The sequence below is a fragment of the Rhamphochromis longiceps genome, linkage group LG1, assembly GCF_057381845.1.
Source record: "Rhamphochromis longiceps isolate RC_006_pf linkage group LG1, R_longiceps_female_GT1.1, whole genome shotgun sequence".
NCBI classification, from domain to species: domain Eukaryota; kingdom Metazoa; phylum Chordata; class Actinopteri; order Cichliformes; family Cichlidae; genus Rhamphochromis; species Rhamphochromis longiceps.
In genome coordinates this window covers 9,700,338-9,772,426 of record NC_140557.1, presented here as the reverse complement: position 1 = coordinate 9,772,426, position 72,089 = coordinate 9,700,338, and the positions used below count along the sequence as shown (strand labels likewise).

The window sequence follows — 72,089 nt, the reverse complement described above, 5'->3', positions numbered from 1 at the left end:
CACAGCCACCCTGGGGCACACTGACAGAGGCGAGGCTGCCGGACACTGGCGCCACCGGGCCCTCTGACCACCACCAGTAGGCAACGGGTGAAGTGTCTTGCCCAAGGACACAACGACCGAGACTGTCCAAGCCGGGGCTCGAACCGGCAACCTTCCGATTACAAGGCGAACTCCCAACTCTTGAGCCACGATCGCCTAAATAAGAGCATTTATTGTGACGTCCATGTAAATCTGTAGCCAAAAATACAAAGTCCACTGAGCAGGAGAACCATTTTGTCATTGTTGTATAATATTGTGCGTAGTATTTCTGCTTTGTTTCCATGTTTTATGTGTTTTAGATATATGTAGTAGCCTACATGTTCTCATTCTGTGCACTGTGCTCTGCCTTTTTGTTGTTTACTGTAGCTAAACTATAAACTTGTACTTTATGGAATAACCATTTCAGGGACACCTCACATTGACTTAAACATAATTCTGTGGTGTTTTGCTTTAGAAATCCAAGTGTAAAACACTGTGCTCCTGAAATTGGCTATTGATTATCTAATGACATAAAAATGTAAATATCCTGGGTTTTTATTGTGTTTTTTGGTCGCTGTTATATTGGCTGATTTTGTTGTGTTTCCTACCTCCTGTGTCCATAGTCTGTGTCATCATGCATAGTATCCTTTTGGTTGTCTTTTATTACTTCCTGTTTTTACTTTGAAGTTTTGTTTTCTCGTTTGTGTTAGTCTAGTTTTATTTTTTGTTCTTTTTCCTCATTCATGTTTGTAACTCTAGCCCATGTTAGGTGTTTGATTGCATTAACCTGTGTCTCGTTCCCACCCTTGTTAAGTATATACACCATATTTTTATGTCCCATTTTTGATTCCTCTTTTCCCACCTAAGGTGCAAGCAGAGAAAATCAGAAGGATTTCAGGTACTGAATTACTACTTTACTATATTTGATGATCTTAGTTATAACAGTGCTCATGACATGTTTTTAATTCAGATATACAAAATATAAATTTTTTTAACCACACACAGCAATAGTTTAAGGGCAGAATGTTTGATCATTTAAATAACTGAATGAGCTTTGATTATAAAGGACTAATTGTTTGAGGAGTCTTCCCTCCATAGTATATAGTATTTTTGAAATGTCTTCGGCTGTTCAAAAAGTCTTTTTCAAAAATTTTATTTTCAGGAACCAAGTGCAATATGTGCAAGTTTTTGATACAAATGCAAACTACAGTATGTACGGCAACAACAGAGATGTTAAATTTTTAATTAAAGTCAATATTTTGCTTGAACACCTTTATTCCTTAACACAACCTGAACTCGTAGGCAAGCTTTCGTCCAGTTTCTCTATGGAAGTTTTAGAAATAGTTTTCCAGGCTTCTTCAAGGATTTTCCAAAACTCTTCTTTTTTTGGATTTCAGCTGCTTTTTGTTACGTTCTGTTAAGACGATTCCACACTTCTTCAGTAATGTTGAGGTCTGGCCTCTGGAGGCCAATCCATGACCGATAGTGTTCCATGGTGTGTTTTTCTATCCAGGTATGCTTTTATTGTTCTAGCAGTGTTTTGGGGATCATTGCTTTGCTGAAAAATGAGGCTGTTACCAATCAGAGGCTTTCCAGATGCTGTTGTATGATGGATTTAAATCTGACTGTACTTTTCTTCATTCACAATTCTATCAGTTTTGACAAGAACCTCAGTACCAGCCCCAAGCCATGAGAAAGCTATAGACACTTACTGTTCTACCCCTCCCCTGACCTCCTCATACATACTTATGATCATTTGAACCACAAATATACAGTTACCAAGTTTCAGTCCACTTCTTGTGGAATCTCGTTACCTGTTTCTCTTTTCTAAGAATGACTTTCACTGAAGCCATTTCTGATGGGGCTTTGGTGAACCATTGATGGATCAGCTGAAGGGTCAGATGTATCTCTCAGGTCCTGTGTCAGGTCTTTAGTGGCATTGTTCTTATTTCATAAAGAAGTGACTTTCAGATACTGTTCATGTGCTTATGAACAGTTAGTTTTTATTTCAGGCAAGTTCTTCTTATATCCTCCACTTCATCTGTTTCTTCAGTTTTTAAGGAACCCAATGTTTTCAGCTAATAGGTATTTGGAAATCACAAAGTTAGCACAAAAATGCTGCATTATGCTTCCCAGTCTGTGTTATCTTTGGCAGTCTCAGCATCTTTGGTAGGACAGGGGACAGAGGAGGCGAGGACGCACAAATCAGTGCGGAGAGAAGCCCATGTACCTGCCTTCCCATTTGTCCTGTTCAGCTGGTTTGTTTTTTGTTTTTGTGGTCCCCTGATGTGGTTCCTGCTCCTTGTTCTTGTTTTGAATTTCTTGTTCAGGACTATTTCTTACAGCCAAATAATACACATTGCTTTTTGTTTTGCATTTGTATTTGGGTCCTGGATGAGGTTCTGGATGAATTACAGCCATTTCCAGTTTAACTATGGCAGTTTGCTATATGTATGTGCTGTTTTGGTGGCAACTTCAAAATTGCTTAGAGAAGTGTGTCAAAAGTTAACTTTACCTCCAATGCCATGCAAAGAAACCTACATTTGATGTAATGTTTACTATAAATGAAATTCATTCCGTGTAAACATGTTGACCATTTAAAAAGAGGTAACTGGCATTTCTGATTTGTCTTTTCATCAAATGTATAGTAGCGATATAGTCAAAATCTCTATCGTTGGCCAAATTTATATCGTTTCTATCGTATATCATTTCTATCGCCCACCCCTGATATATATATATATATATATATATATATATATATATATATATATATATTAGGGGTGCAACGATACACAAAATTCACGGTTCGGTTCGGTTCGATACTTTGGTGTCACGGTTCGATATTTTTTCGATACAAAAAAATGTTCATGCATTTTTAATTTGTCATTTATTAAAATTATAAATATATATTTTAACTCAAAAGTACAGTTTTTAAATTTAACCCTCACCCTTGTGCGTGTTTTTTATTTTGACAGCGAATGCGCACCTGCGGACCACTTATGTGCAGCCCTGGTTATTTAGCTCATCATATTGCAGCCACAGAAATTCTTTTGTCCATGAAACCATAAAGCTGCACTTTCTTTTTGCCTTATAGTCTGATTTGTCATAACTTCTCCGTTTTGTGGTAAGCTTTTCTTTGGCTGTCACTTCTTCACCCTGACCTGTCTTATTTGGCTCAGCAGAACTGAAATGCTTTTACACATGCACTCACATAAGCTCAGCGATTCTCTGCGCGATCAACCTCTCACATGTGTAAGCTGCGGGAGATTTCACTTGTCATGTTTGCATAGTAAGCTAACAATTAATAAGACGATGTCAGAGGAATTGGTGCACAAATTATCATCACTCACAGATCAGTGCTGTCGCTCTCTATACACAGTTCGCACGATTGCAAAGTGAAAGCAAAAAAACAAGCGCAAATTCAAACGCGATTTCAATATGTCACATATTGACAGTGGCTCACCGATGCCAATGACATAATTACCCAGCTACATTTCCGAAAGAATGCAAAAGCATTGACATATATTTTTCCTTCCTACAATAGCCCGACGGGCAGGGAAGAGATAGATTTTGGTAGCCTGACTGAAAAAAATCGCTAGCTCCGGGACGTCGGGCTAGCGATATTGCGAGCCCTGTATCTGATTGAGGAATCACTCATCTTTGGAAAAGAGAGTTTATTACAGAGAAATGGCTCTTTCCAAAATAAAAGCGATACTATCCGCTTCTTCTGGGCTATATTCTCAGCAGCATAAGGAGAATCATGTGCTAACAGCTGTCTAAATGACTCGGCTAAAGTTAGTAGCATGCTTGCTTTTTTTTTGTCTGCTTCCACTTGTCTTTGCACTAGGATGATGTCGGCGTAAATGTGCAGTCATATTCGTTGTGTTCCCACTAGTGCTTTCAGGTTAATCTCGTTGAAATGACCTTAACGCCACAACACGGCAAATCTCCGTTAACGAGCTACCGCCGATCGCTCCGTGCATGGGGCTAGACGGCCAACACGTTAACGAGCTAACTGCGCTAACACACTAGTTCACACCAATGTAATTGAGCATTGCATGGCACATCCAACATACTGTTTTACTTTAGTCCATGACTCGCTTACCTTCAGGGTCATACGTCACATGAAAACCAAAATAATTCCAAACGCCAGATCTGAATGAGAGTGGGGGAGGTCCATCTTGCAAGGAGAGCTTAACTTCTGTCTCGCTAGCTTGCCCTGCGCTCTTCCTTCTGACTATGCTGTCTGTGTTGAGCGCTCAGTGGATCTGCGCTCGACAGTGCAGCCTAGGCGGAGTAGTCGAACACAGATTCACTGAGCGCTCAACACAGACAGCATCGTCAGAAGGAAAGTTGATAAAATAAATTACAAATTTTGTATTGTTCGATACATATGCGTACCGAACCGAAAGCACTGTATCGAACGGTTCAATATCGATACGAATATCGTTGCACCCCTAATATATATATATATATATATATATACTAGGGGTGCAACGATACACAAAATTCACGGTTCGGTTCTATACTTTGGTGTCACAGTTCGATATTTTTTCGATATAAAAAAATCTTCATGCCTTTTTAATTTGTCATTTATTAAAATTATAAATAAATATTTTAACTCAAAAGTACAGTTTTTAAATTTAATGTTGCTGAAACAAGAAAATAATTTAAAAAGAAATCTATCTGGGGTAGAGGAAGAACATTATATATATATATATATATAGTATATACATTGGGAATGAATGTGCAGTAGTAGCAGCAAGCAGGTGACAGTGAGTTTATTACAGAGAAATGGCTCTTTCCAAAATAAAAGGTATACTATACGCTTCTTCTGGGCTATACTCTCAGCAGTATATTAAACATTTCAGGTCCCCATAAGGAGACTCATGTGCTAACGGCTGTCTAATGACTCGGCTAAAGTTTGTAGCATGCAGCATGCGTGCTTGTTGTTTTTGTCTGCTTCCACTTGTCTATGCACTAGGATGATGTCGGCGTAAATGTGCAGTCATATTCGTTGTGTTCCCACTAGTGCTGTCAGCATTAATCTGAAATCTTCGTTAACGAGCTACCGTGTATCGCCCCGTGCGTGGGGCTGGATTGCCTCAACACGTTAACAAGCTAACTGCGTGCTTACCTTCAGGGTCATGCTTCACATGAAAACCAAAATAGTTCCAAACGCCAGATCTGAATGAGGGTGGGGGAGGCTCAATTTCGGGTAGCATCGAGGCAATTGCCATGTTGCAACGAGCTTAGCTTCTGTCTCGCTAGCTTACCCCCACACTGCACACAGTGGATCTGCGCTTGACAGTGCAGCCTAGGCGGAGTAGTGGAACGCAGATCCACTGAGCGCTCAACACAGACAGCATTGTCAGAAGAAAAGTTGATAAAATAAATTAAAAATGTTGTATTGTTCGATACATATGCGTACCGAACCGAAAGCACTGTATCGAACGGTTCAATGTCGACACAAGTATTGTTGCACCCCTAATATATATATATATATATATATATATATATATATATATATATATATATATATATATATATATATTGAAAAGGTAAATTGGTTGATCACCTACATGCAACCAATGCTTGCTTAAATGTGATTAGTTAATGAACAAAATAGTAAAAATTCTTTGTTTTGTTGTCAATAGTTAGAGAGTGTGAGAATTTTCATACCATAGTTTTTTGGATGATGCTGGCATCTATGGTTCCAACAGCACAGTTAAACATTGCTTATGTAGTAGACTGATTGCAAGAATTTAAGACTGGATTCCCAGTTTCACCTTTATTGTTTGGGCTGTAATTTGTTGAAAGAAAATGATGTGGGAATACAGAAGAAAAAAGATTTCTGACAGCACTGCATTGCACAAAGTAAAAAAATACATCATAGTAGATGCCTGTAGAGGGTTGATGCAAAATGATTCTCTGCACAATGCCTAGCAAGGAAAGATATCTTCTCTAGACTAACAGAGGGCAACATCAGCAAACGTATAAAGACTGCAATGTAAATCACCACACAGCTCTGCATGTTCTGCCTGAAGGAAGTTTGCAATGTTTTGATTTCCAATTTTCTATTTATTTATTTTTTGCTTTGTTTCATACAGTGCTTTAAAAGATTGTCTTTTTCTTTACTGTAAAGCAATGACATGATCATGTCACAACACGTTTACAGAAAAGGCCTAATAGAAGTGTCAAGAAAATATGCTTGACATATTATTACAGCCTTATTGAACATAATGACTTGTGCGTTGCAGTAGTGCTTAGCTGTTATGGGGACTTCAACAAAGAACCAATATAATATATTTTGAACTACATGACATAAGCAATTGATAATGCAGGGAACAGCATTTTATATTCATTTGCATGAGTGTGCCAAAGCATTTGCAATTTGTTCACAAGAATGACAAATTGCTGTTATGATGTGCACAACTGACTTGATTATGTAGAGTCTGAACAAGCTGTTTTATGAATTTCAATTCTGATCTGAGAAACAACGAGATTGAGAACAAGTATAGCAATTTGATGCCAGTGTCAATGGCAGCATGTAGAACATTAACACTAAACTGACCAAGATTTTGGTAATTACACATATATTTGTGTAAAACATTATCTTGGGTTTACATTACTTTATGCTAATTTACACATTTAGTATACATAACTAAATTCAGCATCTCTAACGTCATAGATGAACTTAGAATTTACAGTTTTACTGACACAATAAAAAGGTGTGGAGAGAAGGGCCTCAACCCAGCAGCATGCAAAAGCAAACAGACTGAAACTTTGACCCTAGAGTAAACAATACTGTAAAATGAAATATTCTATAATTTTCTCTCTTTCATACTAAAAAACAAATCTACGTGAAATATTGATTGGACAATTCTGCAGCATAAGCTAATTTATAGGTCAGGTCATTTTGCTGCACTAATAAAAGAGGTTAGCTTCCAATGATGTAATCAGGGTTAATGTAGCTTGATACCAAATATGACTCCTCTTTCTCCCCATAAAGAGAAGGGTCATTGCAAATCATTACAAAGTTGTTCTGAGTGTTTGCTTTTATCCTATCACCAAGCATTTGTATGTTGATGGGAGTGATTTCTTCAAGGATGACAACTTCAACCATAGGGAACAAGAAGTCACTGAATGGTTTGGTGATTATTAAAATGAAAAGTGAACCATTAACAGTTAGCCAATGCTACCCTAGTTGAAAACCTATGGGAGACTCTGCATATATTAGACTGAGCTTTCCACCACAATAATCAAAACACCAAATGAGAGAATAATTTTATTGTTCCACTAAGAGATCAGGTCCCATTCACAGTCTGGGTTGTTGCATGTCATCCCTCCATCGTCTCTCTGAATTCATATCTGTCTCACTGTGACTATGAATTAAATGTAAAATGCCCAAATGATTTGAAAGAATGGTGTTCCATTCCTTGAGAAGAAAAGAACCACTGTCAAGATGCAATAAAGCTTTTCTGATAGCCTTATTAAGTCATCTGAAATTTAATTTGTCACTCTTCCATAGTAACAGGAAGGAACAAGCAGACTGAAAAACTGACTACTACAAGGTTTCATGTGTGCACTATACAAACTACCATAATCTGAAAACACTGGTTCCCATAAAAATGATGGTATGGTAATGATATTCAAATAAGTGCATTATAAGGAAATGAATGAATGACCTAGTAACTTGTGATGAATAACATGTGTGAACCACTATCTTCTCTCACACATGCAAGCACACCCACACATACAGTATATACACACTGCCTCATGTTGATACACATACATATACACAAACACAGTGCCCCACTGAACCCTTTGCAGGAAATTTAATGGTCTCATGAACAACAGGCAGGGTCATGTTTGGGTCACAGCCAATTTATTTCAGCAATGCACAGTAAGGGGGCTGTGCATCTTTACATTTATTTGGAATTTTTAATTGATTAGCTGGTATATTTGTAGAATAGGTTGTGCTATTGCTCTAAAAAGAGATGGATGTGACCAAATTGAGTCCTGACAGGATATAATTATTTGCTCTGTGCATTGTTCCAACATAGTACTCTTCATTACTCATTTTACTGGCGGGCGGACGGATGGATGGACGGATAGATAGATAGATAGATTCTTTTGTATCTATACTTTATTTCCTGTTATTTGCAGTGAGCTGTTTCAATTACACAATGCAAATTAATCTCAACAGCAGCATTCTCTGTCTGCTTTTAACTAATTTCTCAGTTAACAAGAAGCATCTTTGTTTATTCCTGTGGTATCTTTTTAGTTGGCATGCTTAGGCTGCAAGCCAATCTTATCTAGACTTGGACAAATGCCAGCTGCAGATAGTTGTAAGGAATGGAATTGCATTAATTAAGTTCCGGTAACCTAATATGATGAAATGCAATCTGGTAAAATCAACCACTGGTATTTCCAGTATGTGGTTGAGACTTTGGCTGCTGTATATTCCATAACAGTATTCAGGGACTCATCCCTATTTGAAAGAGTAGAGGTCTTTGTGGCCCTGTGGTGCCACAAACTAACCACAAGGCAGCCTCCGCTTATGTCCTGGGTTTTATAATGACTTCTCATGTCTACTCACAGTTCTAAATGCATTCCCATCTGTGAAATGCCAAACAAATTAAATCTAACACAAGCCGATTGGATTCAGTCATACTCCTCATTATGGCCATTAGAAGCCAATGAGGTATTGCAAATATTTTATTGCCAAATTTAATGAAGCTGCAGTTCTCCATTTGGATTTCTGGGATATTTGCATATGCCAGCTCCACACGGCTGACTGTGATGAAGTTATTCGACAGACCTTATTCCACTTGTATGGTATGTGCCTGGTGTATGCAAGGAACCCTAATTCTTGTAGTGCACACAGATCAAACGTGTATATTAGATTACAGCCTCCATATACAGGTCAGCTGGGATGATTATCAGTATGAGCAAAAGCTGTACAGCTGAAGGTCTACAGAGGAGTGGTTAGGGTAAATCTATGCAGGTTCACAGGTTTCTACCCCAAAGGCCAGATTTCACCATGCCTAATTGAGTTGCAGATGTAATACATATTTATGTGCTGAGAAGCTTTGTGGGATGCATTTCCAAATGGCCTTAAAGCTCCTGAATCATTTTGTTTTTGTGCAATGTGCTGTTTACGTGCCTCTTTCTGAATACTGGATAATAATGTGTACTAACACTGAATTGGTAATTAATCATTGCTGCATTTAGCCAGTCCTTTGGTAAAGGAAATAGTGTTTACTTAAACAATGGCAACAGCACAGTGACCAGTTACCCCAGTTGTGGTGCTACACAAGTGCCATCTAGTGGAACACGTAGAAGCTGTTACTGTTGCCAGGGGAGACAAACAGGCGTTACGCCTTACGGTTAGTTAGTGTCAATGCTTTGTGGTTAGTTAATGTCACAATGAACTGGGAATATTTTAACACAAAAAGAGCACTAATAACACAAATCCCTTGAAGTAAAGTGAAAAAGTTGATGAAGCCACTTCAGGTGTCATGTTAGTTTGGAACGTATTAATATTAGTTTACGTATATTGTAATACATTACTTTAAATATCATATATTATCATTATAGCATACACTAAAATGCAACTCAAGATAGACATGTGCAAATAGCAGCTTAAAAAACATGAATATATTATGATGATACTTAGTTCTACAGATCTTGCAGACTGCCAGCACCATCTCTTTTCTTCCCTATTTTCATATCTTTACTGTCAACAAGACAAGAGCACCACCGTGTGGTCAGTTGAATGTATGGCACAAACACAAGAGAGCCGTAAGATATGATTTATCGTACAAACTGAGATCACTTACTGAATATTTAGTGAGCAAACATGTGGAAATTCATTTTAATTTGTAAGTAACAGTAATGGGACAATTTGAAATTTATATTCAGTATGTTTTACACAAATATAGTCATCAGTCAATTAAGGGGATAAACAAAGCCAGATGTTGCTGAAGCAATATAACACATGATGCTGTATAATGTTTTTCTTTGTTTGTTTGGTGCTTTGAAAAAAAAGTGTTGGCTGAATGGATTTAGTGGAAGCATTCAGGTGGGTAATTCACTTTAAACTGTATGAAGAGAACAGAGTATGTGGATTATTTTCGCCTAAAACATATCCAACCATCATTTATTTGTTTGTCATTTATTCCCGGGTGCAGTATTTTCCCTCTGGAGAATACTTTTACTGTGCTTGCCGCTACGGACAAAACTTTCTCTGGTATTATAGTTTTGTATCAAATAAACTCTTTCCAGAAATATGTGTTGTTCAGAGTGAAACCAATGTAGTAAATCAAATATGTGACAGCACCTTCCCTTAAGCACAGCAATGTAACACAAGTAGAGAAATATTTGAGTTGCTTGGCTGTTCTGCTGTTTTGACATCATCTACCAGAGGGATGCTGTGCTGGAGTGGCTTTCCTGTCCCCCAGGTAAGCTGTAAATCATCTTTTGTTTGCAGAGAAAGCTGCCATTACTCTGAATTGTGTCCAATCTTACTGCAACAGTTAGTTGCCCTATGACCAATATATTGGTTTCTCAGTGAACGTGAACATATATTGCATTCTTCCTCATCAACAATCACTGGCTAAATGCCTTCAAGCAAGGCATCTCCTTGTTTAATGGTAGAATATGGTGGCTACACAGAGTCAGTCTAACTTTCAGGTCAAATAGAAAAAATACAAAGTATACAAGTGTGTTCTTTCAAAAAAAGTTTCTAAGTTTCCTTGGTTAAAAAATGTGTCAAATGTGAGAAATGTGATGCAGGAGGCACATCACACACACAGCAGGGAATCTGGAGGCATACCGTGTAGACTCTTGCTTGAAGAATGACAACCTATATAGTGTCACCTCACCTAAAACAGAATCCACAGCCCAGATGCAATTAATATTTTCCTGTTTATTTATTCTTTGTGAAAATGTATCACTTTATCCTTATCATTTATGCATAATGATTCTTTGGATTTTTGTTCATCTAGGATTTGTGCTCAATATATAACACCATCAAAAAAGAAACAATTAAAAAAGACCACACAGAAGTAAGATTAATAAATGACAAATTTACATTTGCAATTTTAATACATGTTATGAATGGAAAGATCCACACACATTATACAGCTGTAGAAAGATATAAAGAGGATTTCATCTCAAAATACCCCGCATCTGCCTTTACGCCTGTTACGTTATAATATTATTTTATGCCATGTTATACCCCTAATTAAAGATTGTGAATTATTATGTAGTTTTAGTTTGCATTATTCTCCTGAATTAGAAGAAGCTGATAACTACTGCATTAGTTAAACTGATTTGCATTACATTAGACTGCTGATTTATTGTGGATATTGTTTTATGATGTTATAAGAAATACTGTTTGCAGAGAGTCATCGCCTTATTTGTCTGATTAGAAGAGAACAGAGCATGCTGGAGTTTTCTGCCCCATCTCAGCAGGAGCAGATTTTGAGATCTGAGGCTGTCTGCATACGGTGCCCATCTCCCACGCGTGTGTTCATTAAAATCATCGTTTGACTTAACCCGGCCGGACCAGTGTTGTTATTGTGGTTTTTTCTCTTGTCTCCATCCCCAATTTTTGAACTCGTAACACGCCACAGGAAAAATAAACTTCAGAAAGTTGTACTTCTGTATCATCCTCCTGTTTGAAAACTGCTGTAGTTGCACATACACTTCCCAGTCATATATTTTACCAAATGAAACATTGATGTTTCCTTTAAAACCTCCATCCTTCTTACTACATGTTTCCCAGACAATAGCACTTTGCCAGCAATTTGTTTCAGCCAAGATGTATGGTGTGATAAATATTTAAAATCAAATTTGGCAAAAAGACATAGATGGATGTGGCACCCCAGGCTGTCGTGGGAGCCACTCTCTAAAGTACAGGGACGTCCCTTTCAAATACCCTTATATCCACACGCAGGAACAGATATGCACGCACACACTGTATACAGCGCCTGAAGAAGAGCACATGTGCCAGGCCAGTCACCAGTGCTTCTCAGTGGCACCAGCATTCCCCCTTTTCTTGTTTTCATTAATGTGTATCAATGCTTTTTTGTGTGTTTCTTCTTGAGCACTTGGTAAGGATTCCTTGATGAATCATATGCATCATTAAAGCCGTGTAATGAATAATATTAGTGTGTTTACAGTCCAAATTCTCATGTCTGCTCACAGAGTTTTCAGCTCTTTAATTGAGACACACTCTATGTCCATGGGTGCATGTTTTTCATGGCTCAGCACCGAGGCAAGTCTGACACTGCTATCTGATTGAGTTTGCAGATTGTTTGCCTCAAGATACACCTTTTATTGCTGTTATGTTTTAGGATGGAATGTGTCAAATCAGTAGATTTCATATGTTGAGTTTGCCAGCGTCTCTAGTCTAACCAAACATTTCATGATGTGCGTACTAAATAAAAAACATCTATCAGCTCTGGAGAATTGAGTGATCAGTGAGTCAGTGATGCCCGGCTGTTGATGTATGACCACTAAGATGCTGCTACATCCATCAACATTTTACAGTAAATGCTCAGTTTCTCTGGCTTTTCATCTGCTCTGTGATGACTAATAGCCTGATTCTAGATGGCTGATAAAGGCAAAGTGTAAATAATCTGCTTGGGAACAGACGATACTCCCTGTACTGTACCTGCATTGCGCCTCAAGCAGCTTTGGTAAACCATTAGGAATAGTGTGGAAGTGCTGACTTTGGAAGTGGTGTGAAAAATTTAGCCTCGCTTGAGTCATTAATCAACTTACCTGCAGCAGTTGTAAGTTGTTGTGTTGCCTTTATTAAAGCAGGCTTATTAGAGCTGGCTGTGCGTGCATTTTTCTCCTTTAGTTAGGTGAACTTTTCAAAGAACTGTTCTTGAGATGACTGACAAGCATTTGGCAAAGCTCACCAACACCAGTTAAATATGTACATAAGGACACTCGTATGTCATTTTTACAGATACACAGCTACTTTGAGCTCCACCAAAAAACCCAGTCTCGCAATATGATAGCATAAGGAGAAAATCACAATAAATAACTGGAATATTTACTGTCGACCTCATGAAATAAGTAGCTGATTTATATAATATGGACATTAGATTTAAATTTTATTCCAAACACATTCTGGACTCCCGATGAAAGTTTGTTTTACCTAAAAACCACAAACCAGGCGAGAAATTTGGGTGTAGTGATGGATGCAGACCTAAACTTAGAAAAACACATTAAGACAATAACAAAGTCAGCTTACTATCACCTCAAGAATATATCAAGGATAAAAGATCTGATGTCTCAACAGGACCTGGAAAAACTCCATGCATTCATCTTTAGTAGGCTTGATTACTGTAACAGCATCTTTACAGGTCTACCTAAAAAATCAGTCAGACAACTACAGCTCATTCAGAACTCTGCTGCTCGAGTCCTCACTAAGACCAAAAAAGTGGACCACATCAGTCCAGCTCTGAGGTCTTTACACTGGCTGCCTGTCCGTCAGAGGATAGACTTTAAAGTTCTGATGCTGGTCTATAAAGCTCTGAATGGTTTAGGACCAAAATACATCAGTGACCTCCTGACCCAGTATGAACCTTCCAGATCCCTCAGGTCATCTGGATCCGGTCTTTTATCAGTTCCCAGAGTCAGAACCAGACACGGAGAAGCTGCATTCAGCTTTTATGCTCCTTATATCTGGAACAAACTCCCAGAGAGCCTCAGATCAGCTGAAACACTCAGTTTATTTAAATCCAGGTTGAAGACTCACCTGTTCTCAGCTGCATTTGAATAAAGCACCAAATCCACACTTTTAAGCTTAAATTTCAAAACTAACATTTTAACTACTGATTTTATCTACTGTTCTGATTTTATCTGTTTTGATTTTATATACTGTTTTGTTTGTTTGTTGATTAGTTAGTTAGTTCGCTTGTTTTAATCAATTTTAAATCATGCTTTTTATTTGTTTTTGTTTCTAATGTCTCTGTAAAGCACTTTGAATCACCTTGTTGTTGAATTGTGCTATACAAATAAACTTGCCTTGCCTTTTAAAAAGCACACTCTTTTGAGATTGTTTACCTGTATGCAAACTATGCAACACATCCAGTGCCTATAATGTGAAGCAATGTTTGATAAATGTGTAAAGCCACAGTTATCGGTCATCCATCTTTTTACTATTTCTCTAATAACATGTGTAATTTGTCTTCACATCTTGCATGAAGAAAATTCATAGTCAGTGCGAAGAACCAGACAGTAGGTAAATTTAGATTATTTGTTTCATTCAAGGAAGTGTCACTGCAAATACCCATAGTAGTCACGAGGCAGAGGTCAAAGGTTGACAGGTGAAAGGAAGACACGCCTAGTCCAGAGAAACTGTACCACTGTGTTCGCTGTGTACACAACAATACAGCCACCAGAAGCTTTTAAAAAAAAAAAAAAAAACTGTACACAATTAACGGATTCACACGGACGTACCTGTAATGGAGCGGAGCAACGTGAAGAGGACCGTGAAGATATTGTCAAGATGATGACGATGATGATGCTAGTAGCCTAAAGTTTTCCGTACTGAGGTACAACCGCTAACAGCCCCACCTGTTTAAATGATAGCTACTGGCAGCTTGTTATTACAGTTTGTAGTATTTAAAGTTTTAATTTAATTAAGAGCTAAAAAATTGAAAAGACTTTAAAGGTTTCCCTTCGTCTGCCTGGCGTTACGTTATGCTGAATTGCTCGTATAATATGTATAATAATGGCGATTTTGCTGGAATTGGTGTTTTCAGTTTTTATGTTACTGTAGAGGTTCCCATGCCATGTACCCTTCTCCGTGTGCAGTAACACAGAGCCTTTCTTTGTATAATCATTAGCTTACAGAAGCCACGGAGGCAATTCGGTGCAGGAAAATCACAGGTGCAGTTAATTACAGGTTCATGGTCACACTAATGTGCATGGTAGTTGATTGGTGTAGCCTTCCAGTGACAACTAAATAGAGCATTCATAACTGTATTTATTGCTCACACCTGTGCCTTTTCTGTTTTAACAAATCAAAATGTTTTCTGTGGAAATGACCCAGGCTATAGTTGAAAAAATTCACTTAGAAAGGGGTCCTAGCTAGATTAATGCGATGGTGTTGTGTTTAGTATGTTGCTTTGGTTTTTTTTTTGTTGCTTGTTTTCTATTCTTCTTCTCTCAACAGGTGATCCAGGAGATTTTTTTTTCTTCCCCCCTTTCTCACTGTCCCTCTCCCCTTCTGTTTTTCTTTTCTTTCCTCTTTCTTTCTCCCTTTCCTATCCCTCACTCATGTCTGTCCCATCTGTAACATCTGAAAATAAAATATAATAAATAATAAAAACAAAGGTCGATCAAATGGACTAATACGGCAATGCCACCGATGATCCATTTGGCAAAGTAAATCCATTGGGTATCCTTGTTGGTCTTCAGACAACAATTCTGATGGCTAAAGAACCAAATGGGACAGGCAAAAAAAAAAAAGAAAAAAAAAAGAAAGGGGTCCTAAATATGTGACGTGACCTGGAAATGGCTGCCATAATCGTAGTCCAAAAAGTACCTCCTACTACCTTTTTGTAACCACTTTTTTGTTACCTTGATGGAAATCATCATGAGGGCAAGGAAGGAGAGTGTAAAAATAAATAAGAAAAAAAGGATTTCATGAAGATTTAGAAAACGATGACGATTAAATCTTTATACACAATTTACACATGCACTGGGTCTGGATGCTAAGGAAATCTTGTGCAGATTTTAGAGTCAGAAGTAAATACAAATTTAAAAACAAAGTGTGCAGTAAGATTAGGTAAGGGACAATATTTCAAGTATAAGTGACAGTAATTTCCATATTGTACATATTTACTATACAATAGTACGGAAAAACTAAATGTTACACATCTTATTAAACTCTTTATTCCATTTCTGGATAAGGTCGATTTTTTGTGTATTTTAGTTGGTCGGTATTTTATTTTTGCCATTAGTCAGACTGTGGCATGAAAGAAGCTGCTGTTGAAGTGCAGTGTGCAGAGACTCCAATTACACTTAGGCTTGACTCCTTAGTAGAGCAGGACGATATGGCCAAAGATATTTATCAGATATATATTTGAAAATTTGCGATAATGATATAACTGACGATATAATTGATGCAAGACAAAATACAACTCCACAACTTTACTAGCGCAAAAACCCCATCGATTTACTTAAACAAGCAGCTGGTTTTATGTGCATTAAAGCTATATAAAAATTTAACAGTGCAAATTCAAATTCCTTGCTGAAAGTTTAACCAAAGGGCATTTCCAGTAGAAATGGGCTGACATATCCTGAGCATAACCATGTATAATATCCACTACAGTTAAAAATAGGTGCTTTGCAACATGAAACTGCAGTGTATCAAATAAAAAACGTCAAATACCTATTTTTTGGACCCTAAGGTGCACAGGATTATAGGGCACAAGAAACAAAGCAGTCAGATAAATCAAACTTTATTCAACTTATTCTTCTTGCTTCCTCCACTTCAATATTATAGAATATTGATTCAATAATGCTATATTCTATCACAGCTGCTCTATTCCCATGTTGTTGCAGTATATTAATGACTCCTGACTGAAGCTTGGTCTGTTTACAGCATCCTGCCATGAGATTGCATTTGTCTCTAATCATCAGGAACCCTCACGTTAACTTCTATCAGTGGAAAAACTTAGGTTCATCCTCCAGCTTTACTGTTTATGTTATGCTAACATAGCTGTGTCGCTAGCGATCACATTATTATCTACCAGCTAGCCCAAATTCAGTAACCTTACAAATGTCACTACTGTTTAGTTTTCTGTCTTCATTTATGTTGGAAGTGATAGCAGAGCTGTACGTTTTGAATTTTTCAGAAATCTCTCAGTCAGAACATGGTATATAATGCTTAGGTAACTAGCGAAACTAGCAAGCTAACTTCCGCTAACTTCTTGCTAACTTCTAACTCCGTTAAATGTAATAAATTCTGTTTTCATGGATGCCCGGATGTTAAACTTAATTATTACACCTGGTAAAGCAGCAATACTGATAATTTTTATCAAAGATGAAAGAATTTAGACAGTTTTTAACTCCCAGTGATGCTGCAGTGTTCGTTTAACTTTGGGACATGAAGAAACGGAATTTTGGACCCAGATTACTCCCAGATTTAGGAGCACCTTAGTCCGACAAATACGGCAATAACGAATGCCCGCTTGCATGTTGTACAAAACAATGTGCTTTGGTGGGTATCTGATGGACAAACACCAAACCAGTTCCACATCACTGACTCATTGTCAGCTGTGGTTGGCATGGAAAACCCCTTAAAATGAACAGTTTTAAGGGTGGATTTTGATCATTTTCATGAATAGTTAGGTTGTTAGTGCATCATGATATGCAAACTGGCATTATCTCCTCTTCCTTTGTAAAGGATGATCCAGACAGTCAATTTGGATTAGTTGTGTATGTTGCTGTATTGCCAACCTTTGAGATTATTGATTTGACTTCAGTCACAGAAAGCCTTAATAGGAGCAGGACTTGTGCTGGATAATCGGTCCAACAATAAGAAAAATACAAGTGGACAGGTTTAAGCAGCTAATCACAATGTGTCAGGAATGTCATTTCACTATATAGACTGTTTATTCCTATTGCTTTAAGATTACAGCCATTGTATGAAGTGATATTTTCACTGCTTTTACATAAGGTATGTGAAACAACATGATAAGAAAAAAGTGTGTAAGATGATCTTTCTGTACTCCATCTTCAGAACATTTTTGTTTTATTAAGCAGACGCATGTCAACAGTATCCACCATTACATTATTAAGACCCTTGTATAAATGCTGTATTCTGAGTGTCTTATAAGTGTCTGCACACCTTTCTTTGATCTCATGATGTATTCCATCAAGGTCATCTTAAAGTGATTAGGAATTCAACTGAAGTTTTGCATTTGGTATGCAATAAATGTTGCCGTCTCTCCTTTCTAAACGGGCCGTTTTTGTCTAAGTTAAAAAAACTTTTAACTGTGTTCTTCTCACGCATCTCTCATCCTGGCTCTTGCATTTTGTGACACTTAATCCGCGTCACTGTTTCCTTCCAACCCAGTGCTTCTCTTGGAGTTCTATTATTTTGAGTATCAGCTGGGTAATTTCTCTTGCCTTTGCTGGTTTCCGTTATGGGTTCTGGAGATAAAGGAAAGTTGTCTTCACCAAATTGGACACTTGTGAGTAGTTGGTGGTGCAGTTTTTGAAGACAAAAAGAAATTTTACGCCTTAATATCAACACTTGAAAATACTTTTGAAAGTAATTCCATCTGCTGTCAGTTTTGATGTGCAGGTAATGAAGACCCATCAAGAAGCATTCAAAAACAGTTTTCAATAGTTACAAAGGTATGCCATCATCCTGAAAGAGTGACAGTAAAGAAGGATTATAACATCCCCAAATCTTCCTCTCTGATCTTTTCTTTCTTTTGTAGTATATTTTTTTTTAAAACCCATCATAGCAATTAAAATTTTTTATTCAGTTTTTGTCAGAGAAGATGAGGCAACTGCACTGCAATCTTCCTTTGGTTATCACTGCCTCAGCATGGCAGTTTATTCTTCCTGATTTTTAGGTGCTCTCCAAATATTCCTCATATACCTGAGATGATATTGCTTATGTTGCCTGTAAAGGTCAATAACTGAATCTGAATGAAAAAGGCAGTGAAGATTTTTAGCCTTAGAAGTTTATAAGCAAGCCACCCAGTCCCATTATGTTAGAGGTTCAAGGGTTCAAGTTTTTCATGTGTGTAATATGAAAATACATGTTGTGTATTTTCTTATTGTGTATTCCAATGACTCAGTTACAGGTGTTTTGATAGTAATGTGCTTTAATGTTGCAAGCTGTGGATGCTTTATGCATTGTAGCACTCGTAGGAGTCTGTTCTAGCAATTATTTTGGTACTCTTTACTTTTTCTAAAGTAACATCCCACATATTTTCAACAAAGCTACTACCTAAAGATTCTCTGACAGTGTTAACACAAACGAGTACAGAGAAGGAGGTAGTGTAGGAGGCAGGCGGAGGAGGTGGAACAGTAGAAAGGATCTTTTAAAGCAAGCTGAGCCGCCAACTGCTTCTGAACATCTTTTCTCTTATCTTAATAAGTAATGAGGCTGCCACAGGCTGACAATGAAGTATTTTGAAAATAGTTCTAATGTATGGCTTTGAAAGGAGTAGCTGGGCATTGATGTATGGCACAAACAGGCTTGAAAACAAGTGAAATATTAATGGGCTGTTTCCCAGGAGTTAATGTGGGATTTACCTGATTGCGTTGCTGAGAGATGGGGGCTGGGATGAAGGTGTTGGGGCGTCAGGACAAGCATATGATTGAGGGACAAGTTTGAATTGTGTGAGTGATGCGGATGTTTGGATAGACCTTTCATCTAGATTTGGAAAATATAGCCACCAGCCATGTATATTTGCATATTTTTAAGTTACCTAAGGATGATATATGATGTCAGAGAAATGAAAACTTAAATTTTACATTTCTAATATGAAACCCTTACTTATTCTGTTAAAATAAAACAATAGCATCAGCTATCTTTGTGTAATCTCTGTTTTGAAAGGTAGTTGGTTTTCATTTTATGAATCCTCAACAACAGGAATAAACACAATCTATCTATTTTCTTGTTGCTAATTAATCACCCGAGACCACTGGATTTACACTTTGTCACAGCAGCCTATCATATCTTGATACACCACAAGGGAGCAGCAGTGTAAAAGGAAGAGAGCTCAGCAGGTTGTTAGATTATCTCATAATCCTAAAGCACAACTGTGAATTCTGAGTCTCTTTAGATATTTGAAGTGGTAATTTTCCACGCGCAGCGGATGTGTCACAAAGTAATAGCAGAACACGAGGAAAATTCAGTGAGAAAAGTCAGACTTTTACGTATTTTTCGGTCCTCACGGAACGTAAATCAAAATCTTTATATCCTTCGGTCCTTTAAATAGATGTTGCCAAGTGTACAGCAATAGGTCCACTATTGAGTTAGTGTGTTAGAAGAGTGCGCATACAGTAATAGTTTAAATGCTTTACCCCAGAGATGAGGCCTAAAACAACACTGACGCACAGAATTAAAAAGTTCCGTTTGAGAGCACCATTGGCATCCCAGAACACTTGGAAATGCCATTCAAGCACTGGAAAGGTCAATAGTTAGAATAACTTTAGTTAGAGGAAAAAGAAAACTTGGTTGTATTATCACAAATTGCTTCCAGACTGTTTCTTTCTGTCCAAGCAAATTATTACCAAAATTGGGTGCAGACACTGTCACCATTTTAGCAGAATCATGCATTGCTCTTGAAAGTGTAGAATGAGTGGTCACTCTGCTACATCAAAAACACGGCCCACTTTCTAGTCAAGTCACTGTCTTCCTATTTTCTTTGTGTTTGGAATCAGTATTCCTTTGGGATTTTATTTCACATGAGGTTAAGGAATGTTTTTTTTTTTGTGATTGATGGAAAATTGCCCAATAATTCAAACAAATAGCCTTCCTCCTGTACTTGTCTGTAGTTCCTGCATGTGTTGCCTGGAGGAATCATGTTTTTGGCAGACGGCAGAAACCAATCCAGTTCCTCAGATTACCATTCTGGTGATTCATCAACATCAGTTGTGAATGTTCATTATTGTATTCAAAATTAGCTGTGTTGCAATGGTTTCCATGGCATTAGAGTACATATGCTATGAGTCATAATCGTCTTGCAGATTTCTGGAAAGTTGGATGTTAGCTAAATCATTCCCATATTTTTTTTTCAACCTAGATCTTAGTGTCATTGTCATGACCAATATGTGGGATAGCACAATACTTACTTTTTGGTACATTTTACAAAGTCTTGTTTAGAACATTCAGTTTGGCTAACCCATATGGAAAAGATATATATAAATCTTATAAAGTTTTTATCTGTCTTGTATGAAACTTGTATGAAAAGCATACAAGAGTGAAAACACATAAGATCCCTTGAAAAATTATATAATGAAACTTGTATGTTTTGTATACTTACTAAAAAATATATGAAAGTAATGAGAAATTGGCCACTTTCAAGAGTAAATCATGTAAGCCTTATATGATTTATATATGATTTACTCATGAAAGTGGCCACTTTCATGAGTAAATCATATATGTTTTTACTATTTCTTTTCCATATGGGAATGTATATAAATCTGAAATGGACTTTTTTTGTTTTTTGTTTTTTGTTTTAGGAATAACCTCATTTTTAATCTTCAAATATACTAGTTTGGATCTAAATGGATCTGCACATAATCTGAGCTGTGTATTTTCTTGTTTCATTTTCTTCCATGGCAAAGCTGCTTCTACTAAACTCTAATCTGTCCACAATCATAGTGCCATGTTATGATAAACTTTTGGGAAGATTACAACAATAAGACCCACACTGTAGTAAAAAGAACCCTTTGATAGAGTGGAGGAGCCCCCTCTGCTGTAAATCATTGACTGATTAATGTCCTTGTTATGTTTCAAAGTGTTTGTTAATGTGGGTATCAACTCTCAAAACAGGGTGTATTTCTAGAGCTTAACTTCTCTGTTTAGGACCCAAAGTTCCTTGGCTGCATGATAGCTCTTTCACGTTCTGATTATTCTCTTTGTGACTAGAAGTGTAATGTTGGGTGCTGAGTAATCCCTCCCTAACAATAGCCACTGCTTTATGGTAGTGTCAAACAGAAGTTGCAGTTACTGTGATGGGGTCATTTTCTCATCTTATGTTAGTCAGTGTTGGGTGCCCAAAAAGAAAACCTTTACCTCAAAGTCAGCTCCAGTGAGTCACCTCGAGTGTTAGTCATTTAATGCAGATGTACCGTTGCATTCATTTTATATTTGGAAAAACAATATCCGCAATTATGTCCAACTTCTGTTTCACTGGCCGAATCATACTCCCTCATTCACTCTAATATCCTGTCTGAAGGTCACATTTGCCACACTCCTCCTGAACAGAGCACCACTGCTGGTTGAAATGAAAAGCAAATATTAATATTCGCTGGTGTTACTCTGGAATGTAAAATGTGGGAGGCCCAGGGAAGTGCTATACATTCCACATCTAATGACACATTTACTTTGCTTTTCTGTGGGGAGTTATTTTTTCCAAATAACTGTATCACACAAGCTATACATACATGTAAAAAGTGGAAGCTTTCAGGGCTTTTGCTTGTTTTAGAAATACAAAAATGTTCACTTAATTTCAGCTGTAGTCACAAACTTCATACTGTTTGTTGCTACACAGCAAATTCAAAAGTGTTAAATTTTTTGGTGTTAATAGTCTCCTTGCAAAAGTAGAGTTAATTTTACTCTAAGCAGAGTCACATTCTTTTAATGTAACTCTGAGGTGTAAAATGATAGTAGTTAAAATCGAGTGTTAAAAATGAGTGTTTCTCTGTCAAATCTGGAGGTGTTAAAATGGAAACATTAACTCTTGACCTCTTAACTCTGAACTCCTAGAGGGGCTATGACACCAACAGAGTAAATTCACAGACTCCGCCCTCAGCACGGCTGCAATCGAAGCTGAAGTGAAGCCGTTTCAGAACATTTTGCTCTACATATTTGAGTTGTTTGCCATGCTTGGTAAGTCATTTTTTCAAAGATTGTTTCAATTATTATTATGAGCTTTTACTTCTGTGGCTCTTTGGAGTTGAGACAAAGCTGTGTGAAAGGCATTAGCCATGTTGCTCGCTGATAGCATAATATTCTGTTTTAGCTAGCTGAAAGGTATTGTTTGCGGGCAAATACCACAGCCTTGAAAAAAAGCTTGCATGTGAATTTTCAGTCAAACTTTTGGTCAAATACACCTAAAACAATGTCTAGAATATGAAATGTTGGTATAATGGTGCTACTTGAAGCCTGAAAACGATCGCCCATAAAAAAACAAAAACGAGCAAACAGCAGTAGCTGACGTCCTGACTGGGTTCTACGTTAGCATAGATCCCTCCAGAGTTTTGTGCACACGGTTTAGGTAAAAATTAAAAAGGTTGAGGTTTTACATTTAGTTCAGTATTACCTGTTGCCTGTGTCCTTGTCTTTTGGGAAAATACTTTACACAAGTAATGGCTCAAAGAGGATTCCTTTTTTTTTTTTTTTTACTGTGCTGCAATTGTTTACTGGATTATTTGTGCCATTAATTAGTGTCAACTAATTTTTATTCGATCTCCGCACAGGATATGCTTGTGAAGATGGAATATGGGGGAGAGCAGAAGTGCGTTGCAGTTCCACAAAGTGATGAATGAAGGACATGCATATTGTATTGAAGAAATAAGTGATGAGATGCTGTTATTTGCATTTACCATGTCAGACCTTTTGATAAACAAATTTCTAATGAAAGTGAGAACATGTATACTGTTACATCTTTCAGAAAATGTTTTGAAATTGTGGTGCACAGTTCAGAATAAATGTTTTTCAAAAACCATTGCATCTTTTTAGTAAATGTTTATTTCCAAAATAAATTTCTAGAAGTTCAGAACAGTAAAATTCCCGCTTTTTAGAATGAATTAGAAGATAACTCTTACGTAGTTAAACTAAAATACTCTTTGAGAGTTAATATATAAACTCTTAACACCAAGTGTTAAATTATCAACTCCAGACAGATTTGGTGTTTAACACTAAATCAGAGTTAACGTACCAACTCTCCAAAAAGAGTTAAATTAACACTCTCTGGTGTGGACCCATATAGACACTTTAATAGTGTTGAAATCAAATCCGACAGTGTTAATTTGGACATGCTGGATTTGCTGTGTACAGGAAGGTGGAAGTGAACCGCAACAAAATATAAGTCTCAAAAAAAGTATTTTAAAAGTATATTCAATCACATCTTGATGTGATTTTGATCCAATCTTCATTAACTCAGGATCTGTGTATAAGTAGTTTATCTGCAGTCTTTCATTGAACACAGAGACACAGTCATATATCCTTGGTACTACCTATGAGTTTTCAGGGATGTTTTTGTTCATTTAATGCAATTTTTTCCACTAAAGATGGACAACTTTGTACAAATGATATGGAAGAGTTGCTTAAAGCTACAATCCCCAACACTGGAAAGCTGGTTAGTATTGAAGTGTCTTTATGAGAAGCCATGAGAGAATGCTCTGTAATTTCAGTCCGATGGATGGCCTTCACGTCAGTGCTTTCACATTAGAAGTCCAATTACTACATGGGGAGATGAAAGAGTCTTAGTAAATATGAAATAGGTGGTCCGGGGTGACATTAATAGAGTTAACCCAGGGACAGGGTGGGATCAAAGGGGCCTCAACCATATTAACCAATCTGTCTGTGTCTGTGAACAAAACAGCTGATCGAAGGTAATGACAGTGTATGTCATCAAAACAAACTGACCACTAACACAAGTGTGTGAGCATTGAGCATGGCAGCCTTCATAAACTTCAAATCCTCCGACTATACATTTCTGCTGCTGAAGAAACAACACTTAGCAAACCTCCCTTTTTCATTTTTGTTGAGGCTCTCTTGTAGAGTCTTAATTAGATTCATTGTGGCATAGGTTGTTTGCCATAACCCCCCACCCCCACACCAATGTTTCTGACAGGACCCTTGAAATATGGCACATTTGCTTGTTGGCTTTCTTCAGCTTTGCTGTCCAGATTTAAAAGCATATTGGTGCTTATGCACAAAGAGCTATAATGATCCATCATACCATGTGGACGAGAGGGCTGAGTCCTCTGCTCCACATAAATAAGCGGCAATTTGGCCATCTGCTTGGATTCTTTCCATCTCCCCAGAGACCCCCATCTGCCTTTACATTATCAATTACAGTTCAGCTATACCCCAACCCCTACCCCCACGCCGACACTGCCAGACCCTCCAATCCTCATCCATCAACCCACATATACAGAGAACAACTGCTATCACTGCTGCATCAAAATGAGACATTTATCTTATTTATCTGTTTTCATCCTTAATTATCATAAGTGTTTAATTGCACAAAATCCCGTTTGTGTTCTGGGCATTCATAGTATAAGGTGTGTTTGTTTATTTTAGATGTAACTGCATGTAAAACAAGGGGCCAAGCAGTTCAGCAGGATACTAGGTTGCTATGTCAGCTTGACCAGACCACGTCAAAAGCATTGTTATAAGAAAAGGACACAGACACTGTGACATCCCCGACTGGTTTTGGACTGTTTTGACTCTTTGGACTTTGAAACATCAAGGTTAGCACTTTTAGGAGCCAGAACAAATGCATATCTGCTAATTAGTACTAAGTAACAGACTGAAAAAATCACAGATTCACTCCCTAAAACAGAAGCACAAACCTTTGGGAGGGTCTGTGTCACACAAAAAGCTATAATAATAGTCAAAAAATTTATTAAATGTGGTTCAGAAGGCACGAGCAGTGTACGCGCGTATGCAAACGCACACACACACACACACACACACACACACAGAGTTCAATGGCTTAAAGTAGTGGGTGAAGCCTAAGACATGCTGATTAGCTGCAGTTGCCTCTGTAGGAACACTTAGGCATTTACATCAAAAAATGATACTTAGAAGAACTGCAGTTTTTTGGTAGACTCATGAGAGTGTTTCCAAGTTTACACACCACATTTGGTGTCCAAGTCCATTTGGTAACATTTTTGAGTGAATGTTTAAAAAAATGAAGCATATGGAAAAAATGGAAAATTTTGACTAAATTCAGTATGGCAGATCACATCACAAGCTGTCTTGGGACCTCCAGTGACACAAGCAGACACAAGACGTATTTGTCTAAAATAAACAAATCGACATAATTTAATTAATTCCATTTCTGATCTATTGCAGATTTTTTCTAGTTTTGGTGGGGCACTTTGCAATACAGATGTTCTGGTGAGCTTGCTCCAAAAAGTGGATGTGAGGAGACACCAGCTCAAGAATGAGAAGCACCTTTGTTCTACGGTTTCCAGGAAAAGTGGTGAGGTTCTCAAGGGGACAGGTATGTGTGGGAAGAGGACCCTTGTCAAGTGCATGGTGCCTCATTAATATGGAGACAGGTGCTCTTTTGATGAGTTCATAAGCAGTTCAGCAGCAGCCTGGAAGTAGTGCACTTTACAAGGCTGTTCAAAGATCTCTGACATCTGAGGAGAGCCAGTGAAGCCAATAATCCTACTTTCAGAATTTGAGTCTTTCCTCTGAGATCAATCCCAGATCGAAACATCAAATAGAACTGCTGCTTTTCTCTTTTTAAACCACCCTCCTCCCCTTACAAAAATCACTTACTAGATGGTATTAGACAAGCTAGCAAAAGTGTCATTACCGCTGGGAAGAGGGAATGGATAGATTTCCGTCAAATTGTAGAATATTTTCCACTAATTTAAGCCTATAGTTAAGAGTGCAGCATTATTGATAAGACTGTGCTCTGGGTCCAGTGCTGTGCCCAAGGGCCCAGAGGGAAGCAATCCACTGAAGTGGGCTTTCATTTTCATCTATGTACAAGAACAAAGCGAGGATTAAGTCTGGGCCTTTGATCCACAAAGCAAGAGGAGTATTTTTATTTTATTTTTCCTTGTCCCTAGGGAAAGCCCTGCACACGGCTGGAACATTTTCAGGCATGCCATAGCACTGTCGCCTCTGGCACGTCTCACTATCCCCCACACTGTCCTTTGCCTGGCAAAGCAGGTGTGGGAAAATTTCTGCTGCTAATAGCCGTAATGGGAGTTCATTACACTGCAGTACACAAAAAAATTTTCGTTTTTGCCTTCAGTTATACAGGCAGGTATGCATAATAGCATTCATGCAGGTTAGAGTTTACAGAGTAAGGTTGTCTTGCACTATCAGAATAAATAGTTTTCCTCATGCTGTGCCAAGAAATCAGGTTAATTATTTCTAGTTTGTCTTTTAATTGGAACTGATGTTTTATTTTGATGACACACTGGTCAATCTGTTTGTATTGATGCTGTCATTTCTGGAGGCAAGAAAGGTTCCAAGTTAAATTGTAGATATGTTGGGAATCATGTTTCATCCGTCTCTAAGGTTTATAAGTAGATTACCTTTTGTAATTCGTTTTGTTACACCAGTCAATAAGCGTCCAATGCAAATGTGGTTCATTTGTATTTGAATTGATGTCCTGTCCCCATTAACTTATGCCTCTAATGCATTCTGGTACATTAGTAAATAGACCTGCCGGATTAATCATTAGTTCATTGGGATCATTTGCTTTCTTCGTGCTTAATCGAATCTCTGACATTGGTAATAAGGGCAGACTTCACCTGCCTCCATGGACACTCAAAAACAAAGAAGAATAATTTCAGGAGAATGTTTTAACAGTGTTTTCCTCTTAGTTTGGAGTCTCTCATCTCTGGTATGTGTAAGAAAATATCAAGCTCAAAACTTGATCTTTAGTTGATATTGTTTATCTCATGTTGTGATTTAAAGTTCACTGGTTTAATTGACATTTAGAATTCTACCTGTTTCACTTATTGCGATGTACCCTTGCTCCCTCTTATCTCGCTTTCTTACACTGACCCTGATAATTAATGGCTTTTATGTCTCGAGAATAAAACCTCTAAATAGGCTTCTTGCACATTATTTATTTAGTTCTAATTAATTGAAGTATACCTGGATTGAATTCAACAAGGCTAAGGTTGCCGTGTCTCCTTAGAAGAAGCTCTATGTAAGGCGTGCATGATTGCCCTTTATCTGCGATTTTATAGCCTTGTATTAGATAAAGGCACATGTTGTATCTATTTATTTTTGCTTCTGTCTTCTTCTTTGTTAGGTTTGACAATTGGGCATTCATCATCTTTACGTAAAGATTTTGAAGCTATGGATGTGTTTTCTAATGTATTTGAAGGGTGACAATGCACCATTGGCCTGTGGTTTAGTGCTTACCAGGTTGCAGCAGGGACATGTCATCACCCCTTGATTCAACACCACAAGAGATGACACATGGGGTCATTGCATGTCTAGAAGTCAGTGTTGTGAATAAGCATGGGCAATATATTGTATGGTCTGACTTGTGCTGGAACAGCAGAGAATGACCTCAGTGAGTTGTCATGAATATACTTAGGTTAAATAATTGGAGATTATATTTTTCAAGCAGTCTACAATGTCAGTGTTGTGATTCAGTTTTCACACGAAGTATCAGTATTTAATGCATTGCAATACATGCTTATAGACTAGAGATGTGCCTTGAATAAGTAGAGCCAGTAGACTGAGACCCATTCTGTGTGAGGGACATGACCTGGAATACCAATCCCAAGCCATGCTACTGATGTGAAGTATGGTGTTTCTGTAGAAAATGTGTATTAGAAAAAGACACCCAAGAACACAAAATGATTTATATTTTAGCACTAAACGTCTTAAAGTACATTTCTGTGTTTTTTGCTGGGCAGGGACTCACTCATCAACTTGGGAGATGTGTGGATTTACAGCAGCAGTGGGAGCATTGGACTCTGTATGGTAACCCATCCAAACAAAGAAGGCAATTGTAAATGTGTCCTTAACCCATAACCCACCCAATCAGCACTTGTGTGTTCCTTTTGTTTTCCAACCATCCCCAAAATACATCCATCTCCTTAATGGATTTTTTTTTCCAGGAAGATAACATGGTTCAAAATATAGCAACACGAGGGAAAGGAGGATCATGGAGTCAGGCCACACAGGCCCTTAAAAAGCGAGATTAATAACCCAGCACAGATGATCTCATAGTTAAGTGTTTTCTGTTGTATTTACACATCCACCCATGCTGTCAGAGTTGTGCTCGTCTCTGAGAAATGGAACCGACACATCCTGACACTAATGCATCACTGAAAATATTTGAAATGAATAAAGCTCATGCTTTCCAGGAGAAGAGAGAGAGACATTACAAACACTCCATTTGACATTGACACAGTGGCGCCTCTGCTCAATGCAAATACTGTTATTCCCCCCCCATTTCTCCTTTTGATGGAAGAGTCACAGAGGAGAAAATCTCCTGCACTCAGTGCAAACTAATGAGACATATTAATGACATTAGACACTTAATTCAATGCATGTATAATTCATAATAATTGATTGCTCTGGTTTGACAGAGTACCTTTTGTGAGAAAAATTATCCTATTAACCCAGGTTTAATCCAAATCTAAGCTGTCACAACACCCAGCTCTTATTGCATCTTGCACTGTTAATTGTCATAAGCATTTCGGATTGATTCCTTGTGTGTTGGACAGAGGTGGAGCTTTCATTCATGATTTTCACTGATGCGAAATAGGTATGTTCCTTAAAATGATTTTTTTTGTAGCTAAAGGGCCATAGAAGCAAATTAAATTTTCAAGATAAATATTTTCATACCGAGTAATTTATTTGAAATATCACCTTCATTTCTTTTTCTTCTTTGCTCTCTCTCCAGCTAGAATGATGCCAATTGAGTTGCGGGTATTCTCAGACCCCTTAACAATAATGCCATGATACAATCAGTGACTAACAGTTTAATATTATAGTGTTGTACACAGCATAGTATCTCATGAACATAGTTTTATACTTGGCCATTGAGTTGCTCAACATTAGACTGCTTTATAATATTTCTATATTTACTATTTTCAAGGCTTTCAAATATAGGTTTCAGTGGTGGTAAAAATAAAAATGAGGCTGCTTGTCCTGCTCTTCACTCTCTAAACAAACAAACAACTACTTGTATCTTATTAGTCAACCATGGGAAAACTTGTCTACTTCAAGCTGTCACCAGTGGGCATTAATCTTGAAGATCTGCACCACTTTTATGTTGTTTGATAATCAATTTATCATCAAAGCCACATCTGCATGGGAACAGGAAATGGGTGTTGAGTTTACAAAGGATGCAGTGTGACCTGTGAATGTCTGCCACATATAATTTAATCCGTTACACTTGGTAGAGGGGAGCCTAACGTGATTTGTGCTAATTTTGTGTTTTGCACTGGTATTACTGGTCGGTTTGATTTATTTCTGCAAACCATTTTAAATATTTTTGGTATAAAACAGATGCATATTTTCCCAAAAAAAGTTGATACATAATAAATATGAAATATGTTACTCATTGGGCAATCCTGGATTGAATCAGCTGTTCAGCTTTGTCATTGTCTTAATGCTACCTAATACTACTCATGGGTTCGTAGGGGTAGGAATTATCTACAAGACTCCACTGTAATAAGTTGCTGTTCCAACTAGAAGAGCTTTTGACTAAATCCCCCATTATTATGATGTCTTTTGAACAAGCAGTTTGTGTGTGGGTTTTGTATGTAAATAGGTTTAATGATGTTTTTATTTCAGAGGATCAGTAATGGATTCTGATTTTAACACAATGGCTTAGCGGTTAGCGTTGTTCCAGCAGCAAGAAGGTGAGTGTGAATCTTATCGCCATCTCTATTACACCCATAGTTGTGTGACTTTCCACCTGTTTCTTCACTTTGTTCTTACAGTTTAAATTACTCAAAGATTAGTGTTTGTTTGTGTTGACCTTGTGATAAATGCCTGACTTATCAAATGTGTTTCCACTCCTTCTCTAACCCCATCACATACTTTTTATACTCCACAAGATACTATGTTGCCATTATTAAAGAGATTATTATTATAGGTTGGATGAGGTGTTTGAAGGGTTAGTGTTGGATCAAAGGTGGGTGAGTAGGTGTATTGTTCTAAAAATATGACCTCTTCTGTTCTGTTCTGTTCTTTTTGCAATAAAAGTCAAGAAAGGTTTTTATTTGATTTCATGCGTAGATGATAGAAAATGCATTTCTTAATCACATGTGTTTGATTGAAGGTACCCTGGGTGTTCAGCGTTAATCAGAGTCTATTGTTGTGAAATAACTGGTTAGATCCTGACCTTTGACCTCTGTTTTATAAACATACACAAAGGTTGTCAGGAATTATAGGGCTGTCGGCTCATTCATACGGATGAAAGGTAATAGATGCTCATCTGTGGACATAAATGCAATTGCATGTTCAACCTACACAGCGGCAACTACATGTTTTGGCATATTATTTCATTCACCAGCAGTTTACATGTTCTGACATCTGAAATCGTGTATGTAAGAACAAAATGTAGGGTGTCTGACATCTCTGTATATAGGTGACCTCATGCAATTCAAATGAATTTATTGTCTTCACATGATAAAGATTTCACAGCAAAGTATTTCCGTCATGAAATCTATGCAGGTGACAGTGATGCTTGTGGCTCTAAGGACTTTTCAGGGTGTCTGAAAAGCATTGTTGCATAGCATTCTAACCAAGCAGGGGATTTTGATAAATAAGAATTGAATTTAGTTCCAGCTGTGACATGTTGATTGATCAAAAAGCTCATGGCTAAGGCCTCCCTCCTCTCCCGTCTTATTTATCCTTTGTCAAATGGTTTTAAAATCAATACTAGCCTTGTACACAACCTTTTCTGCTGCGGGCACTCAGGGAGGGGGGAAAAGAGAAGGAAAAAGAAAAACACCTGCTCTCTTGGTGATTGTTACTAATTTTTCCTGTCAAACATTTGAACACAATAATTATTTTCTGTGTGGTTTCAGGGCATAACGGATTATTGTACAATCCATTTAGATAACTTCTGAGCGAGGCTGGAAAATGAAATTGCCTCAAACCACACAATTCAAGCTAGGGAGGTGATCTATCAGACACGGGAAAGAATAACCCAACTTAGAGATGCTATAGTCTTGGATGAGGTGAATTGTTCATAGTATAGTAAAGAAAGCGGGTCCCTTACCACAGTATTAGGTGTTCCCATGGGATATTTGGATCTGTCACATTCACTTTGTGAGATACAACAAGTTGTGTTTTGTTGTTGTGTCTCATATCCATATGGCATCTACATAAATGTAACTACTGTTATAGTGTGTCACAATGTCTATATTATTCAAAGACTTTGTTTTTGATCATATAAAAAGCAAATAAATGTTATTTGGGAACATGGCCATAAGTGGATTAGTGAAGAATTGGTATAAAATATTAAGATGGCACATAAATAAAGAAATAATGACTAAATACATTGAAATAAAATATTTTATAAATAATAATTAAAAATACTATTAATTCATTTATTCACATTCATCAGTTCATTAATATTAGAAAAAGAAATCTTTTTATCCATGGTTTCAAATCAGATAGACAGAAAAGATGATTACCTGTGTCATCAGTGTGGATGTTGTTTTATGGCAGATTGATTATAGATAATAGATTAAGCCCAAATATCACCTTTAGTGGTAAATTCAGAGTTAAATGGTTTTGTGTTTGTTGGAAAGTCTAAAAGAGACATTGGCATATGCATGTATATTGGCATCCTATGGCAAAATGCTCCTTCATATAGCATAAAAATATTTGTGCGTACAAAGAAGAAAATCAGATTTTTGTACATTTAGACTTATTAAGGATTTTGCAAACTGGTGATATTTTGTTTGTCAAATAAACAAACTGCTATATTTGAGTGTAATCTTAATGTAGGAAGTTTTTCCACTCTCTAGTGGCCTACAACTGATTAACAAGAGATGGTAGGCTCTCAATTTTATTCCTTTGACTGTCATACCAAGAAGTTGTGCAAAAAGGCCTTTATCTTTCAGATTTCTTGCACATATAAATACCAGAAACATAAATAAACATGATGTGTCTAAATGCCATTATGTTGTGTGTGTGCATGTACAAGTAAGACCCTGTGTGGCACTGAGAGGAAAATTTCTAGGTCTTGATTTATATTCAACTTAATTTGTTGACTTTATTGTCAGCTGTTCTGCCTCTATGTAAAAACAAAGATGAGAACCACTTTTCAATAGCATCCCTCTGCCATACCCGATAAGTAACTGACCCCACTGTTTATAAAAAGAAAAGGACATTTATGAGCTTTTTACAAGATGTTTGAATCAAACAGAGCGACTTGTCTCAAATTTTAATGAGTTTATTGAAATTAAAGTGGAGACCACTCCATGATATTACCATTAACCTGTCTATGGCTTATTCTACAGCTCTAAGATCACAGTACATTTTCCTCTTTACTCCCCCCTAGGCTACAGCTAGGCAGCTATAGAGAACTAAAGGAGTGTTTATCAGATGGGGGACTCTGCCCTCAAGCAAGGCCCTGCAGTGAGACAGGAGACACATCATAACATTGTCTGTCAAATGATTTGTGGTGTGCTCCGTGTATAAGAGCTTTTAAAGGCATTTCTCTATTCATTTTTTGAGCTAATGGAAACTCAGACAGCTCCATCCTCCTTAAACAATGGGTCAAAGAAATGTAACAGATGTAGTTTGTGAAATAGTTTGTTCAGGTGTAAAGGAACATAGTTACTCAGAGAAACAGATGGAAATGTAGGTTAACTATGGAGTCTCTGTGTGACACATAAGGTAGGATGAGTTTCTGGCCGTCTCAGTGTAGAAATTTAAAATAAAAGGGGGAAAGGATTTAAACTCGGTTATTTGGACAGCTGGGGACATTTTTTTTCTCTGAAATATCAATCGTGTGGAGCCATTAGTGAGGAAGCTCCAGGAAGTGGCTCTCTGTACACTGCACAATTAGTTAGGACGGAGGGCAGGCTGAGCCAAACCTTGTTATGCCTCAGTCATCTCATGTAATTATTATTGTTTTGGAACTCCATTAAAGTCCAGATGATGGAGTTGAAGAATTTGTTTGAGAGAGGTGGAGTTCTGGTTGTGGTTTAAGCAATTGGTCTTAGAGAAATTCAGGTGTTTGGTGTTGTAGGTTGTATTACTTTTATTCTTTGAATTCAAACATTTCGTAGTTATATTTCAACAAAGATGAATAATTCATTGAAATGTTTCTGTTTGTAAGCTGCTGTCAACAAACAAATTGGTCACTGGATTGGTCATATACTTTTCATACCTTTAAACTTGAGCAGCAAGTTTAAATGATATATGCTGTTTTTGACTGATGGGGTACTGCATTGTGCTGGTACTAAGGGGCGCGTGACACAATAAACCAATATATACAGTATATACTATGTGGAAATAATTATTAGTGCAATAGTGACTGCTATTCTATGATTCTGTCCTTATAATAGACTCTAGCTTCACCGTCTTGGGCCGTGATGGTAGCCCTGATTGTGCTCTGCGGCCTCAGTGGGCTTTGTGTATTGGTGCATGAAGCAGTTCTCCACCTGATGCAGGTTGTGGTTAGAGTGGTCCTCCAGCCTGCGACAGAGTCTGTTTTTACTCTGAGGAAAGACCTCTGGAGAGGCAGCCAAATTACATACAAAACCTCTGGGCAGAGTGACTTGGACCCATCTGTGGATGAACTTTCAAAATAAGAGAAAAAAGATATTTCACTAGTTAACACACCTGGGTAGTTCAATCAGTTCATGTGTTTTGGGAATCTCATGGAAGTTCACAAATGGCCATCATATCAGCATGTGCACATGTGTGTTGTTGTTGTTGTTGTTTTTTACCTAGCTGAGATTTGCACTTATGAACTATATTGAATATGATCTTGTCAAAATATGTCCAAGTGATCTGACAGCCTTGCACCTCGAATGGTCTTAATTTTGCATTTGATCTGCTGTTTTGACTAATCTTGAGGATTCCATGTTAAAAAAGGTTATGTATATGAATATTTCAGTTAGTTAAGTTCAGTTAGTCCTAATCGTCTAGCACCAGCCTGTCCCACCTTGTGTATGCTAGCCAGGTCACCACACAACTGACTCTTTTGTCTCACAGATGGCCTATGGCTGGAGAAGGTATTCGTTATTTTGCTTTGTAGCCCTGGAAAGTTTGCATTGGTTGCCTATGAATCATTTCACAGCCTACTTCAGGTAAGTGGCCTTCAAGCTCACAGTTGATCTTTCAGATAGTAAAACAATGACCAGCAGCAGTCCAGAAAAGTGGAGTTGTTGTTCAGCTGTAGGATGAGTGACACACTGGAGAGGCGGCTGAATGATAGACAGAGGTCCTATGTATTAGGAAATCACAATAACACAGAATGTCCCAGGGTTATCATGTTAACAGTGATTCAATTCTTAATTAAAATACTTAAAAACAATGTTTTCCCATCCACGCATCTTATACTAAGGAAAGGTCAGATTTGTTGGAAGACTATTTGAAAACAGACAAAGTGTAAATTGGGGTTTTCAACCTTGTATCATTGAAATATCAAGAAAACCATAAGCATAGCTAATTAGGTGATTTTGAATTGAGCTAAATCTGCAGGGCAAATCTTTATTTAGATTATGGAAAATGTTTCAACCCCCCAAAAAACGTAGTGTTGTTTAGTGTGGAGTCCTGAATGATATGTTATTACCTCTATATTTGGAGGCAAAAGACAGTAAAAGACAAACTCACAACTCTATGGTAGTTTGAAGAAATTATTTGTTTAATTAGTTGAGTTGATTCCTCATTTGAAAGCCATTGATTATAGGGGATGTGCTGTCAGCATGCTCATTATTCCCTTCGGAGGATAAGAGTGCTTTGTCAAGATGCACGATGAGTCGATGATGTGTACCTCTTAGCAGTATGACATCTTCATCCATCATGGAAATTTTGGATCTCTCAATCTTCAGGCCCTCAGCTCTCAATCATAGCCCTCTCAGCTTCTGACAGGTAGCCACTGTAACATGCAGGAAGAGCTGCAGATGAGCTCTCCATTAATGAAAAAATAACATATCACACATTACAAATGGGTGCAAAGAAGTGAGAGCACTTCAGAAATGCTCAGATAATTAGACTGTCCGGCAGCAGATTGATGGATGCACTATAATTACCTTTGTGTTATTATTTCAGGGCCAGACAAAAAGGAAAAGCTGGTTTCTCTGCTTTGAGTTGCTCTGATTCATTAATCTCATTAATGTGTGGAATTAATATCATTTTATCAGACATTCCAGAGCTGCTGCTGGTGTGTGTGCTTAGAGCCATGATTCAGAACTGTCAGTGAGAGGGGATGCATCAATCTAACTCAACACACCGTTAACTCATCTGCCTTCAAGTCACAGGATAGGTGAGAAGTGTACACAGCAAATATGAGACTGTTTCGCGTTAGCACTCCTTTGTTTATTGTCAGAGCTCTGGTTGGGTATGATATTTTACTCATTTTTATTTAGAGGAATAACAGTGGCTGATGTTCATCCCCTAGAGATTAATTCTTTATAAAATTGCAATATAATTTAGACATTGTATCTGCTTCTAAAACAGGAATTATGACTACCACTCCCTATATAGCCAAAAAGCTATATAGGGAGAATTTTGAATATCAGAAAATAAATTGTAAATGTATTGTTAGAAAAACTTGTTAGAGAAAAATACATCTGGAACCTGCAGATATGCCATATTTAATTCACTTCTACTGACATTCCAATAACAAACATTCTTTAATTAGACACAGATTAGACAAAAATGAATTTGAGTTGACTACAATGTCAAAGACAAATATTGTAATAAGTAACTTACATTGATTACCTCTACATACAAGCATACAGATCAAAATTAGAGATAATTTTGAGTCTTTTCATATTTGGGTGTTGCATGGTGCTCAGGAATTTTACACTAGGAGTTGACTAATTGACCAATCAACAGCTTCTGTTAAATGTAGCAGTAGGACAGAACAATGGTAAAGGCCATAGACCCCAGCAGCATCATATCCTATCACCCTGCAGGTGGTTCAGTTTGTCGATGGGAGGAAATGGGATCTTTACACCCAATTTGAGGTGAAGTGACTCAGAGTTTACATGTAGGATATCCCGTGACCCTGGCGTAATGACTTCCAGACTGCAGGTGGTCCTGCTCTTGTGTGGCAGTGATAGGACTCCATAAACAGACTTAATCACGTTCCTCTGGCACACTGTCTCTCTCTGCCTCTGTCTTTCTGCCTTTTTTATCTCGTGCTTGGCCACTCATATCATCTTATTCCACTTTGCCTGAACGCCAGGTAGCTTCTTTAAAGCATACAATTCTGTACATACAGTTGTCCATTTTCTGCAACCTTACTGTCCGTTTTGTGGCAAACATTTGTACAGTAGCATACACACAAATGAATCAATGTAGGAGAAGACATTGTGGCTTATATCTGTCTTATACAGTTACAATATTTTGCAAAAGCTATTAGACACTAAATTTGGAATGTTTTTACAAATGATGTCGTGAATGCTTTCTATCAGTTCTATCCCCAAAAAACAAACCAATTTCTCTACATGCACTTCAGTTATACATGATACTTAGCAGGTGTAGGTCAGTTGTGTAATTCTGTAAATGAATTTCAGATCAATCAGATACATCCTTAGTCGCTCTGCTTGGATAAGAATCCAAATATTTAAAGTATCTAAAACTTTTGCACACTATTATATATAGTACTGTAATTTAACTCTTTCATATGTGCACCATGTGAGGAAAGCTTATCCGGCTGCTGGGGAGGGTTGTGGTAAGTCTGACACAGTCTTGTAGAAAAAAAAAATCATGGTAAACAGTGTGAGCCATCACAGAAAACAGCTGTTCTCGCATCCTTTCTCTTTTTAATGACACTTCCATGGCATCCCATAAATTCTCCGGGATTGGATACAACAACCACCCCTTTCCAAGTACAAACGCGGTTTGTGTTTAATTGTTTTCAGATTTTTTTTCCTTTCCCCCCACCCATTGAAGCCTTTTCCAGGTCTTAATAACTGAGTGGTTTTGGCGGGCTGAGTCAAAGTCAAATCTCCATGAACAAAAGTGGGTCTGCCAGCCTTGAACAAATTCCAGCAGGCAGAGTATGGCCCAAATGGAAGTACCTTGTGAAAGAGAATAGTTATTAACTGATTGGTACGCTAAAATCAAGACTAAAACCTTAATAAGATATTCAGATGCTATTTTTCAGATGGCTTATATAGTACATTCAGACATTCACGTATTTATTAGATCATTATAATACACATAAATAATCATCAGTTACATTAACAAATAAAAGCAAGTGTTAAAACCTAACAGCAGAAAAAAAATATATAATAGTAGTGGTGTAATAATACTACTTATGATATACTGTAGGTAGGTACATATTATATGGGCTTGTAGCATAACAATAACAGTACTACAAATAATTGCAGATGTGTAGATGCACATTTAAATTTATAAAGAGCACATATAAGAATTTTAATCTTGGTTCATCTTAACTAATAATACTTAACTTTTCAATAAATTAATTTGTAATAGGATCTATTTTTTGCCTGTTATGTTATTCTAGACACTCTGTTGCAACTTCCTCCAGCTATAAACTGGAACTACTTATATACACTGAAAAATCTTGACGTTTTTACCATCTGGTACTACATGTAGATGGAAGGTTTGCAGTGGAAATAATTTTACTGGCAGCTGATGATAGGTGAAATACAAACAGCTCAAGTTGACCAGTCACAGCTCTTGAGGATCTAACTTAAATATTTGCACGTTTATTTTAAATTACATTTTAGGTTTTATGTGACTTTCACCGAACCTAGAAAGGCTATGCAGAATGGTATTTACTTAGAAACCTTGTTTTTAAGTGCACATCTATTTTTAAAGCACTAGAATAGTTATTCCTACATGAACAAATTGAATGAAAGGAAGAAATCAGCCTTCCCCTGAAAGATCTAACAATTCTGCAACATCCTTAGTGTGACTAGGCTTAGCTTTGTTACCCATTGAAGAAAAATTATATCATTCTACAGATGCTAAGGAGTGGAGATTAAACTTGTCCTTAGTAAACCTTTCCTGCGCGGACAGCACGCTGTCTTGTTCAAGTTTGGGATGTTGTTGATGTAAGAGAGTTAAGCTGTTGATGCATGCCTCAGAAAGATCATCATTGGTCGGGGGCGGCGTGGGCAGTAGGAACCCACGAAATCTGCCATCCAGGCCCTAATTGGAGGTCATTAATCATGTGAGGCCGTCCTGTAGTGAACAGCCCTGTGTTTCTTTTTGCCGTTTGGCCATCATCAAGAAGTCTCCTGCATAGATGAGGAAGTCAAACTGGGAACAGTTTGGTCATACTCACACTTTTGACAGGAGCTGCTGTGCACAGACTTTAACATAACTGTTAGAGTTTCACAAGATGGAACACTTGTATTAATAATACTGGTCAGGGTCATCTTAATCTCAGAAAATTGTTATAATTTTAAACTGTACATGTTCGGTTGTGCAGGATTTTTTGTTTCTCGCACTTGTGTTTTGTTTTTTTAATTTGTTTTTTATTAGCTGCTTCATTATACCTAAAAAGCAAATGAAATATTAGCTGTTGACACAGTATCTGAAGGGATAAAATATTTTTGTTACAATACCTGACATAAAAAGCATAAGAATGCATTATGAAGAAATCATTGGTAACTTTAAGACAAATACAATAAACAAGTATTCCTTAAATTTATAGGGGAAAACGTGGATGCAGGGGTGTGTGTGTGTGTGTGTGTGTGTGTGTGTGTGTGTGTGTGTGTGTGTGTGTGTTACAGGATGGTTCCTTTATATTTTGCTTGCAAAAAAGTTTCGAGGGGTGTTTTGTTGAAAATAAGCTTTGATGAGTTCATTTGCAAGTCAAATATACTATATAGTGACTATAATATAGTGATTTTCCCCATAAAGCAGTGCAAAAATGCAGAGATGGCTAATAATTTCTCTCAATTTATTTATGTGTAGAAAGCTTTTACAGCAATCTGTTTAATTGCTGTAAAAGCGCAATGTAAAAAAAATACATCAAGTTTAAAGTTGCATATGTGTTAAGTGCTTTGCTGGATCTGATAGTGCATTAGAATCAGAGAGCATAGAAGTAAGAACCTCACAACGTTGCACTCCCACTTGAATAATAGGTTTTATTTCCTATTACATCCAATTATTCCGGATCACCAGTGCCAGTTTAAACTCGTTGATATGAATTAGAAGCAGGAGTATATTTGAAAGCTAGAAATCATGAACCCCCCTTCCACCAACTATTGATTGGAGTAGCATAAAATCCATAGCGGCTGATTTGTGAACCATTAAGTTTTGAACCCAAAGCTCATAATGTTCATATTCACAGCTTTACTCTGTTCTGATGAGAGTGAGGGTGGGATAAAGAGGCAGGGGGTTAGGGTGTTAGATGCTGAGGGGTTAGAGGCAGGCTGTTTGAGAATGAGGGAAAAGCGTTGGAGGGATTGAAGATCATTAAACAAATCAATTCAGTTCTATCTGGAAGATTGCCCACACATGCAATAAAAAAGACAGAAGAGCACAGGGGGGAACAATTTGTTATTATCATATTTACAAGTCTGTTTCTAATTCATCTTTTAATTTACTGACCAAGTTGAAAAAGGAAGAGGTTCTTATCATGCCTGTCTGTTGATGAAATAGAGGTAGAAGGGAAACAAAGGAAGAAAAATGTAAAACAAAGATATTTAATATTGTTTTTTTTTAATTTTAACACAAGAAAAGTAAGGGTTTTTGGTTTTTTTTACATTTTAAGTTTTAAAAATCCAACAGAAATTTATAGTATTTCATAAAGGTAAAAGTAAAAGTGTGTTCATAACCAAGTTCAAGAATTTAACAAAAATACCACCCCAGGTTTTCTTTAGCTTTGTGTTGTTTTCCTTTCACGTCAGCCCCGGTAGAATCTGGAAATATTGTGGTTTTGAATAAGCAGTACTGTTGTACCCTGGCCTCTACGTTAAGATGTATTTCCTAGCTACATAACTCCTGCCTTGTTCCTGGTCCTTCTGGTCAGCCAGGGGTCACACAGCTGCCTCACTGATATTTCTTTGCTGCCTGTATTTAGGTGCCATCAGACTGAAAATTAAAGATTCCACATACGACACAGCTGTCATGCAAGCTGAATATGACCCTGTCAGTAAAAAAAAAATGTCAGTGACAAAATTCTGAAGTGCAATTAAGTGATAATTATCCATTTCTAAAATAAGGAGTCATTATGCCAAAGGTGTCAAAAAAGTCATGAGGAGACATTAATCACAGTCTTCATCACACTTTCTCAGGTACACATATGTTTCTCTCTTAACCAGCACCTTAACACCATGTGCAAGTACAAGCTGTGATGGGCCACAAGGGAAACACTATGTTTTTTCATACAAATTTTGATTTTATCTTACTTCAAGCTGCAAAAGAAAATTGCGTCTCACTCATTGAAACCTTTTGAGATCTGCTGGATGTTGTCCATCTGTCTGCAATAATTGAGCAACTTTTTTGAGAGGGAGGGGGATAACTCCAAACGTGGTCACGCAACAGTGGAGCCATTTACTCTGCAGGTACTTTTAGAAAGCCACCTCTGTTTTAAATTCAGAAGTGTATTTTTGAAGGATTCTTGACTTTCATTATTTATCATTTATTAATGAAAGATAAAAACTTCTTTTTAATTTTTGTGATTTTACTGTTTCAAATCCATTTTGACAAACGAGCCACATGGAAGAAGACCTTGTGCTTTCATTTTAGTGTACATCTAATGAAAATTACAAATGAAATTGTAGGGACTTTTACAACTTCTGTTGTCCACTTTGTAGTGGACAGTTGAGTTAACCATTACAAGGTTAACTCAACTGTAAATTTCACACCAGTAACAACAAGTACAAGCACATAGTTAAATATGATTTCTATCATAATTCCCTCTATTGCCAGCCTCCTGCTTTTTGAAACAGCTTTTTCTGTTTTCTGCATTGTAATCAGAGTAACAGCATAATTGTTATACCCATGGGAGATTATACCCTCTATACAATGAGCAAAATCCCTCAAGGAATCTCGAAAAGCTGCCTGATCTGCACGATATATTTTCCCAGCTTCTTCCAAGATGTGTTGAGTGGCATCCTAATCAAAAATCAATGTGCCCACTTGAGTAGGCCCACAAGGCTTCTGTAGTGCGTTATGTAATCTGATAATATCAATCATAACTGTGTTAGAGGCAATCCATCTGACTTTCACGGGACTGGGGTCAGTGAGTAGGGGGAAGGCCGGGTGAGCGAGCCTTGGCCTCCCATGCCATCAATTACTACTTATTATAGAGAGGCTTACTCTTCCAGAGAGCTATGTACCCCCCACCATAAATAATATTAACAGGGCCAGCCTCATCAATCAATACCATCACAGTTGTATTGCTCCAGCCTAAATGGCGGCTTCCATGGCTCTCCAGCCTCAATCAATGACCGTGGCTCCTACAGACTAGCACATGAGGGTAAATCTAGCTCTATTTGAGCCCAGGGGTCTTCAGCCTGCCTTCTCCTGCTACTACAGCATTTTTTCCCCTTCTGGGTCTATCTCTGTCTCACTCCCCTCATGTTGGGTACCCAACCATCACAAAATCTGAGGCTGCTGCTAAACATTGCCAGTGCTGCAGTTTCTGCCAAGCTCTAGCAAGCTGGCTTGTTAACAGTATGAAACATACTCAGAGGAAGTGTCAGAAAAGTGTCTGAAAGACTGATTATGTAGAATTAACGAGTCACTTAATGATTCCACTCCCTCCTGTCTCCACCTCCTTCCACTTTTCTGTGTGATTTCCTGCAGTAAGGGATGTGTTGCGAAGAAGATTTTAAGTTCTTAAAAACTCATAGCCAGTGAAAGCAGGATGGTGCAGGGTCAGGGTGGTGCGAAGCAACACTTCAACAGCTCTGAAACAGCTGTCACAGATCAAACTATGTGATTCCATTTTTTTCACCACCTTAACTACAAATTTATGGAGTGTTTTTGTAGCTACAGGCAGGATACCAGGATGGGCAACATCAGTTCAGAAGGGTGGGGTGGTATTAAGAGCATAATTACGGAAGCAAATAATTAGCGAGTAGAGTGCAAAGCAAGACTAATTAGCCTCATCATGTGCCTGTGACCTTAGCTCTCACGAATCATTCCCTGCTCGCTGCCATAAGAGAATCATTCACCCAGGCACTCCGTGCCCAGCAACCAGTGAGAGACCATAAGTGGCTTCGACAACCTTTGACTTGTGACAGTTATTTTGGTGGCTACACCACATTTATCAGCACTTTGGCTACATCTGTAATTCATCTGTAATTGTGTAGTTATGTAATATTTATATGCATGTGCTATCATGCTAAACAGGGAGACCACACAGATGATGGGGTTTAAATAACCAAAACGTACTGTATTTAATTAAATTCAACTCAGTGAGGATAGGCTCCCGGCCCACTGTAACTTGGTTGAATGTTAGATGATGGATGGATGGATGAATGAATGGCTGGATGGAAGTATCTGAAAGAAAGTGAACAAAACCCTAACTAACTGGGGAGGAGCGAGAGAGAGAGAATGTTAGCGACAAGCCTTAAAAAAAAAAATAGCCAAGTAACAACAGGTGGGCTCTCCTCTTAAGACCTACAAAAGTCTCAAACAAAACCAGAAAAAGGTAGTACGGAGAGAACCAGCAGAGTGCTTGGGGGTCATCAAAGTATCTTATTATCACTAAAGTATTTGAGTCTCTGGATTTTTAAATAACTAACCTGAAAAAATATCAGCCACATAGCATAGGGCAGATGTGCTTAAGATTAGGGATGGGTATCGTTTAGGTTTTATCTGATACCAGTACTAAACCGATACTTTTGAAACGGTGCCGGTACTTAAACGGTGCTCGAACCGGTGCTTAAAGAATGAAGAACACAAAATTGGTCCAAAAACCTCTCATGTTCAGCTGTTTTCCACTTCTTCTTTGGTCATTTTAGCCTTTTTGGCCAGGGTGAAGGGAGTATCTGCCATCAAACAAGAAGACAGCCGCATGTAACTACGACGGTGTTTGCTAGTTCACCTAGCCATATTGGCACCGGATACCGGTACCGATCCCTACTTAAGATGTAAATAAAAGATGTTTTAGATGACTTGTCTGGATAAGATTTAGAGCTATGTCATTCTTCTCTTCACTTTCTTGCATGTTTTTAGCATTTGAGACTAATAATGTTGCCAAAGAAAAATCACGAGGAAGGAAGGAAAAAAGGAAAAAAAATTAAATATGAATAACTATTCATATACTTACCCAGTATGTTCAACTGTGTACCAGATAACTGTTTCCTAATGGCCTTTATTGTCACTCACGCTGATGGCATGGATTTAACATCCTCTTTATCTTTGACCTTTGCTTGTGTCAGATCATTTACTTTGATTAAACATGAAAGATTTTGGTGAATATGGTTTAACAATTTAAGGGAATAACCTACTGGAAATAGAAGCGTGCATGTCTTTGCTCACGTTGTATTTTTGTGCCTTCTCCAGAGAAAATAAGCTCAGTCCAACCTCGTCAGTGACTTCAAATGCTGGCCTTACACTGACCTGCAGACTTCAAAGCTTGATCAAGCCTTCCCAAGACAAGAGATTCTGTGCTTCAAGCAATTTGTTAAACAGGGGGAGAGGTTTAGTGTGATTTGGGAGTGAAAGGATGTTTCAGTAGTCCTGGCTAACCCACAGCCAAGCCACTCCGGACATGTAAGAAGCACTGGGGATCCTGTAAAAAAGTCTCTAATGCTGCTTGGATCAGAAAAAACAGGTGGTGCTTTTTCCCAAGAAAGAAAAGGTGCATTATCTGTTAATCAAAGCTTTTATGAATGTTACAAAAGACAAACTGTGTTTGCTATATTTGTCTGTGTCCTGATGAAGAAAAGTTTTAGGTGTTGATGTCGTGTATACCTAGAAAAGCAATAACAGATTCCATTGATTGTAGAATTTTAAAATAATCAAACAGTTTTTTTAATCTCAGTGGCTCACAAATGGGACAAATGGGGTTATCTTGAAGTCCCCTTTACAGCTGTAGAACAGCACAAGTCCATTACTAGAGATGGATGTACTCCTTGTTCACAGTATAGTATGAGTCTGAGTCTCATCTAAATGCCTTCACTGTGGAATACAAGCTTCAATCGACTCATTGACTCCAGTGTCAGCCAAACATGTCTGAGAAGTATCAGACAGGGAGGCGGACATTTTACAAACAGTTGGTTTGTTTTCATACAGGGAAAAGCCAAGAAAAAATGTTGCCTGCAGACTTTTCTCAAAGTAACATCTGGCATATAAAAATGAATCTGAAGCAAAGTAGATTTCCACAGATTCTGTTTTTATAGTAACTTAAATTCTACTTCTGTCTCCCTATTTGAAATCTTTGATAGTTTGGAAATTATGCTTTCCTACGATTATGTATTGCGTGCAGTTAAAAATGCGTACACTCGAGATGTTGTATTTCCATCATTTTCAGAAGAGGAAATTCCAAACCACTTCTGTATTTGTATCCAGTAATTGTCACAGTTGGCTTAAATCTGTCAAGTGAAGATGTATGAGTGGGTATATAAAACGGACATAATTTCATGGTAAAGATGAGAAATGTGTTTGCTGTTCGATTATTGAACCTTTTCAGACAACTGCAAAAGTCTTTACTCTGAATTAGCATTAAGGTTAAACCCAATTATTTATTTATACCCTAAAATGATGTTTTGAAATCTGTCTCTCCTTTTAAACACTGTAAACAAAGGCTATAAATCATAACCTGTGACAGCCTTAATTGCTACCAGAGGGGGTTAGCTTACTCTCAGTACTGCATTAAGATATCACTCACAGTGTTCTCTGCAACTCTAATCAAGTGTTTATTGTGTAGTAAAAGTGTTAGCCATTTTTAATCATATTGGGGGAGGGGGTCTGTTCTGTTCTGTTGGTTTTCCAGTTACCTACCCTTTCTTCTATCATGGACAACTTATAAGTCACGACTGTATGATTTGGCAGTACAAAGATATATAGTGCGTCCGGAAGGTATTCACAGTGCTTCGCTTTACAGCCTCAATTCCAAAATGGATTAAATTAATTTTTTGCCTCAAAATTGTACACACAGTACCCCATAACATGAAAAACTATTGTTTGAAATTTTTGCAAATGTATTTTAAATAAAAAATAAAAATAAAAAAAATATGATGCCTACACAAGTATTCACACTGACACTCAGAACTGAGTTCAGTTGCATCCTGTTTCCACTGGTCATCTGTCAGATGTTTCCACAACTTGCTTGGAGTACACCTGTGGCAAATTCAGTTGAATGAGCATGATTTCTAAAGACACACCTTTGTATATAAGGTCCCATAGGTGACAGTGCATATCAAAGCACAAACCAAGCCATGAAGTCCAAGGAATTGTCTGTCAACCTCAGAGACTTGCATTGAGGGTCTGAGGAAGTGTACGGAAAAATTTCTTCAACAGTGAAGGCAGTGAGCACAGTGGACTCCATCATTCATAAATGGAAGACTGCTGGAACCATCTTCCTAGAGCTGGTCTGATGAAACAAAAGTTGAACTCTTTGACCTGAATGCCAGGCATCATTTCTGGAGGAAACCAGGCCCCAATCATCACCCATCCAATACCATTCCTACAGTGACTCATGGTAGTGGCCACGTCATGATGTGAGGATGATTTTTGGAAGGAGGAACTAGGAGACTAGTCAAGATTGAGGTAGAGATGAATGTAGCAATGTACAGAGACATCCTTCATGATAAGCTGCTCCAGAGCACTCTACACCTTGGAATAAGGCGAAGGTTCATCTTACAACAGGACAAGCGCAGGATAACAAAGGAGCTTTTGGACAACTCCGTGAATGTCCTTGAGTGGCCCAGCCTGAGCCCAGACTTAAACTTGATTGAACATCTCTGGATAGATCTGAAAAATACTTATGTGCATGTTATATATATATATATTTTTTTTTTTACTTGTAATAAATTTGCAAGAATAAGTGATATTGTGCATAGAATTATGAGTATTAATGGATTAAATATTAATTTAACATGAAACATGAAAATGTGGAACAAGTGAAGCACTGTAAATACTTCCATATGTATGTAAACAGACTTTAATTTGTCATGTTACTTTTAAATATCACACAATGATCATCTGCTTGTAGACATTTACACAGTAGGAATATTCTGCAAATCAGCCTGAATGTTTTGTCTGATGTAAAGAAACTATTTTAATGTATTCTATTTGTATGTGAAGATGAGTCATTCAAGTCAGAGTAGGGGAGGAAGCGGAGGTTGTTCTCGCTGAATCCTTTCACATCAATGAATGAGCCGGCATAGATTTTATGGAGCTAGGTTGTATTGACCTGTGGCTGACATCTACCTTTTAGTTTCATAACATAATCAGCTCTTGACACATGATTATAATAACCCAATGCAATTTACTGCATTCTCTGCAAACACATTGATTTTTTTTGAACAGCTCCCAGAACCAATTACATTAATATTGCTGCATAATTAGTTTACACATTACTAAATTACTGACAGATTAAAAGTGAAATAGCACAGTTCATACCCTGCCCGCATAACTGCCAGAGAGGAAATTAATATGGATTCAAAAGGTCCTCAGAGACGTAAGCAGTAAAAGGGAAAAAAGCAACAATCTATAAGGGATGCTTATAGCCATGCTTGCACAAGGATATCCTCTCTGCACGCTTGCCAGGTGTTAGTTTCAACTGAGGCATTCAGGCCTAAGTAATTAATATGATCTTTAATTTGCATATCAACATCAATAGTCCCTGATCGCACAAGAAGGGTCAGTTTAGAGCTCTGTGGGTAAGACTACTGAGACTGCCCATGATTATAGTCTTAATATCAAAGACCTATTGAAGGAAGTCTCAGATATGGTCTGCAATACTTCCATTTCTTACAGTATTATTTGTACATACCAGCACCAGTGGTTTGTGTGGTTGAATGTTTCGGGAGTATGGAACCAAGTCTCTCAACAGGGAATCTATCTTGACAGGCTTAAAGATACCTGCCAGTAACTGATCTTCTAGTTAGTAGTAAAGTTGGTTTGGATCAATCAGCATTTTGTAATGACCAATTATAATTATTTGTAGCGATGGGCATGTTTTAGGTATCACAATAACTAAATGGTTGATCCACTTACCAATTTCATGTACAAATTCTCCTTATAAAGATGGGGTCAGGTTAGAAGGAATGAATTCACATGACTGTAAATGAAAAGAAAATACAGAAACTATCCGGTTGTTCAGTCTGACGTCACTAGCCGTGTCTGGGTCTAAACTCCGCTGCAGGTCCATATATCAAACGATCACTATGGCATTATTGAGAGTTGAAAAACTGTCTAAAGTCTTTCATCTTTAATAAAATGATCAGCGTTCTGCTCTACCAGGTGTAACAATTGAGTTTAACATCCAGGCATCCATGAAAACGGAATTTATGACATTTAACGGAGTTAGAAGTTAGCAGGGAGTTAGCTCACTAGCTTCTATCTAAATACAATATAGCATGTCCTGACTGCGGGGTTTTGGAAACAAATTAAAACGTACAGCTCTGCTATCACTTCCAGCATAAATGAAGACAGAAAACTAAACAGCAGTGACGTTTGTAGGGTTACTGAAGTTGGGCTAGCTGGTATATAATGATGTGATACGTGACCGCTAGCGACACAGCTATGTTAGCATAATATAAACAAGCTAACTTTTTTTCCACTCGATAAAAGTTAATGTGAGTGTTCTCGGTGGTCAGGAACAAATGTAATCGCATGGCAGGATGCTGTAAAAGGACCAAACTTCAGCCAGGAGAACAACTGAGATAATCCATCCACAATACGAGGTTAGTCATTCATATACTGCTGCATGGGCTGGGCTGTAGTTACATCGTAAGGTTTTAAAAACTGAGCTTAAATAAATGATTAGCGGTAATAAAAGCCGAGGGAGGTCAACAGTGGTCGCTGACTGTTTTAGGAGCTTTTTGAGATCAAATAGAAGAAAATACATAACATTAAACATGTTAACAACACAAAAGCCATATTAAACGCAGACTACTTTAGACCCGGAAGTAGGATTCGTCGCGTCATCACTGAACAACCGGATATAAAACATCAACTTTGTAAATACCTTCCTTCATCTTTATTGCACCTCATTTCCAGTCTTTAGGCTGTTGGTGGTTGGCAAATGGGCTGCTTGATGGCACACTAACTTTTCAGCAGGAATGTATTGCCTTGACCTTTGATATCCACATTGATCCAATGTACTGAGTGGCCGTTTCCTCAGAAACAAACATATATAATAGGTATTGGGTTCCAATGGTGCTCTTTCAATGTCTTAGGGATGCTTTGCAGCAATATAAATCAATTCACACTTATAGACACAATATGGGTGCATTAGTGCTGACTAGTGATTTGAGAATGGCTGAGAGGTAGAAATTCAATAGGCCTTGATCAGGCACAACCAATCTATCCTCATCAGTCCTCAGTTTCTAATTGTACACAGATGCTTAAGATAGCAATCATAAAGAATTGTATTTTCAGAGATTTTGATTTTATTTTATTGCTAGGTTAATTTGTAAAAACCATAACAACAGCAACAACAACAACAATGAAACACACACAGGAAGAGTACTTATAATCAGGTGCCCTGATTATTAATATTAAATATTAAGCTCACCATGTTTAACACCTTGTTATAAATGATGTCGTTTGTGCTCAGGTGTTTGCTGAAAATGAATTTGTTCATAAATGACTGGGTTAGGTTATGTATGCTAAAACAGAAACTGAGAACATATGGTTGAAGAAATTTGCAGTCTCATTCCATATGCGGTAAACAGCGGTTCTAAGATTTGTGCTTCCATGTTTAATGACTCTGTAAGGTCTTACCTGTACAGTTTGTGATAAATATTGGATTGCAAGACTGAAGCTTTGTTACCTAAAATACTCTGTTTTGCTTTCCTGCTTGTGTGGGAGTATTACGTTGAACCACTGTATATTAAGATCCAGCCACCTCCTGCGTCAATGCCTCTGACAGCTTTTGTCTATTTATTGTCTCATAAATTCTCTCTCTCAGTGTGTCACTTACACAAACGTTGCTTGAACAACAGGTCAACCCAAATCTCAGCACTGATTTCATTTTGTGACTTGCTGGACACTGCACCAGGAGAAAAATGCATTTGATTAATACATTTATATAATTTTCCTTTTTCTTCTCAATAATATTCATCCTCTTCATTTTCCTAACATCTCTCCAGTCCATCTGTCTCGTTGGTTTACATATCAATCTCTGAAGTTGGCAGAATAGACTCAGAGGAAAGGCTATAATTTTCCTTGTTCTTTGGCTGTGTTGTGTGAGTTGGTTTACCGAGGAGGACTACAATAGAATGTTTCAGTGCGGAAGGCCACTTTTAAGGCAGGCAAGACCACTTTTATACATTTTAACTTTGATTCGTCTAATGGATGGATAGAAATATATATTGTGCAGTACCGCATATATTCCATTGGTGAGGCCCTTTAGCAGTGAAAGTTGTCACTCTTGTCCATTTTCTGCCAGTTTTTTTGTTTTGCTTTTGTTTTTTAACATTTAACATGGATAACACATAAATGCATATTTTAATAATAAAGTAAAAAAAAAAAAAGGCTAAATTGCACTTGTTGTTTGTCAGTTTTATTTGAGGGAAGAATAGTGCTCTGAGTCCAGTGTCCAGGGTAACGTGGCTTTTATTAGTCAGTGCTGAGCAGAGTGGGCGCTAGATGTTACCTGTCCACTGTGCAGCCCAGCTGTTTACTCAGCTGTAGGGCCTCTGTCTCCAGTGTAAGGGCAAAAGGAGCAGGTCACTAAATATTTCATTTCCCAAGTAAAACATGCTTGCCCTTGTCAGGTGAAAAAAAGAGAGAGAGAAACATATCACAGTGATGAATGTGCAATCAGGCTGATTAACTCATTATTAGTTGTCCAAAGGATCCACTGAAGGAAATGAGGGCAAGAATGAAATAGGTTGTTTATATGTCTCGTAGTCAGAGCTATGGATGTGATGTGAGGAAGAGGCCTCCATGAACTTTTACCTCTTCTAGTTAGTGATGGGAAGTTGAATTATGTCTCTCAGTCATGGCGTTTCTTCCCTCTATTAGGGTCTTGCGTTTTCCCGTCATATTTTTTTTTTCATTCAAAGTACAAACCACTAGCAGTAATACATATGGACTCTAAATTTAAATTGGGGGAAAATATCCCTCACAGAGGACTCATCTTTCTGTCGGCTTCTGCCATAACTTTATCCTTATTCCTTCTCTTATTTTCTTGGCTCTTTTTTTTACCAGCAGATGGTGCTGCAATCTCTTCGCACTGCATCTACACACACTGACGCTCTCCCGATCTTCCACAGAAACCGCACCACACTTTTAAAAAGGCAAGGGGGTGGTGTATGGGGGGAGTCCAGCCTAGTTCCTGAGTTTAGTCAAATGTTTGTTGAAATAAGTGGAGATTTCCTGGTTTTCTTTTTGGAGGAAAAAAAATGAAAGAAACAAAGTTTCTTTATAGGATGAGCTCAGGGTGTTTTGCAATTACCCTTACTTGTGCTTGAGCGCTTTTTTCCCCTTGTTGAGTAGGAGCAGACAATGTTTTCCATTCCAGTTTCTTCTTACAGTTGCAGAGTGGGTGCCGATGGGCGCAGTGTTTACTGGTGAGCCAAATATCACAGCTAGAATGGATGGTGGAAGGCATTATGGACGTAAGTAAGAGCAGCACTAACATTTGCCTTTATACGTGGACTGAGAGGGTGGTGAGAGATTTCTTCTAAATAGGTTAATAATTAACCTTCTGAGCATCTGCCAGGCCCGTGATGTTGTTGGGGTTTTTTTGTTTTTTTTTTCATTGAAGAATTCGTTATGTCAATATCATAGCTGAGTATATTTAAAGTATTTAATTTATTCTTCCATTTTTTTTTAACCTGTGCTTGTTTTAGTTATTTCTATGATTATTATTCAACCACTATTTTTTGTAGAACACCTGTGACTTGTCACACGGACAACATTTGCTTTTCACACCATTAGGAGAGGTGTAGACTGACCAGGAGAAGAGAGGTGTGTATACGCGAGTGTGTGTGTGCGTGTGTGTGCATGCGTGTGTGTGCAGTGAGTTTGGGGGGCAGAGGTGGGGGACTGTAAAGTGTAAGCTATTGAAAGGAGGAATGTGAGAGAGCATTATTGCCCGCACTTCATGTGAATGGAAAAGGGGTTAAAGAAATGACAGCGTACAGTGGGTGGTAGGGCCTCAGTGCAGCCTGGGAGGAAATGGAATGAGAAAGTGCAGTCAGGCAAACCACTCATTCACCATGACAAATGGGAGAGGCCTAGGCCAAGGGGATACCTGATACCCCACGGTGGGCTCTGTGCACCTGCCTGGGCTCCATGTGCACCAAAGTGGAAATAAAGCTCAGCCACTTGTAGCAGCACACCTCCACTGTTTACAGAATTAGATAATAATAAAAGTTATACTGAGAATAATATAATTTATATAAACAATTCATGCAAATCAGATATGATTTCAGTTTAAGGCTGTGATTTTTATTATTTATTCCGTATAGTTAGTTACATGAATTACTATTCATGCCGTTGTGAATAATAATAGGAATAATATTATAGACAGCATGTGATGAACTAAAAATACATTTCACAATAAGCCAAAATTATCATAAAGTGTTTCATAAAGTCCTTTTTTCTAATTAATTTAAAATATCTATTGCATTTGAAATGAACTGTACTAAAATTATTAACAAACAAAAAAAATGTACTCATCAAATTAGTTGTACATATTGATAATAAGACAAAAAATGTCTGAAATACTTTTGACATCATCATCAACGATCTATTTCACAGTGGAAACATGGTTTATTTATGTCACCGTGTTCTTCTGATGTTTCCACAGTTTCAGACTATCTGTATTGATACAACATTGAGTACATAAAAACAATAATTATGAAGCAATATGAAGACGTCTAGTCTAGTAGTTTGTTAGGTTAATTTTTACTTCAGAATGTGCAAACTGAAGTTTTCGGTTTAGTTATAGTTACACGCTTTTGAATATATTTTTCATATAGTTTAGTATATGGGCCCACAGATTGTTTAAAAAAAAATATTAGATTGAAATTATGAGCCGAAAAAGTCAAACCTCACAAAATCAACCAAATCCTCATCCAAAAGCATTAATATAGTTTCAAGGGGTTAATGAGTTTTTCAACAGGAATGTCACAAGTTGCATGTCATGAGGTTCTAAATTAGGGCATATATCAAATTTCAGAGGAATATTAAATCTTTGAGACCTGTTCAGAATTAGAGGAATACTGCTATAATCCAATTGTGTATGAGGACAGAGCAAGACGCATACTTATACAGCGCAGAAGCAGTCTTCTGTTTAGAAGTGGTACAGAAAGTGTAGTCTGCCTCAGAGCTGCTACTTTTCCTAGAGCGTCCAGGAAGGATTACTGACCATTCCCTATGCAGAGAGATGAGCTGTGGTCACTCCAACAGCAGTCAGTCTACAGCGTCAGGGTGCAATGCAGCATGCTATGAAAATACTCAATCTTGTCTCCCACTTCAGTGTTTAGATTGGGCTGTGAAATGACTGCAGGCTGACAGGAGTAGGACTCGGGGAGGAGGATAATAATTTTATTTCTTTCTCTTTTTTTCTCCAACCAAACGTGAATCATTTGATAAGTTTAAAAATATCCCATCTGCCAAAAAAAGAGAAAACATTATAAAAATTTTCTTTAAACATTTGGGGCAAAGACGGATGTGAAGTGAAAGAGCTCTCCCTAGAACAACTGTTTTCTATTTCAAACTACACTTATCACACACAAACCGTTGCAAATGAACAGTGAAGAACAGCAGAATATTGTCATGCGTTTTCACTTGTTTTAGTTAATGCGATCACTGGCTAAGCTATGTAAATTGTAAGTGAGCTTAACCATTAACGTACTGTAAAGCATCAGTTTTGTTACTATGGTTACTTGTAGGCAAATAACAGGCTAAAATCTAATGACCACAGATGATGTGGCCCAATGACTGAACTGTTTTCTACTGTATTTTTAACTGAAAGTAACTAAAGTCCTTTTTCAACAATCGCCATAATTGAAATGTTATAACAATATATAAAAACAGTAATAACTTAATCAGTTAATGCAGCTCTTGATAGTAACCTTCTCAGTGTGTTTTGGAAATTGTTTGGTCAGCTTCTTGGTCAGTGTTTTAATATGAGTACATTAAGTTATGTCTGTCAGTATTTCCAACAGCTGCAGCACAGAACAGGAAGAGCACAATTCATCAGCTTCAGTAAATATACCTTCCGCGTGTAAGAGCTAGAAGAAAAACATGGTTGTGATTATTTATTTTTCATTTCAGCTTCCTTCCCTTTAGCATCAAGGTGCTACCTCAGAATGATGCGGTGTTTTTTGTTTAAAAAAAGAGGCTGTGTGTATTTTTTCTTTATAATTTCAATATATTTTTAAGCGTCTTTGCTAACTTTAAAGCTTTTCTGTGTCCCGGGATTGTTACAACTCTTCCAGCACACTGACTCATCAGTAAATAGTGTTCTACCAGATTTGTGTGTTAGAGCTCCTTGTGTATGCGTGACTTTCCTTAGATCACTGTCCTCCACAGCCAGACATTCATATGATGTTGGTTTTAGAATACTCTTACAGTGGTTTTCAACGTGTTTGCGATTTTTAAAAATATATACTTTGTTTTCTTTTGGTTATGCATAGCCTCGCTATTTTAGTAATATATTGTATTTATATGCATTTACCATAAAGCTAGCAGTGAGCATGTTTTTATTCCTGTGCAAAGCATCTGGGTTAATCTCATATTAGTCAAGAAGGATCATTCTCACAAACAGTCTTAGACTTGTTTCACAGAACTATGCTCTAAATTAAATGCACGGCGTCAGTGGATTAGTGTGTATCGCTTTAGAAATCCAGTAATAAGAAGAAGCTAAAAATTAATTGCTGTTTTGTTTTCTTTCTTTTTGAAAAAATATTAACATACTTGAAAAAAGCACTGCAAAGCGCGTTGAATTCCTAGATTTCACAGCTTGTACGATTGCATGCAGAACATTTGATTGATGACTATGGCAGCTTTTACAATTTATCGTCATACAGTTTGTGTGTTATTTAATTTTTAATTTCAAATTTTCACTGGAGGGTTTATGCTATTAAACTTAACATTTAGATTTTACAACCCTCACTTTGTGCTCTAAAAGTTTACCATGGCTCGTCTTGTCTCCTGATATTTACTTTCTATATATAGAGTGCTGATGTTATTTGGTGGTCCTGTGGTTCGTATTATTCAGCTAGACATTCCTCCCCCGATCACATACGGTGCATCTTGTAGTTCCACTGTTTTACTTTCATGCAGACATGTATTTATTTGAGGAGGAGCAGCGGGTAGCAGGGACATCTGTTGCATTAATGTCCAACAGAATAAACAGTATGTTTTGAATTACTGTAAGAATTGACCTTAGAATAAGCCTTATCTTATGTATAAATCATAGTAAGTTCAATATGCTTTGTAAGTAGATTAGTTCATCTGGAGTCCCCCTCCCTCTTCCCCATAGACAGAGTGTCTCAGCAATGAGGGCCTAGAGATGTAATCCAGATTCATAATCCAATGATTCTTACAAGCTGTTTTGTGTTGTTAAATACTGGGTATTTGTGTTGATTTAATATCATTCTAATCTTCTTTAAACTGCCAGTTGCTGTCTGGTTCATCGCCATCTTGTTTATTGCTTGCTCTCTAGACTTGACTGTAGGCTGGAAGGTCAAATCGGATGAGGCCAGTGGACTTCGGGGATGGTGCTGAATAACCGATGTGTTTGCTGATGAGGATTTTGACCATTTTCAAAAATAAAAACATTTTTAAATAATATTTAGTTTTGTTTCTTTCAGAAAGTCTTGTGTGAACACCTTCTATTTATATTTAGTGACAGTAATTTCTCCAGCCTGAAAAATTTCCTCTTGTTTCTTTCAAACCTTAATGTTTTTAAAAGAGCAGCGACTTCATTTTCATTTCCCCGTCACAACACTGTATTTAATAATTAGAATTCCTTAGAAAAGCTTAATTAAATTAAAAATATAAATATGTATGGGAAAAATACTTTCTAAAATTTGACATTTACATTATTTTAATTTATCTGGATAATATAAAAAAATATATAAATTATTATTAAGATTTTACTTACATAATGTAAAACATTTTTAAAGCATGAAGGTTAACAGGTGGAACTTTCATGTGTGTTTTGTTTTTGTGGCATTAAACATAATGTGAATATAAAGCTTATTACTTATATAACGTAGCTTGTTGACTTCAGTCCAACAGGTGGTTCTGAGAATTTCAAATAATAGGTGCTTACTGTCAGCAGCCTTTTGAAGTAATCGAGTTCTTATAACGCTTAGTCTGATTATAGTCCATGATATTGTTATTTAGTTTTATTGTACATGTAAGTGGATTCTACTCCCACAAGGTTTTCTCAGCGCTCTGACTTGCATGTCCAATATTATTAGTTGCTATGAGTTCAGCCTGCGCAAATCTGTTAATGCATAAGACCATAAGAGCTTCTTATGTTCCAAGCCAGGTCAGAGTGAAGACACATCAGATTAATATTTGATCATGCAGAAGGGCCCTTAATCAGATTTGCTTATTCCCTTAGCTGAGTGCTCTGCAGCAATTATCATAATTGTTGCGCTAAACATGCTTGTCTTTACGGCTAGCGGTTGGACGTGAGCGTATGCTGTGAGAGGGGGATTCCAGTACCAAACCCAATTAGTGCAGGATGGATGGATGGGCATGCCGAGGGAGATGGAGGATATAGAGAAGAGGAAGGGGAGGGCCATGGGCAGGGATGCTGGTCCAGCTCACAGTGACATAGCCCAGGGCAGCACAGTTAACTCCAGCCACCTGGAGCTCTTCAGGACAGGCTCTCCCCATGCTGTAATCTGCCCTCAGCATTGCCACCAGCGCCTGCTGATACGAGGGAAATTAGAGATGCACCAGGAAAATGGCAATTTCAGTCTACAAGTGTCTATTCAGTTGCAAAACTCAAAGATTTTCTGTGCCGACAGAGTTCTCAAACTTCATAGTATTTTTTTTTCCACAAACGGAAGTCACATTAATATTAATACTGAAAGTGTGTATAATAAACCAGGGGAATATAGGCTTTAGTTTGCATTTGAGGAAATACCAGTACATGTCTGCTTATTAGGACCCAAGAGGCTCATTCAGTTACCCGTATAAGTTTATGCTGAATTACTGAGATTTTATACAGAAACATATGTGATAGGAAGATGTAGATATACAGTAACATTCATAGATATTATCTATCAAAATACATTAAGAACAATGTGACCAGATTTCCAGTAACTTTTCTGAGATATGTGGTTTATTCAACACTGATGGAAGCAACTACATTGATATTCATGTAAATATATGAAGGATTTTTTTGTAATTTAAGTAAAAACAATAAATTAAAGATAAAAAAAAACAATTTTCATGACTATGTTAACCATACAACATATTTTTGAATAATAAGTTTAAGGAACCTACTACCTGAAGCTGAATGAAAAGGGGTTTGTAAAGGAATTGATGCAACTTTGTTAAATGTTTTACAACATGTCGTTTTATAAAACTCCCTGCATTTATTTTTGGTTCAAAATGAATACCTGATCACAATGATCACAACAACTTTCAAAGTATTTACAGAATATATTTCTTTGGTGGTATTCCTGATGTTTTGCTGAATGTGTAAAGACCTTTTCGATGGAAGACATTTGTGACTCAAATCCTGTTCTCGTTTAAGCAAAACCAATAAAAAATACCAAAGCAGAACTCTGCTCTGTGTCATTTTGATTGCTGTTTCCTGAATATTCTGTCAACCAACCAAATTGTCATAAATGTGTCTGTTAAATGAATGAGCGCGTGGACCAGTTCTGTCTGTATGAAAGTCATCTATCCTGCTGGAGGCATGGCACTGCACAAAGAAACACTAGGAGAGATGGTCCCCCATTAATCTATGTTGACTGGGTGGAAATTGCATCTTTGTAATGAGTATTAGGTGTGCATCTACATGAATTAAAGCTGAATGAGCCCCTGATTGATCACCTCGTCCCAAATGACGCTGCTTCCATGATCATTATTGTTTAAAAGTGACTAAATCATATCGGGATGATTAAAAGTCTCTGCTCAGAGGGGAGGGGAGATAAAGTAAAGGCACAATGTCTGAGAAATTGCGCTTTCATCCCCAAATTCTGTTTATATAGTTGTGGTTATTTCTGCTAAAGTTCTGGTTGTATTGTCAGAAAGGAGCATGCAACTGAAATAAAGTCAAAGGATTTAAAAAGTAGAGGAAGGAAATTTGACAGATATTGTTTTTGTGGGATTTCAGGACACTACACTACTGATATTTAAACATTTGTAGCTCAAACTGTCATAATAGAGGGCCTTGATAAATGTCAGTGGGAATTATTTATTATGACATGACTATTTATATTAAGTCAGACAATCCACACCAGCTGCAGTTTAGTACCTCGATCACTCCGTATAACAATGATAATAATACAGTACAGACTTGACTGGACCATAAGAAAGGACTGACCCACATCTGCAAGAAGTGTTCATGTAACAACCTTCTTCTCATTTCAGATGTCACACATTTAGCTTTAATGGGATGATATTATTTTTTTCTGCAACCTGACCACATAAAAGATCTGCGAAGGTAAAAAGAGTGCAAAGGCAATGTTTGAAGTCGGGGCCAAAAAGTCCAGGTGTTTTTACAGGCATTGTGGCATTTATGTGATCTAAACTATATGTCTGGAGTCGCCTACACAAAAGTGCTAGACATCCCTGCCAGGTATTCACTTACTTCATAAAGAACATTCAACTGTGGGCAGCTGATTTGCTGGAGTTTGGGTCTCAGCCATATAAACTTGACTGTTTGGACTCCCACTTGACTCTGGCATTTTGTAGAAAAAAGGGCCCCACACATTCAGCAACAGGAGAGACCACACTGAGAATTGAAATGTTCACACGCATTCTGCACTTTTACATTTTGTAATCTTTACATTTGATACATTTATAGGGAACCTGTTATTGTCGTAAGTATAATGAAACTCGGATTTTTGTTTGGCACATGTGTGAAAATAACAGCTTTTTTGGAAAAATCCTCCTTAAGATAAAAAGCAGACCTTGTCACCTTCTATCGTGACATATTTACTGTACCTGGACACACTAATGTTCCTCTGTAATGTCTTTCTGGTAATTATGCTGCCAAGCACCCTGTTGGGGTAATTATACTAAAAACACCCTCATTAGCAGCATCAAGATGTAAACCCCCAGAAGCCTCACTATCTTTCCCCTTGTGCACCCTTGGAAGGCAAGTTATTGGTCCAACTCCACTTCATTCTTAACTTTCTGCTTGTTGCAGTACATAGCAGGATCATATCGCTGCTTTTCACCCTGGTTGCACTGCATATGTTGTATTGAATCTGCACCATGGCCATGAATCGTGTTTCTTCACTAGCTGCAAGTAATACTGTCCTATGGTGTTCATTAAACTGGTCTAAAAGGCATGGACAGCCTGATTTTCTCACAAGGTTGTTGTGGCTGTGTAGCAATTGGTTTAAATGAAGAATGCTTCCAAAGCTTACACACAAGCACGTCAGAGCTGTTTTCAATAATGTGACTTAATTAAAACTTAATTGCTTGAAGTTCTGTAGAGCAGTGCACCGTAAATATCAGTACCAACAGGGTTTCGCTTTGCCCAAAAAGGCTTTGCTGAAATTTGTACAGAGAAATTGCTTAAATTGCAAACCATTTGGGGGTTGGACATAAAGAGCGGTAACTGAAAATATAGTGGTAAGTTTTCCTGTGCTCATACAAAATGGACATACTACTTACCATAACAAACCAGCAAAGAAATTATAAGTCTCGAGCTGTGCATTGTCTGGCAATTTGCTCTTTTTAAATTATTCAGAGGCAGGGCTTTTTTATGTCAGCAACTGTGTGTTTTTCAGTGACAAAGCTAGCCTCGCCTAACAGTTTCACTGCGTCTGCCGTTTTATGACTGACATAGCAATAAGCAGATTGTCCAGATATTTATGCCATCTGCAGGCAGGAGAGATAATTAAAGTATATAAATTAATCAACTGCAATTAATTAGAGGCTTTATGTTCACAGCAGTACATCTTTGCATGTATAATTTATATTTATTGATTTGTTTGGTTTCATTAGCCTATAAGATAACAGTGCAAATGCATTAGAGGGGAAAATGCACAATTAGCATGCGGTAAGGGCTGCCGGTAATTGATAGATCAGCGAGCACTGCCTGCAGATATAAAGCTGTGTAAACTGTCATAAGCAGTTACAATCGATGACTGATATTTCGCGCCATATCTCGCGCTTGATTAATGATGTTTTTGAAAGCGGCCCCCCCACTTAATGGGACCCTGATAGGCATGCAGAATTTACTGTTTAATCAGGGGAAAGAATTTATTGCGGTCCAGATCCTGTGTCGTTGCTGGTGGAAATGTATGATTGGTCTCTGTAAGTGCTATGCTGATGTTATTTGGTCCCGTCAGCAGCCAATATGGCTGGGCATTAAGAGCTTTGTGCTTTCCAGTTGATTTTTCATTGACTGTGCTGCCATCGTTCATCACTGGCTGGTTTCCCTTCTGCAAGGCTGGGAGGAGAGCAAGTTGGGAAGTCAATAGCAAGTAACGTATTCACAGCATTCCAGCATTTCCGACAGTGCTAACGGTGTGTAAACTACACTCAAAATGAAAGACACTTGCTTAGTTCCCTGATAATGATGCTGTAATCATCTTGAGTTGCAGAGCAGAAAGTTAATACTTTTGGCATTTTGTGTGACTGCATTTTTCTGTTGTATATATCCTGCTGAAGTGCATATCCAGGTATGTATTCTGTTGGGAGTGGGATTGTGGAGGTTGAGTGTGAACAGAGACATCATAGGTGTAATCCCATGTCTATAGCATTCATGAAACAATAATACTGTAAAGGAAACACAAGTCATCTGAGTCGGTAGCTCCTCCTTCGTGCGGAAGACATTTTGAAGATGTTGTCATTACATGTTGCGTCAATGATAATTCATGTGGCTCTTGCAATATAATTACTGCGAATAGGATGTGGGGTTTATGGGCACCACATGTTGCTGTCTGGGAACAGCTTCTGTGTAGTTTTGATTATGTTGAGGTGGAACGCTTTCTCTGTCTTGCTTTCTGTTAGGTCAAATCAAATACCAACAATATTTTGGGGCAAGGCCTTCATATGTGTATAACTGATTAAAGACTGTAGGTATATATAGTATAGTGTATAGTATAGTTCGACAGTGTCTTTCACGAGCTGTGTCCTACACCTGGGTTCCAGACGTACATTCATTTTTGCCCTGTGTCTCAGACAATTTCCTCCCCTTATGTCACTGTAAATACTCACAGAGACACCGCCCCCTGTTTAAGGTTGCAGATATGTGCAGTAGAAGGGGGAGAAGCGATTTGCCTTCTGGTGATGTGCTCCATATTAGGATCTTACTTTACACCTGCTGGTATCTTCTCTCATTTCCCAGCCTTAGGGCAGCTCCTGAGATTTGTTTAAGATTATTCTTTGGAAAATTCACCAAAGAGCTCACTCTATGTACCTTTCATTATAGTTGCTTTGACTTGGCCTGCTTGCTTATATGAATGTATGCTCTCTTGCCCTCTATGGCAAAAGAATGATGGGAAACTCTAAGTAATGCAAAAAGGTCTGTTGTCTGAAAAGAAACAGTAAGAGAAACCTTTTGACCTTTCTCACCTCCTTCATCCTGGACCCACAACCGAGTTAACAGCTGGAGATGGTTGAGGCCTGCTTTCTTCTCTCATGTTGCTTTAGGAGAAGGTAGAGAGGTAGGCCGCTTGATAGCAGAGCCATATTGACACGGCCAGATCGTTGTGGCCTTAAACCCACAACAGACTATCTGATATCCTTCTAAGAGATCCCCAGAGGGTGAAAGCTTCCATTTTTCTCAACTTGTGTATAAGTAAACTGCAGGACCTGGCTGGGAGGTCAAATCAATCTCTGCTATTTATTACACAGAAATGTGACACTCCATCTTAAATACTCCCATCCAAAGTGATTTAGCCTCGTGTCTGCATTGTGTCTGCAGAGTGTGTGCTAGTGTGTGTACGTGTGCATGCCAGTGAGACGGAGAGAACTGAATTTTACGACCATTGTGCCAAATTGTCTTTTTTCTCAGACTCGTCTCTTGTAAACAAAGATGGGTTAATATGCTCTTTGAAGACAGTTTTATGTAAAGCTTTTAGCCCTGGTGTATGTATCATATTTACTGTAAGTACACTTCAAACAAAAAGGCAGGCTAATGCAATGAGAATGAGTAAAGATTGTAGTCATGCACAGGTCAACGCTTGAACGCGGCGCCTAAATATGATCACTATCGCATGCTAGTTCAGCACACTTTGATGCTTGTTCAGGTTATGTCTGTATTAAACTGTTCAAACAGTGCAGGAAAATAGGACAGTGACACAGTCATTAGCCCCTAAAGGGGGATGCAATCCTATTTCTGTGGGAAGCGGAGCTCTGTTTACTGCGTGACAATGTGATATTGTGTGGCTCATGCTGTCTTAATTGGAAACAGTCTCACCCCACAAAAGGTGCATAAGACCCCTGATTTTGTGAGGCAATCTCATCCCTCCCCTTTCCCACCCCCATATCCCCCTCCCACCTCCTCCTTCCCTCTGAAGGGAACCCCCTGAAGCATTTCCTTAATCCTCCGGAAGATCATGCTCTCCCACTAAATATGGTACCTGTGGACAAACAATGGATTTTTCCATAATAATAAGTTGAAGATTTCATTATGAGTGGCTAATGGATGGACAGGTCTGGGTCTGAGCAGATACACGGAGAAGCATCCGTTTGATCAGCAGCATGGGGTTAATCCATGGTAAGAAATAAGGGAGGTTTAGAGGGGGGTGGAGGGTACTATTGAGCTGGGCTGAATTTACAGCCGAGAGGGCTCAGTAAAAGGATGATTTTTAGAGCCTCTCGCTGCGTATTGAAGGGGAGACTGTCTGACAAGTCATCAATGCACCCCGGCGCTGTACTAAACTAATGAAAGCTGCATTTGATCTTCTTCGAAGAGGTTCAATACCTCTCCTGCTATTATTTAAGTCCTCAGCTTCACCCAAACCTGTTTTCAGATCTACAGAAATCATTAAATTGCACAGTGAAGTAAACTGTGTTTGTAAGTATTGGATGAGGAGGAAATATCTAAACTGCTTATAATGTATCCCTGTTGATTGCATCCACTAGACACTTCCTGACTTGTTTAATGCCTGTCTAAGTCTTTTTGCTCTGCTGTCTTCAGCTAAAATTAGCAACTGTTTACATCTTAAATTACTTTTATTGAATTTACAAATCTTATACATCACATGGGCAACTTTTTTTCATGCATTTAAACTTTTACTGTTTTTGTAAGTACTTTGTTTGGTCATCTTGTGTGGTCTGATCACTTAATTTTTTTTCCATTGTACTTACTGGACTTGAATGTGAACCAGTCCATAGGACAGCATGTGATGCATATTATAGGCATCAAAATCAAATTGGTGTTACCAAATTATAGCTATAACAGTGAGATGTGGTGCCAGCCATATTCTTTTCTCATTGAACTAAAATAAAAAAATAAAGACTGCTTGTTGAATTTAAATTCATGTTCAAAAGTTAAGGGCCACCCCGACTGCACTTGAGAGGCATGCACGGTGAAAGATTTGGTCTGAGCCTGTGCCAAGGAACAGGGCATGTGTCATCTGCTAACATCAATGATGGGGCTGCACCGCAAGCAAAACAGCCCATCCTCGCACTTGAACTGCAGTGATTCAAGGTTATGTTAACTGAAACATGTTGAAGTAATAATATAAACACTGTGATAAACCAGCAGTTGGAAGATTTCAGTAATAAATCTGGCCAGAGGGGGCCTTACTGAAATTTGTGATGACATCAAGTGGTTGTTAGTGTAAAAGTCTCCCATTATGCATCTGTTCTGCATCTATTCAGCGTTCATCCTGCAGCAGCATTAAAGGTTTTATTTTTACTGTGTGTTGCATAAATAAATAAATAGGTCATTAATACAGCAAATAGGTTATTAAATAGTTATAAATTGTAAGCCAGACTTAAAGGTCTTCAATTTTCCAAAACTCAAGTATTGTTATAAAAATTAATAATAAATAAATAAATAACATGAAAAAAGTGGAATTTTTTTAATTAACCCAAAACAATATCAAAGCATCATTAATGTAATTTCAGCCTTTGCTGTGCATTCTGAAATCGCAGATTTACTTTTGCAGTCGCTGACAAAATATAAGATAATCATTTATTTTTTCATTTACTGACTTTGTGAGCTTTTCAAAATTTTATATTCTTTTGACAGAATAATTTAAAAGCACAAGTAATCTGAAACTGTGGATAGCCTATGAGTTTAAGTGTCACCCCCTAATTTTCCCTAACAGTTGTGTTTGGTAGGTTGAAACAGAAGCCATGCGTGTCATGAGAGAGAAAGAAAAAGGTAGTTCAAGAGACTGATGAATGATGAATAGTTGAGCCAGTTAGAGAAGACTGTGAGAAAGAGGAAAGTACAGCTGAATTCTCACCAGGCAGAGCGAGAGGGAGCGAGAAGAATAAAGAGCAGAGAGAGATGCATGGCAGAAGAGAGAGCTGCTGGGGATAGGCCTGCTAATCCTCACATATATATTCTCCTAATTAATCCTGATTACCACTTTTTAATCGGCCTGCTCAGGCTGCCCCAGAATAAAGTGACACTTCCTAATGAATTAAATCTGCAATTTACAATTGGTGCACTATTCCCTCCGTTGGTTTTTTCAGCCTCCCGTATTGGTCCCGTGTGGGAGCCTCCAGTCTGTCAGTGGCGTGTGGTCTCACTCCACACTAGTTAACTGCTAAATGCTTGGGTCACACCTGCACCCTTTTATGGGGTCTGGCAAATCAGTGGGGTTACTGTTGTGAAGGGAATGATCAGTCCAGCCGCCCCTGCTGTAAAATACATGCAAGACACAGACCTTAATATTCAAGAGTGGCTGTTTTATTTGCACATGGTTATTAGGATAGAAGTATTTTTACCTTGTACTCATCTAAAGCTTTATTTTCCACCAAATCTCCTGATCACTTCTGATATCATAACATCTCCACAGTGTAGTGATTTGCACATTCGCCTAACAAGTGCAAGATTCCGTGTTTGATCCCAGGATCGGAAAACTGGTGTAAAAGTCTGCCAAATAAATCATGTAGAGCTGCCCACGGTGTGACCTCTTGTGAATCAGGGAGCAGCTGAAAGTGGCTCCTAACATATAATGGGCTCACACCAGTAGGACTGTTCATATGTTCTGGGGGTATATACAAAATGCACCAAGCAAACATAATATGTATGAGAGATTACGGATACATTGGAAATTGGTGTAAAATGGGAAACCAGAGAACTTCTGGTGTCCATTAGAGACCACTCATTGGTTGGAGTACACCCATCATTGAGCTCAACCTTCATTTTCATTCCAACTGCACAGCTATGAAGTTTCCATGTCTTGTACAGCTGTGACTGTGTTGCATTGACAAAATTAAAACCAACTTTATGGAAATACACCACTCTTTTTTACACACACATAAATAAACGAAACAGCAACCTTTCTGTTGCTGCTGGCAAAGAGTCGAGGTTGATCACTCAAACTTGATACCAGTCTAGTGTTTAATACAATGAAATGTGTTTTTAGGTGGAGAAAAGGTAAACAGATAGATTGCTGACCTTGCCTTTTACTTCCGGGTCAGCAGCACCTGGTGGCCAAGCAGTTTGAGAGCACCACCATAATGAAGTCTGTCCCCCTGCGGTCGGACCCTCTGCCTCCCTCATTTAAAGGGTCCATCCCTGGGAGATGGGATCCTGTGAAGCAGTGATTGTTTCCACGATTAGGTGGGCAGAGTGGTGGAGCCGTGCTGGTGGATCCCGCCCATGGATTCACTCCCTCCACACTGCCGAGGCTGAAAAACAATAGCCAGCTGTCGCCCGCTGGCTGATGTGCTTTTGATCAGCCAAATGAAGGCTGCTGGCATTTCTTATGGCGTGGAGATTGCTTATCGATCTATATCAAAATATTCATGCTAATCCGGGGCAGCGGAGACTATTTTCAAGCCGGGTTAGCAATCAGAGCTGCCGTGCTGTCTGGAGCAATTCGCTGAGCTGGGAAGTCTAATCAGCTCAGGGTCCTGCAGTCAAATGCACTTTGCCGTTTAAATTTGGACCCCTGACATTGATGGAGGAGTCCAGAGAAAGGTGTTGACAAACCAAATTGTTTGTTCCAGCACTATTTTGCTAGAGATCAAGTCCAGAGTAATGTGCAGTGAATTTGTTCATTACTAGCTGGGCTTGGAGAGAAGAGGGCTGAGGTTTCACCCTCTTTCCAGTAGAGAAGGACTAGTGTTTCATGGTTGGAGGGTTAGGGGGGAGTTTGATGGTGATGGTGAGTGTATTCCTGCATTTTTGTTGTGTTTGAATGATAGCCACGATACATGATATGCATGTATTGTTTTTGGTGAATGGTTTGGGAGCGTTAAGAAGGTTGAAAGCTCTTAGAAAAAAGTCATGTGGTTTTATTTGGAATTCCTGGACCACTGCGGCCTGTCACATTTTTGCCATTTCCACAGATATGTATTGTAGGTGCACAAAAATGTCATGAAAAGGATAAAAGAAATGAAAAGCTGAATTGAAATGGACTCCAGAAATATGATTTGTGCTGTAGAAGCAATACAAAATGTATTTAATTGTTGTATGACCAAATCCAATTCATTACTTATATGTAAAAATAAAAACATTAACGCGTAAATCCTGTTGAGGGTGTGTGTGTAGCTTCCTTGATCACAGATTATGTTTTCTTACTTCCTCTGGCAAAAGCCCCTCCTCTGTCCAGTGACGCAGAGCATTCTAAATCTGTCCCAGTACGTTAATACTGTCATGCAATTATTGTGCAAAGAAATCTGTGAAGAAAAAGCATTGCCAGAATGGAGAGATTATCCTGCTGGAGGGTTGAAGGGCTAATGTCTTGCCATATGGCCCAGATTGTAATGTGCAGTGTCCTGCTTCAGGGTCAATCATACATCAAGTATTAGTGTCAGGTGGGGATTAATGCTTAATGTTCCCTCACCTCCGACATAGCACACTGTACTCTACCTGGCTTTGGTTACTGCAGTACATGATGTATTTCTTGGTCTAGGTAGTAGTGAGAGAAAAATGAGGAGTTTTGTTGATGTCAGATAGCTTTGTTTTTTTTTAAAGCCCAAAAGTATCTGATCTTTGCTATACTTGTTATTACACTTGCTATTATACGTTAATAATGTTTTTATTAAATCTTTTGGGCCAAGAAAACCTTCCTTTCTCGTCTTTTTCTTTTTTAACAGCCTGTCTGAGATCATTTTTCTTCTTGTGTGGCTAGTGTTGCAGAAACCACCGATTAGTGCGATTATTGCTGTTGTTGACTGATGCAGGGCCATACATTCTGACAGTGGGTGATTTAGCCCACACTTATGGCATAATGTTGCACACACTGCAGCCAGGAATGTTTCTGTGTGCATAATCAAGATTTACTTTTTGGCTTCCATGCTGATATTTAGTTTATATGGATTGTTATTATTTATCCAATATAATCTGATCATATGCACAGCAAAAAGGAAGCTGTAATTTGATGCAGAGTACAGCTAGTAATGCATAACCATATATTATTTGATTATTGCTGCTGTTAAAAGCATCTTAGTTTCTCCTCAAGGCATTTCTCTGTCACATTTTAACAAATCTGTATACTGTATTTTTGTAAGACAGTAATTTCTATGGATCTTGCAATTACCTTAGATGACCTGGTGTCCCCAGCCAGCCTTTGTCACCAGGTAGATTGTTAAGCCAGGTCCTCGCAAAGGACATTAACCTAGATGACTGTATAAGAAATTAACCTCATAATCTCTTTTTGAGTGATTAGAACTAATGGATTCCATTGACACGAGCACCTCAGCATATGAATCCTCTCAAAACAAAGTGGCAAACACAAATGTAGATGGGGCCAAAATATATTGTGCATTGCAACCTTGAAAATCATTGTGATGGAGTGGGTTGCTTACGGGAGTGGGGGTGTGACATGACAAGGTGAGATGTTTCAGTGTGTGAGCGTCTGCGTGTGTGTGTGTGTGTGTGCGTGCACGTGTGTGTGAGAGGTTCACATATGTCAGACGGCAGGATGTAAGGTGCAGGTGTCGCCAGGCTTTGGTGCTGCCTGTCACCTTGTGAATAAACAGCAGTTGTTCGTCGGGAAAGGCAGGACTGATTCATGTGAGAATGGCGGAACATGGCAGATGGATGTACTTTTTCATATGTGTAAATAGTCGCAGCTAGCTATTAACATACCTCTGTGCAGATGGCAAACTGTAATAAAGTACAGGCGATAAAACAAGCCTCCTCGTCGATGGCTGACGCCCAGCCGATGTTTGTTCATTTTTACATACAGTGCAATATGTTCTGTAGCACAAGGGCACAATAACTACTGGGGATATTTAGGAGTGCTTGTTGTTCCTGAATAGTAAACAGTTTTAATGTTGCAGTAAAAGCAGCTTGATCTGCTTTGGTTTCACATACCAGAAGTTGAAAACTTAATTTTGTATTCTAAATGCACTTTGTTCTTCTACATCATATTTGATCATTTGAAAGATTTATAAATGATAATAAACTCCCCATTGAATTTTTTTTGTCTTATTCAATGCTCTAACTTGAGGACTGGGTTGTATCTCGTCATGTGAATAGAGTCAGAACTACCTAGAGGAGGAGCAGCAGGAGAAGTGGTTGCATGTTGGATCACGGGTGTAAGCTGATGTCGGAGCCACTCTGGCCCACAGCTGGTTCCCCTCCAACTAGATGATCTGCTCCTTCCTGACTCCAGAGACCAGAGGAAGAGGCTGAAAAATCCAGACAGAGAGTGAGAGCAACAGAGACAGACGAGTAGAAGGGGGTAGAGAAACAGTCGGGAAGGGGGAGTGTGAGCAAGAGAAAAAGTGGGTGTGTGTGGCGTCAGCATCCAGATGCACCACAGCCACTCGGTGAAGTCGTGTGTGTTTGCGGAGGGCGTGTATGCGTTCGTGGAGCCCAAGGACTTGTTGTCTGGCTGCTGCTGGTTGTGGCAGCCAGCTGTCAGGGGAGCTCAGGGAGAGAGAGGAGGCCAGGTGAAAGGAGGGCCAGCGGCAGACGAGGACTGGAGCCAGCGCTCGCTCACTCCAAATGAATGGTGACAAGAGCGCGAGAGCCATTGATCCACTGGTCACAGCATCCCTAAGGCTGCAACCTAATGTGCTGAAAAAAGAAACATCAGCCCTAGTTGGGGCTCTGGGAGAGAGGCAGCCATCATCAGATGAAACACACCTTACATGCAGATGATCAATAGCAAAAAAGAATGTGGAGGTGGTCATTCAATATGTTTGCACCCATTCTGGACAAAGTCAGAAGAAGAAATATAGTTGTTAATTCCACAGTTACATATAAAGTTAGATGAGTGAATGCAGCGTAATTTTATTCTGAGCGATCACACTTCTTTGCACGTTCTGTTACTTGATAGTTGCAGCCTGCAGTAGATAGTACAGCTTTTAGATCCTGACTCAGTCTGTTTCAAACAAATTAAATATACAACAGTTCGTTTGCTAAGCCAACCATTGTGTAAAAATTACCTCAGAGAAGTGTTATTCATTAAATGTGTAACATTGATAGTAATTTTCTTGCAAGGTGTGGGAAGGATTTGTTTTTTTTCAGTCCCTCACTGATAACATTTGAGGTGAAACTTACCATCACACGTATCTTTGACTTGTAGCCATTTCCTAAGATTTTCCACAGACTTTGTTTGAATAATGCCTCTGAGCTACAGTACATGTGTTAGGAGTTAACAAGCAAATATTCACCAAAAATGAAACAGAGGAAGCCCAAGACACTCTGCAAACAGCATGCAAACATAAAACATTACATTTAACCCAAGTGTTGTTAGAAAAGTGCAGTTCCCATTATTGTTTATCACTAGGGGTAATTACCTGCTGTGGTGCACCTGGTTTTGCACTATTCATTTGTCATGAAAGAAAAATTACATGAATAAAAAAAGCATTTCCTACAATTAGATTCCAGCAGGACCACATTAAAATTCATCACTTACTAACTTAATATTGAGTAGTGTCTGAAATGCTCTGATTTGGGTCTTACTTGGTGCTGTGACACTTGTAACCCAAGTCAGGCAGTGAAGCAAAGAAGGACCATCTGTGGGTGCAACGCCAAGCTGATTGATTGGTGATGCGGACTGAGGGAGATGATTGATTGATTGAGGTTGGTTAGGTGACAAACAATGCAGCACCTAGCCCATCAAGGTGCAGCCCTGTCAGTGGCAATAATCCCTGATTGCCTTTGCTCCCTGCCCACTCACCAGCAGCACCCCCCCAGCCCAGCCCCAATCCCCCACCCCCGTCCACCTCTTTGTCCATTCCTTTGGGAGAAGACATACAGTCCTGTCTGTCCACACCAACAAACACCAAACAGACACGCTGCTTCACCACTCATGCAAAGAAGCACGTATGTACACGTAAACACTGATTTCAGAACTCTGGGATTCAAGCGTTATTGTCTGCAAATGAGATTAGTTCATTGTGTTTCCTGTCCTCCACTGCTAACTCTCAGCTGTCATCTACTCACCCCCAGCTCTGGTAAATATCAGCAGACTAAGCAAATAACTCTTTTTTTTTTAACCACACACTGCATGTGTGTTTGTGGAAAAGTGTGTGTGTGTGTGTGTGTGTGTGCACGTGCTGTGTTTGTGTAGGTGTCTGTGTGGGTGTTCCGCCCACTGCTGTGCTGCACACAGTGTTCAGTGTAGCCAATGTGCCCTAGGCCTCTCACGCATATTATTCATATTACTGTTGATTCTAAAATAATTAGTCGCCAGGATATCCCTTTGAGATTGCAGAGATTATCAAGCTCAACTTCAAATACTTCCCAGATTCAGTTAGAACACCACACAGCATCCATTAGCTGGTAAATTTTGTTTCGGGGCATCGGTCAGGTGCTGTTTTATACTAGCCAAAGACAAGCATGAGTCTCTTAGTTTTCTTTTGATTCAGATAGTTCCTCAAAACATGGCCAGTACTCTGTCCAGCTATTATCGATAGATTTATCTGATAATATAATTTTTTTAATAATTTCATTAAGCTCTTTACCACATCCTTGGTTTCTGATATAACTAATTCAAGATTTTAGGTTGCATGTTTCCTACATGTCTGACAGTCTGCCCCGGAGCTCTTCCGTTCAATGTGGGCCGGTTGGCAGGTCTGCTTTTGGTGCGTGTCCCACACATTTCCTATCGGGTGGGCATCACAGGCATTTTGCTTTAATTGCTAGGCGTTCTCCGACTGAGTGCAGCTTATTTGTATGTTTGTTTGCCTCCCTGCCTGAGCTATTGGTAATCTATTCTCCCTTCTTAGCAGGAGGAAACTCAGGCAGCCAGTGTCTGGATTCATTGAACTGGCAACAGGGTTAGTGCATTATCATGCTGGGTTAGATGTGGAGACATACTTGGCTGGCTTTCCTTGATTGCGTTTAAAGACCAGATAGCTCAACTTTTCTGAGTAGTTTGGAGTGGTACATTTCCATAAAATGTGAAGTTTGCACACACACACAAAAGTAAAACATTCGGAGGAACAAAGGCAAAATAAAAAAAACCCAGAAAAAACATCGTATGTTCAGTTGTTTTCTCATATAAAGTGATATAGTATACAGCACGACTGTGCTGCATATAATATTTTTTTTGCAGCAGCAGTGTTATTGTGAGATTAGGATTTCTTATCCTTGGAAGAAAAATACATGGATTATCTGTGAGGAGATCAGGCTGTACAAAAAGCAGATTCTGTCCATAATCCATCTCTGAATAACAGATCTCCAAGTCAACAACACTAATTATGTTTGTCTAACATTTATATTCTTGCTCTCATTCTTTTCAATGAAAAACTAGAATTTATACTGTAAAGACAGATAAGAGTCACTACAGATCCAACTGCTGTGATAACATTGTTTATTATAAATAATGATACAGAAGATCTTTGATGAAAGCTGTTTTCCTAAGATAAGAAGACCTTGCAAAGAGGGACAAAAACCAAAATGTGGAAAGAGTTCAAGGACCAATAATGTAATAATTCTGACATAAATAAAAATGAAACATTCAATCAATTACATTCCAGCATCGTATCTTTTAAAGATGATAAATGTTTATGAGTTAATACTATGTCCTTGCTATTTCTTTAAAAAGACACTTACTGAAATAGAAAGGAATACAAAAATCACACACACAGCCACATG

At 38.2% G+C, this 72,089-nt stretch overlaps 1 long non-coding RNA gene across 1 annotated transcript; it reads left to right on the top strand.

Annotated features, from left to right (window-relative positions):
* The first annotated feature begins 51,062 nt into the window (after positions 1–51,062).
* LOC146678270 (uncharacterized) lies at positions 51,063–55,755 on the top strand. The gene is made up of 3 exons (XR_014912228.1): positions 51,063–51,351; positions 51,625–51,703; positions 55,413–55,755. It is a non-coding gene; the product is annotated as an uncharacterized LOC146678270 (long non-coding RNA).
* Positions 55,756–72,089: the final 16,334 nt, after the last annotated feature.